Consider the following 72,089-nt stretch of genomic DNA (forward strand, 5'->3'; position numbering starts at 1 on the left):
CAATGGGATGCTCCAGAAAAGACATTCAAGTGCACTGTATTTTAAAGAGAATTCATTTAACAAAATTTCGTTTTGTCCTGCGCATGGCGTATAACATAACTCTTAATAAATGTTGAATACAGATACCAGTTTAGGCTTTCCAAAATATAACTGTGTGTTTTTATACTAAAAGGTTCCAGAAAAGCATTCACGCATAGAATCCCAAAAGTGCTAAATTCGCTGCGGGCACCCTGATTAGCAGTATATTTTCTACCATTCAGGTGGGTATCAGGGGTTTGAGCTCTGACCAAAATCTTCTTTATATGATATCGCCTTTAGCAGCCTACAATCACTCCACCATACGTGGTTTGAGTGGGCAGGGTTCAAGCCCGTGATCTGCTAAATACGGTGCTGTTTCTTGTATGCTACCTTGTGAACTCCTCTGACCATGTGATCGTTCCGGAGTATAAACAGAAAATTTATTTATTCATGATAGACACGGTCAGTAAGGGTAGGCAGAGGAATCTTTTGTAACTGTAGTCCAGAAGGATAATATCCAACGCACTATCCATTGTAGTAGTAGCAATGGAAGCATGTGATGCAAGAAAGCAAGCGTATGAGCTTATGTAGCATCAGCCAAAAAAACACGAGACAGGCAGACATTCTTTTTCGATTTCTGAATTGTCTCGGATTATGATGATCGGTTTTTGAAGGGGTTTTATCAGCACCAGCAACGTAGGCCATATTGCCCCGTAAATAAACCAAGATACCCTCGCCCGAGACAGTCTTAAGTCATGTTAGGAAAAATACAGTACCCATGAAAGCTTCTCGCATCATTAACGGATTTCGAACTCGGGTCTTTTCCAAGCGATGTGGGAACGATTATACCAACTGAACTACCGCGAGAGCTCTGAACGTGATGTTATTGTTGCTTTTTTTATATTGCTAGGATTATGAACTTTTGCTTCAGAATTAGAAATGGAATCGACAATAAAAAAAGAAATCTTTCAGCACAAAACTGAACATTAATAAGAAACTGCTGTCTTATTACCCATATTATGAATGTGTTTCATTTTTTAAAATTTATATATATATTTTTGTTATTTTATATATTATCTACAATACGATAAATATTAATATTATTTGATTGATTAATTTTAATTTAAAGCTATGTATTATTTAATATTAAAATTTAGAAATTAAGGAAAATAAGGTTTGAGAGCTAGGTGCGGATACAAACAATGCCCACCGGGTTCGAGTGCGGTTCCAGTTGCTGCAGCAGGTGCGGGCCTCTAATTCATTGCTCCCGGGTGTCAGACGTTCGATTCCGGCCATAAGTTTAGCGCAGAGAGCTCATATACACCGGGTTTTATCTAATATTTTTCATTCACCGAATAATTGATCATATATACATAAAAGAAATGTAACTTAATATCTATTTTAGTGAAAAATAAAATAGAAACACTTTAGTCCTGCCCAAAAGGATAAATTTCTTTATGAACACCAACATGCAAATCAAAGCGGGTATACCTGTTTATTCCTCTAAACCTGACATAATAATGGCAGGGTGTTCGTATCACTGCAGTTTAAAGGCAGTGAATTAAGCAGGGTCGGGTAACTGACGTACAGTTCCCCGCTGGACAGAGATAAAAATTCTTCTGAGAATTTTACCTCTGTCTAGCGGAAAACAGAAAGAAAAAAAAGCTGAACCGGACCTAAGTATAACCTATGACCTTGTGGGTCTCACCATAGCTGTCTTTCACCAATGACCTCAATCCGGATGTTGTCGAGTTGAGGCGGGACAAACGTTGATTTATGATCACAGCGTGACGATCTGGAATTGGCGTAACCAGGAATGCATAATGAATTTTAAGCACTAAAAACACTTTGGTTTTACATATTTGTCTGCAGATGATCTTGTTATACTTCTCAAGAATAGCTCCGCTCATTCGTCTGAGGGAGAATAACGGACGGAGAAAACTTACCGGTTTTGTAAGTTGCGGCAACATCCTTATTTTGTCAATTTTGTAATCATTTTATCAATTTTCTAATTATTTATCTCTTATATGTTTTTTGTCACCTTCTATCCCCCCTTATATCACTCTCTATTTTCCTCATTTTTTTCTCACTTTATTGTCCATGCTCTGCATAGGTTTAGCATTTGCTGCCTTTGACTGCATTAGACTACTTCCGTTTGTTCCCTTCACCAATCTCATTGCCCTTCTCTGGACTCGTTACAGCAGCTTTACATCCTTCCTAAAATGAGGCCTCCAGACCTGTGTGCAGTACTCAAGATGGTGGTCATTCCCTGACCTTTACGCATCCTCCGTATCTGGTGATTACGGGCTCGAACCCCGGTCTAATCAAGAAGCGCTACGCACTGCTGCTTCTGCCTACCTGGCTACGGAGACGCCTCTATATAAATAATTCCTGATAGAGGGAAGAGTGGCTAAGAGGGAAGACTGAGGGTGGTGGTCTTTCTACATAGTGGACTGTGATCCAAGTGGCGATGTCGAATCATGGCCTCTGGACTCGTCATAGTGATTGGGTGGCCATTACTGCTTTAATTGCTCTGTTGATTTGTTACAGCTGAAAGCGTTGGTCATGCTGGAGAAGGGTATACACCCAGATGAGACTGACATTCACGTTTGGAGTGATTGGCCTTAGACGGGCATCCTTGGTGGTTCCAAAATTCATCAAGGCTGGGATCACCGTTGGATATGCATATTTTCGCAGTTCTCTCAAAAAGAAACATTAATAAATTGATTTGCATAAAAACATCTCTATGAGCCTACCATGTTTTTTTATAGCCTCTTGCTTCGATAACTCATCCCGACTGATCTTTTAATTTTTTGTTTGGAATTAGCATTAGTAGCAAGATATGACGCAAGAAAGCTTGCTTATATAGCCAAAACAAAACAAACAAAAAAAAAAAAAAAAAAACAAGGCAAACTTACATCTACAACTGTCTTTCCTCAGTTTTAATTGATGCCCCCTCAAGTGCGTAATCCGAGCAAGAGGAAGAATCCCATCAGCACTGAGCTTGCTAAACTCATTCAAGGCCTTATACACCTCATTCAGATCACCTCGCAGGTGTCTAGTCTCCAGACGCTGCAATCTGCAGAACTTAAGCCTTTCTTGGTAAGAGGATCCCTTTGTTCCTCTCACCAATCTTGTTGCTCTTCTCTGTACTCGTTCTAGCAACTCTACATTCTTCCTAAAATGAGGCCGCCTCCAGACCTGTACGCAGTACTCAAGCTGTGGCCTGACTACTGCCTTATACAAAGGAATAATCACCTCCTTATCCCTGCTAGCAAAATTCATGTATATCATTGTCAAGACCCCACGATCTGCTCTGACAGCCTCCCTGCACTGCTCCGAAAATTTCAAATTTCGCATCTGACTGCACAATTACCTTTTCACTCTCCACTACCCTCAGTGTAGTACTGCACAGTTGGTAAGTTACTCTAGGGTTACTGTTACTTGGACATTAAACTCGTTGCGTCTTCATCAATATCATTGATAAATATAGAAAACAATGGTCCCAACACCGAACCATGGGGATTCCACTAATAACATTAGTCCACGATGAGCAGTGTACATTGAATTGAGCTATGCTTGTAAAATACAGCTATGTGCAATACGTTACAGTGGTAATATCCTCCCCACACCGGGCGGAATATTCACTGGTTCGAATCCTGTTAATGATGGGAGGAATTTTTATGGGCTTTTCCCCCAACATGGCCCAGTTAATAAGTAAGAAATTACTTATTAAATTGCTAGACGAAAACTTGAAAGAAATAATTTCTTTCAAGATAAAACTAATTAATATTGTATGCATCGAATAATAAAGCGTAATTAAAAAGGAAAACAAGGGAGATCTAGAATTTGAGGGAGGCGGTTTTATAACCACATATAAAAATGGTTTGTTACATTGAGGATAATGCAAGGCATAACAAGCACCAATGTGCTTTCGGAATAATTTTAGAGTTTGAATTACGCTCCCTCCCACCCCCAAGATTAAGATTATTCCATCACATTCTTCCCTTCCCGGATCCACCCATGACATTGTTAGTTATGAAACAAAATCGGTATTTGGACACACTTTGTGACCCAAGGATGCTCCATTTTATTTATATTTTTTATGACATTGCAACAGAATGTCTGTTGGTTAGTCACATCACTCAAAACAACCTGCACACACGCCACAAGACCACGAAACTTGTCCAGGAGGTCACTTTGACAACTAAACTGCGTGATAGATACATGTCGAGGAAGTGGTTATTAGAACAAAAACCTTCTGCACACGACAATGTTTCTTTGTTCTAGTTCCGCCTCCACTTGTCCCGATTTTGTTTGACTATGTAAAGGTCAAAAATTGCGCTTCTTTTCGAAGTGGGTTTATTTCTAGAGAATTACTTTTGTAGATGGAAGTCAATGATAGAAATGAGCCTATCGTATTATTAATACCAAGATTTATATCCTAGTTAATGTGAATAAAGAACTGTAGAGGAAAATAACTGCTGCTGAATAAAATTGGCGTAAAAGCCGAATTAAAAAAATGGAGTCGATAGAAATATTGATTTTACTTTCTCATTCATCGAGTCTCCAACTCCAAATGTTATTGAAAATCTACATTGAATTCTATTAATAGGATTAAATCACGATGCTTTACAAAACCACAGAACTGACTTTAAGTTTGCTTATCTGTATTGGAATAGTCTACAAAAGTATTCCGTTGGACATACAAGAAATATTACGTTTCATGATTTCGCGGATTCAAACACATCCTTGCTAAAATGAAATCCACATCCTTTCAGACCTGTATGCAATACTCAAGATGCAGCCTAACCATTGACTTATACAACGGTATTATCACCCTCTTATTGCTGATGATAAAATTTTTGTACGAGGGAGAGTTGAAAAGTTCGTGATCTATGAAAATATGATGGAAATGTTGAACTTCTCGCTTTTGAAGATGACCGGGTTCTAGTGGTTCACGCCAAGACAAGAGCTGAGCTTGAAGTGTGTGCAAACAGCGCGCTTCCTGTCCTACAGAGTTGGGCTGCTACACATCGTTTGGCCATCTGCGGCGGAAAAACAAAATTAATATTACTTAAAGAAACCCTCAAACTTCGCAGACAGGCAATAATTAGGATCGCTAACACCTCCATCAAGATATTTCCAGAGATTAAGTATTTGGGTATCATACTGGACATGAAACTTACTTTCTATCCTTATACAGTATCTTGTATACCTGGCTAACAAAATCAAGAAATATACCGCCATGATCGTTTCAGGTGGCATATATGAAAACCCCCTGCTGGAGTAGGATTCATTGCCGACATTACACTTGTAGTGTGGGAATTTTTATCACCAGTGTTCCTCTATTGGCGACCACATAGGGGCACCTGTTCCTTCTTAACCCTTGGCGCCCTACACTTCCCCTCTCTTATTTTCGCCTGACATCATATAGACCTCCCTGTGGTCTGCCTTCTTTTCACCCTTCCAGTCTGACCCACCTTTCTCGTCTATATTTCCGTGCTCTCTCTTCCTAATAAAAATCTTTTTTTTTTTCTTTGGCCACCGTTCAAGAAACTCAGGCGAGCATGGTAGGGGCTAGCCGGTGAACATCTTTTCCTACTGCCTGACTCACTTCCACATGGTGATGGACGAGCAACATGGGATCCCACTACGGCCAAGTAGCCAGAAGAAAAACATAACACACCACTACAATATAATAAACAAACCACACACTACACACACTTCTGGCATATAAGGAGTTCTGTAAACTTCACAAGAGTACTGACGATGCAGTTGCGGGGAACCACCAGTGGCGCCTATGAAAAAGGTGTCAGCACGATGGGTCACAAAGCTGATGACAGCAGATCAAAAACGCAAAAGAGCTGTCAAGTCAAAGTGAAAATTTGCATCGTTTTCAAGCAGATTACAACAAATTTCCTTGCAAGTGTTGTGACCATTAATGAGACGTCGGTCAATCACTTTCAGCCAGAGGCAAAGGAGCAGTCCAAAGGTAGAAACAGCTCATCTCTCCTTCCAGAGAAAGCCAAGTCGATTCCTTCTGCTGGCAAGGTGATGGCATCAGTTTTTTGGGATTCTGATGGAGTGTTGCTAGTGGATTACCTTCAGAAATGCCAGACAGTCATAACGGCATATTACGCAGACACTGTGAGGCTTTGCGTGAAAACATCAATGACAAATGGCGAAGAAAACTCAGCAAGGGCTTCTTGTTCACCAGGACAACACGCCTGCTCAGAAATCTGACATTGCTATGGCGGCACTGATGAGTGCTACTTTGAAATCTTAGACCATTCCCATATTCATCAGATCTAGCACTATCGGATTTCCACCTATTCCCTAATTTGAAAAAATACCTGGCTGGCGTCCATTTTCTCACCGACAGTAACGCCACTGCTGCAGTGGATGCGTACCTGGAGGCCCAAGAGAAAACTTTCTTCGCAACTGGAATCAACGAACTGCAGCATGAGTGGCAAAAGCGCATTGACTATGTTGACAAGTATCATATTACCAGACTACTCAAATAAACCCTTCATACTCAGGCTACGAATTTTTCAAACGCCCCTCGTATACCATTGAAAAAAATCCCATGTGCTGTTCTATCAACCTAACTGCACTGTCTTGACAACTTCATGTCGATCTGTACAATTACCCCCAGGTCTTTTTGTTCTCCACCACCCTGAGAGGTTGTATCACATGATTAGTATGTTATTCTGGGACTATTGCGACCAATTTTCTATTGTAGCCACCAATAGATGGTGGCTACAATATGGTGGATAGAAATAAAAATACCTCCATCAGAATATCATAGGAATCGCCAACAAGTTTGGTCTGAGTACTAAAAGTTTGGTCTGAGTACTTTTAGACTAAAAAGTCTAAATTACAGATATGAATTCATTGTCCACTTCTAGCAGAATTGAATTTTAATATCAACACATGTCTGCGCTGTGCAAAAGAGGCAATATTTGGTCAATGGGCAAATATCGTGATGGAAATGCAGCGTTGTTGATCAATACCTTTCCGAACACGTTTAGGGATCAGTCTTCATAAAATTTGGAAATCTAAAAGGAAAATAATTCTGAGATAAAATTTTAGACAAATTGCCCAAAAATTTAAATAGAAAAATTTTTGTCTATAAATTATACAGAACATAGTTTACAATTAAAGAGGAGGTGGGCACTCTGATGAAGACAAAAAAACACTAAACGCAATCGATATCCACTGGAGTTTTTCTTCGTTGGGTGCTGAAATTAGTTCACGTGACAAACTTTCAGAGTGATGTCTTCTGGAAACGAAGAAATCTGCAGAGTTCCCATCACGTGCACTCTTCTGTGACGTGACAAACTTCAATGTTAGTGGAGAAGATTAATTATCCGAGGTCACCACTTCCTGTTTCTGAAACCAAACATAGCAACGTACACCTGTCGGACACACGGGACACCGTTGCCTAGAGAGAAGTCCCGCCAAATTATAACAGGTTCGCCCAAGGCAGTCCTCAAGGCTCGAGCTACAAAACCATGGATTAAGCTATCATTAACAATCCTCGATGGCAGACATTAAATGTGACGTCCTCGTATGCTGATGCAGTCTCCGATGACGTAAGATAGATTTAAATTGGCCTTCAGGTCACCCAATGTGCAGCCACTCCTGTGAGGAGGTTTGGTGAACGATCACCTGCTACCGAGGCGTACATAACTCGCTTGTCAAAGCTAATCGTTCTTTGCATTCAGTATCATCAGCGATCTGCTGCTTCGTACGTGCACTAAGTTGATAACCGAATCCCCCCTCCCCCAGTCTTCCCGAACACTAAAACGCACAAATAAATCAAAAGGCAGCAAAATGTTGTCACAGTAATATTTGTCTGAGTACGACTGATTTTTGAAGTGTCTTTCATATCAAGATGTTATGCTGGAAACTTTATTAATTCCATCTCTGAAATTATGAGCATCAAAGCTGTAATGCAGAATATGCTAAACTAGGGGTATTACAAAATTTGTTAGGACCTTGTGTCCCAACTTATATTTGCCAGTAAGGAAGTGGATCTCGTGACATTTGGTTTGTTTACCGTGTTTGATAAATATATGACAGTCAGTAAATAAACTGGATGACACGCACAAAAGTCGGTAAATAGAAACCAACCATAGAACACGCAATTTGTAAATACAAAATACGATGGCTGTTCCATAATTTTGTTTCTATTTCTGGAAAACATCAGCTGAAGAGTATTATATATTAAAATAGGCCTATGGTGAATCTACGCTTCCATGCAGATTCATCATAGGCCTCACAGGTCGCTTAAAATGTTTAAAGATGGACGTGATTCAATCACAAAAATCGGAGGTGCTGGAACTCCAACCACTTCTGTCACCACAGAAACTATAAACGCTACTTCTGTAATCGTAAGGGAAGATCTTCGTATAACAGTAAGACAACTGAGAGAGATGCTGGGAATATCAGTAGGAAGCACGGTATTCTCCATGCCATTTGCATATGACACGTGTTTGTGTACTGTGGGTTCCAAGACTACTCCCACCCGAGCAACAGCAAGTTCGCTTGGATGTTTGTCAGGAGTTCAACAGATGGTTACTGAAGGTGGTGAGGTTCTGCACTAGGTGATAACTGCAGATGAGAGAATAAGCAACAAAACTCTGGAAGTTTACGTCATCGCCCAACTGCACGCAGGTGGGTGGATGCTGTATCATGACATTGTGAGACCTCACATTGCTCATACTGTCATTGAGTACTTAGCCAGCATCAATGTCAAATGTGTGCTTCATCTGCACTACAGCCCAGATCGTTACCCTGCGTTTCTTTTATTTATTTCCAAAATTAAAGGAGTTGCGAGGAAAACATTTCCAGTCGTCAGAAGTTGTAAAGGCATCGGAAGCGATTCTCAAACGCATATCAAAAAATGGTTCCCACCATGTTTTTGAACAATGGCAAGATCAACGACTGAAAGGATACAATGGGCAGCGATATTAATGGAATCTGTACGTAAAGAAATCCTTTACTGACTGCTTGAATGAAACAATAACCCACCATAGAGATTAACACTATGTTTTTTTCTTTTAAACCCCAAACACGAAAGGTATTAGAATCTATAGTGCGTTGTGCAAGCGCATGGGTTGATGGCTGAAAATATGAAATAAGACACTTGTTGACATTAGACTTCAACTTCTGTAGATTGTAATTTTCGGGAAATACGTACGAAGGGAGGTTGTTCCAGAAAACGGAAGTTGAAGGAATAAATGAGGAAGAATAAGAGTTGGTTCTGTGAGTTTGAAGTTGAGCACTAAAAGGATGCTGAATGTTTTCGGCACGTATTCAAACGGGTTTGAAAGAGAGTGGAGCATTACGGAGGACAATTCAAAAGAACGGTGCCCATGAAAGAGTATCTGTAGAAAAGGCATGCAGGAGAAACAGAACGTCTATGAGACACAGAGTGGAGAGACTTTTTAAGAGATCGGTCATTAATTAGTCTAACCACCCTCTTTTAAATGGAATCTAGAAGCCTGAGAGAGGTTTTGGGGGAGCTCCTCAGATGTGGATCTGGGACCCCTAAGAGGATCTTGTCTAGAAATCTGAGTGTCGTTGAAGATATGCATAGGAGCATTGGGTGTCTTATATCTCGCTAAATAGGATTGAGTTTTAAAAGCACTGATATTAATCAAGTCATCTTTGCCCAATTGGAGAATTACCTGGAGAACACATTTAATGAATTGGTGGTGGATATTCGAGAAGTTGAAGCTATTTCTGCAGGGCAAGGTTTCTCAAACTGGAAGGTGGAATGTAATGTGCTATTATCAGCAAACTATGAATAGGATTTCAGTCAGTGAAAGAAGGTCATAGAAGAGGAAAAGAGTGGGAGGAAGAATCGAACCTTGGGGAACACCAGCATTAGTGAGCAAATTGGAAGGCAGAAGCGTGGGTGCTCAGTTAAAGTAAAACTGAATATTTCTCAATACGAAAATATTGAGAAAAATTCTTCGTGATTGGTTCAAATTAGAATCACAAAAGACCCTTCCAAATAGTGCGCCTGAATTCTCTAGACTTGAAAATAAATCCCAAAGGGGGTTCGAAACGTGTTAATTGTACGGAACTTCTTGAGTTAATTCTTCCATCCACACGAGGAATTCTGTAAGGAAGTGGGGGACAGAAGCTTATTAAAGTCTAACAGGCAGCGTAATGATTTTGTAATAACCGAGAGTAAAGTGGAGGAGAAATTGTTGAAGTCAAACATAAGAAAGGCACGGGGGTGGATGGGATCTCTCCAGTTATATTAAAGGAGGTGGCAAAGTAAGTAAGCAAATATTTAGCCATAATTATGAGAGCATCCTTGGACTCAGGGGAAGTCTCAACAGACTGGAGATGTGCAAATGTATCCCCAATTCACAAAGGAGGATCAAAGGGTAATTACAGACCAGTTAGTTTAACTTCTGTTCCGGGTAAAATAATGGGGTCACTGATTAAAGAAGCAATGCAGGTTCATCTAGACAGGACTGCAGTAATAATTAAGAGAAAGCACAGTTTTGTTAAGGGGAAGTCTTGTCTGACAAATTTGATTGGATACTATGATGTGGTCACAAAGGAACTGGGTGCAAAAAATAATTTTGAAACATATATTTGGATTTCAGGAAAGCTTTTGACACTGTTGTGCATGGAAGACTATTGTACAAATTGGAGCAGAATGGTATTAAGGGTAAGTTGCTACAATGGATAAAAGGATGATTAAGTGGGACAAGACAGATGGTGGTAATCAATGGACACTGCTCTTCGTGGACAAATGTTATTAGTGGAGTTCCCCAGGTTTCGGTGTTGGGTCCACTGCTGTTTTGTATATTTATCAATGATATTGATGAAGGTATATCAGGTGTAATGTCCAAGTTTGCAGATGATACAAAGGTTGGCAGGGTTGTTAATGACAGTAATGGCAGTGTGCTACTGCAACAGGATCTAGATAATTTGGGCAGATGGGCTAAGAAGTGGCAACTGAAGTTTAACATTAACAAATGCAAAGTACTGCATATGGGTAGAAGTAACCCCAGAGGAATGTACCAACTGTGTGGTACTACACTAGAGTGGTAGAAAATGAAAAAGACCTGGGAGTAATTGTGCAGTCAGATATGAAGTTTTCTAAGCAATGCAGACAGGCTGCCAGGGCAGGTCATGGGGTATTGTCAATGATATGTAGGAATTTTGCTAGCAGGGAAAAGGAGGTAATTGTCCCTCTGTATAAGGCAATGGTCAGGCCACGCCTCGACTACTATGTACAGGTCTGGAGGCCTCATTTTAGGAAGGAGGTAGAGTTGCTTGGTGAGTACAGAGAAGGGCAAAAAGATTGGTGAAGGGAACGAAGGGGTTCTCATACCAAGAAAGTCTTAAGTTCTGCAAATTGCAGCGTCTGGAGACTAGGCACTAGCGAGGTGATCTGACTGAGGTGCATAAGGCCTTGAGCAGGCTGAATTCTGATGGAATTCTTCCACTTGTTCAGATTACGAACCTAAGGGGGCATAAATTCAAATTAAGGAAAGACAGATGTAGAATAGATGTGCGGAAATTTGCCTTTAGCCAGCGGGTGGCTGATTGCTGGAACAGACTGCCATCTGTTGTTGTGGAAGTTGATAGCTTAAATAGATTTAAGGAGAAACTGGACACACTTTTAGAGGGAATGGTTGACATAAGCTTTCTTTCTTGCATCATATGCCTCTGCTACTACTACCTCTTTTGTAATTATTACTTAGAACAAAGAAACGAAGGTTTGTGCTCAATATTTTAAGAGGTGAAAAAGTGTTCGATTTTAATTTTATAATTCTTACGATGCTTGCACATCAAGACACCTTGTTATCTTGATATGAAAACGTGGTAAGCAAAAGCAAAAAAGTAGTGTTGTCTCTTACTTGTACAGATTCTCTCTCTCTGAAAGAAAGCACTGCAGCAGTTTAGAAAGTGTGATTCCAATATTGCAGCTTTATATTGTAGAATCTGCATGTTAAGAAATGTAGTAATAAAGGAAGCTAAATTGTGTGTATTTTTTTCGTGAAAAATCAAAATCAGAACTGATTTTATTAACACTTAACCGCGAACGAATTTAAGCACCCAAGAACACAGAAAGCAAACATACAAGCACCTTGCTAGCACTTTTTTTTTTAACGTTACAGGAAATAATATTGAAGGATCCTAATTTGTTATGGAATTTAAATGAAACTATTGTTGGGCGAGAATAATGATATGACACCGTTCAACAGTAAAAAATGGTTTTCAATTGTGTGACCAAATCAGCCCTCGATCTGACGAGCTCTTAGATGAAGATTAATAACCTTATTCAATGCTAAAATAGCATTGTCCGATATGTCTACTCTGTCCATTACATTCGGTTTATATTTTTATTTGTTTCTTTCTTCTACTTATTTTTCCGACTCTTAATTTTTGATTTCACACGCAATTGCCTTGGAGTTGAATTTTATGTCCTTGCCTGTGGCACGTTCTCCCCCCCCCCCACCGATGATTCTCGGTTGTCGTTCGGCTGCTTTGTCCTGTACGAGACGACGCACGATGTCCGACAAGTACATGATCCGCTTGAGGACATAATTAAAGACCACTCCAAAATGACATCAGAAACGAGGTTGTTCACCTTAAGATGTTTTTACTGCATTGAAAAGGATTTTTTAGTCAGCAGCGACTTCACACGTCACATTCGAAAAAAATAAATCATAAATAAATAAAAAAAATTATAGTCAGGAGAGCGGCATACATTTAATTGAATTCTTGCATTCTTTTGGATTGAGTTGATCGAGTTTTTTTAAGAAAGAAATTGTAACAAATTTTGGAATTTGGTCAGTCATCCTCTTTGAAACTATCTTAAAGAATAAGTTACTCTGAATCATGGGATATTGATTTTGCATCGATGATAGATCTCATTTAAGTTAAAGAAATTGGAAAAAACTAATCGTAACAGCAGGAGACTAAAAGTACACGTTACCTTTTTATTTTTATAAAATAAAAATAAAAATAGAAAAGAGAAAGACAGTTTAAAATCATTGATGAAAGGCTAGCAATCTCCAGGCCTTCAGTGGCCCTCGATTTTGAAAAGCAATTTTATTTTTATCTAGGGATATGTTTCTAAAAGTCACATTGCAATAATAAATACCATACTGAACTGTTTGGTAGTTTGTATTAGATACACACGACACACACTCTTGACATTGTATGAAAAGGGTGCCTCAATATTTTGTTGGGTAAATCGTAATGTCCCTCCATCCAATAGTTAATTTTATTTCCTTAAAATCTCAATGCTTTGGGCTGACTAAGGTATGGCTCTAATGATACTGTTCCATCACGGATAGGGCATGCTCAAGAGAAGACAGATCAGAGGAGCTAACAGGCCAATGAAGTATATCGACATTGCAGAAAAACTGTCTGACAGCATTATGATTGGACAACCTCGGTCAACTACAACCTTTAGGCATTTTTGGCCGGGCATATCCTATTGGAATAAAGGGTTGTGTAACTGTTCGAGAAATGAATGAAAAATTGCTGAAGTCTGTTGAGAAATTAACTTAGAGATCTAAGTAGAGTGTTAACATAATATGGACCTTTGACATCACATTGAACAAAAACCAGTGGTGAACGGTTATCATAGGATGGAAACTACAGTTCAATTTGTCAATTTGTGCGATGGCAAATTCATCCCAAATATCGATTTGGGATGATTCACCTTGGCGAAGAAGGATTACGGATAATGTTTATCCGTAATCCTTCTTCGCCAAGGTGAATCTATCGGCGAATTATTCGGTCCTTACACTCAGATTTTCGTTGGGTGCTCCTGAATCTGGAGGATGGTTGCCGGTGTGCTTTGCTATTCACTGTGACCAACATTAAACTGTCCTGAGATCTCATCCAACTTGAACAACAATTTGATAAGTGGACCAGCTAGCATTACTGAGAAGTGCAATTCATTTGAAACTCATTCATTCAAACATACTCTGCTCGTACACATAGTTCGTGTATCTTAAAAGCCTTTCGGACAAACCGACTGTCCAACATTTGGTCTTCTACTTTTGGAACTAATAGCCGTTTTTACACTAACCCAGTGGTTCCTTATCTTTTGTTACTCAAGTCACACCTGAAGTTAAAAGACGCATATTCATGGCAAACCTAAACAGTAATTGACACTAAACTCGATGATGTTTTTTTGTAATCTCGCCGCACACTTGAAAAGGGTTGGGGCACATCAATATGCTGGGGCACACAGGTTGTGTACCATTGTATATATAACCACTCTAATGGCTTTGCATGCCGGTTATTTCGCTTTAGAATTTACTGGTAATTTATGCTATAGTTCCATTAATCTTTTAGTGTGCAGAACTTTGTTTACAGTCAAAAGTTCAGCAAAACATTGCAGAACTTTTGCATTCAAAGTAATCTCTAGGTTTTTTACTGTTTCTCAAGAGCTCTCGAATGAGTACTCACTCATGGAATTCAGATAACAAAACTGGAGAGACACAGGTCCAAAAAAAAAAAAAAACCTGTCATACAAGGGCCACCCGAGGACGATCTCATCTACTCATCTGTATTATGACCATAAATTACGCGTTCTCTCTGCTCGATCAGCCTGCTTCGCTGCAAGAAAAACAGTTACGCAGTGAAAAAAGCCCATAAAAAGCTACTCGCTTCATTGACAGGAGTTGAACCCAGCCTTTTGCCACCGGGTGTGGAGAGGACGATGATTATAACCACTGTGCTACCCATCCATCTTAAAAAGATATATTGAGTTTTCCGTCTGACTGATGTAAGATATGAATATAACTATAAATCCAGACGTCAAGATACGTCACTGTAGCTGAGTGGTCATGAGAAAAGGTACAGCAATATATGTTTTCAGTGACCGTGGTTCAAGCCCGCGTGACTATTATACACAGAAATGTTCGTGTATCTCTCTATCTTGGAACTCCTCTGACATTATATAGTCGTTCCGGAGAATAAACAGAAAATTTACTAACTTACGACACATGGCCACAATAGCGTGTAGGAGCAAAGTTGGTCCGAACCACTGCTCCAACGTGGCATTGATTCAATAAGGTATGAAAAAGTGACACGAGAAATACTGGGACATTCATGTAACCAAAATGTCTTTAGTTCCTAGAGGTGACGTGAGCAGAGGATTGTGCTGAAGAATAGACCTTTCTAGTTCATCTTTCTGTGATTGAGTCTAGGGATGCTCACTGGGATTGAGACCAAAAGACTAGGCTGGTCAGAGCAGATGCTTGACTTCTTCATATTCCTTAAACCACTTTTTCACATATTTGATGTGGTGGATGGTTGCATTGTCATCATGAAAGTATCCTTGTCCATAGGGTAAACATGCAGCACTGCCGAATGTGCCTGATCAATAATGATGTTCAGATGTGCTCTGGCGTTCACGGCAAGGGCGAAACTACCACACCACCATATCCGCTACCGAGAGGATAAGGATTCAGAGGGACAGAAGGATGATTTGGTCCGATTGTTACAGATCACGTGGGACTGTGCAATAATTTCGAAGGGAGGTAGTTTCGTCTCTGGTACTCTTTAGTGGAATCAGATGATCAAGGGTATGTTACTGAAACATGAGCCACACCATTACGCCTCATCCAGAAACACGTGTGGTTTCTTCCATATGTGCACTCTTCCATCAGTGCTCAAACGCGAAAATCGGGATTCTCTGGACTTGCTTCCAGTCTTCCTGTCTATCCTCTGCATTTCTGGCACCAACGCAGCTATATTTTCCGGTTGGTGCCAGAGATCAGTGGCTTCCGCGAAGGTCTCCTATTCTTGCAATAAGCAATAATGCTTTTTAGTGTTTATTGCATGGTGTTGATACTGATGCCGTGCGATTTCCCGTATTAAATGCATGGTTAACTGTTCCATCATTTGGAGACGATTACACTTTATAATTCGTTCCAGTGGCTCCATCTTACTCTATCACTTTGTCTGCGCCAGCACAGTGGCATCGTCACCGTCCTCCGCATATCGCGTGGAAAAGGCTCGGGTTCGAATCCTGTCGATGACGCGAGGAACTTTTATGGGCTTTTTTCACTCCGTGGCTGACTTTGTCGGTCTCATGCGTAGATATCAAGGTATCCCCCCCCCCAGAAACTAGGATTTTTTTCGTCTAGCAAAACAGGAAAATTGACCAGAGAACACACACAATTTACAGATACACATGGGTATAGGTAAGAAATTACCGAGTGACCCTAATAAATAGTTTTTTTTTTTACTCTATCACTTTTTATATGGATGTTTTTCGGGAGTTTCTCTATTTTTGAACACTCGAATGACACGCCTTTAAAAATAGAAGTGCAACCATCCCCTCTACTGCAGCACTTGGTAAAATTTCAATCACATGGGATTATTAATCCCTTATTAATTGAGTTTAGACAGTTCTCAACGATTTTACCAACATCAGGACGCTTATCTAGAGCTATCACGTTTTTAACAGATATCTCCCAAGGATCCTCTCTGGGGCCATTTATATTTAATATATATGTACATGATCTGACATTTTTTATTAACAAAAAAAAAAAAAAAAAAAAAACAAGCGGCCCCTAGCCAGAAACAATGCAAATCACATCAGTATAAATTGTGGCACAGGAACCACAAGACAGCAGTCTTTTTCTGTCCTAGGAAGAACGAAAACCGCACCCACTGGTGGTAGTGCTATATCGGTGGGTGCTAGCCAATCCCGTACCAACAGCTGCTCAAACTGGGGTACAAGCTAAAAACAAAAAAAGGCAGATGGCAGGTGATATCAGTTTTAAGTGATATCGATAGACATTGCAGGTGTTGGGTTAGTTCCTTGTTGTTGATACGTTGATAGACTTGAGAAGAGTTGCTTTCTTTTGGTGAAAACAGCAGAGCAGAATTGTTTTCGAGCTGGGAACGATTGAGAATTTTCAGTGAGTACCACTTTTCCTTCAGAGAAGTTGCTGACAGCAGCTTGTAGTGTAGATCTGTCATCGTTGTACAGGCTGCAGCGATACAGAATGGGGGTCCAGGTTTCCTCAACACCACACAAGCAGAGATTGGTGTCAGACAAGCCAAACTGAAATAGTTTGGAGTTGATGGAGCCGTGCCCAGTAAGTATATACGATGTTGTTAGGCTGGGAGAAAACCATTGGCAGACGTTCTTGTTGAGAGGGAAGGTAACTGCAGGAACAAAATAGCGGGCGACTTGACCAGTAGTACCGGAATCCCATCGTGATTGTCACACACTGATAAGTTCATTCCAGATTCTCCGTTTCTCGTCTTTGATGTTAGCAGTTAAGTTGCACGAGATGCCGAGAATCTCGCCTGGAATTCTGTGCTTTAGACGGTAGCATAGTCCTTTGAAGATGCAGGTCTAGTGGTAAGACACCAGCAAGGCTCTGCAGAGCAGCAGAGGACACTGTCCTGCAGGCCCTGAGCATGGCCAGCAGCATAATCCGTTGAATAGAGATGAGCTTGGAACGGAGTTTAACATTAACGGCTCTATGAAACCAGACTCCCGAAGCATATTTTGTTATTGGTACGAATACTGCTGTATAATATAGTAAGAGAGTCTTCCTATTTAGTCCCCAGTCCAATTTGGAAATGCTGATAATTACTGCAGTGAACTTCTTAATCTTTGAGGCGAGGTGATTAATATGAGAAGAGAAGGTTAATCTGTCATCTAAAATTACGCCAAGATGTTTTAATTCAGGTACAAAAGGGATTTGCTTTCCGTCTATCTTTATATTAGGAGGTCTTCTGTAATCTAACTTGTCCTTAAAAACCATCAGTTTTCTTTTTGTGGCAGATATTCGCTGTTTATTTATACTTGACCACTTGATTAGTTCAGAAAGAGTTGTATTGGCTGATCTAGTTGAAGACGCGATCGACCTGGAAATAGAAGAACTAAATCATCGGCGTAGGCGAAGGCAGAGATATTGTCAGGTTTTTGCATGAGCCAGCTGTCCAAAACTATGTTCCAGAAGAGGGGTCCCAGAACTGATCCCTGGGGGCATCCTCTTGAGAGAGACTGCTGTTTCGAGATTACTTGGATGAGTCTATTTTGGAAGTAGCTTCTAATAACTTGGAACAGTTGCTGAGAGCACTTGGCTTTGGTAAGACAATTGAGAGCACTCTCCCACCAGAGGGAATCGAAAACTCCCTCGAAGTCAAAGAATATGGCCAATTCATATTTAGCCCTCGAAACTGATATGCAGTTAACTAAAGAGACCAAGACGTCTTCATAGGAATTAAATCTGCTACTCTGGGTGCTAACTATCTTTCAAATAGTTTGCCAAGGTTTGCCAAAAGAGAGATGGGTCTGTATGCTTTGGGATCAGATTTATTTTTGTCAGGCTTGTGAATAATTTTGATCAAAGCTACCTTCCAGAGATTAGGAAATATCCCCTCAGTAAGACATTTGTTGTACATAGAAGTATTTCTGGAAAGATTGAGGCGCCTCCATAGCCAGGTGGGCAGGAGCAGCAGTGCTTAGCACACGCTTCTTGATTAGACCGGGGTTCGAGCCCGTTACCACCAAATACGGAGAATGCGGAAAGGTCAGGAAATGACCACCGCATATCCCCGGAGCAATATGGCCTTAGTTGATAATGCTCCTAAAAAAACCAAATAATAATAACTGGAAAGATTTCGGCAAATTTGATAATTACTGCATTTTCCACAAGATCTAAACCCGGACATTTATGGATATTTATTTTGCTTAGGGCCAGCTTTAGCTCGGGAAGAGTGAAGAGATCCGTTTCATATGAGGAGTGGTAGGTTGAGTTGCTATTCCTGATAGATATTTGTTCTGGAGTTTCTGTGGTGAGATCGTCCAGAGGAAGCAAGCGATCCAGGATGGCGTTAACTGAGTCATTCCAGTTAGTGGTTTCTGTATCATTGTTCACTACAGTGTTGTACACTTCATGAAAGTGAAACTTGTTTTTGCTAATTTTATATAATAGACCCCAGGGATCAGAATTTCCTGTGGATTGAACTAAGTATTGCCAGGAGGCAAGTTTTTGTTTTGCAGTTGTATTTACGTATTCGTTCCGCTGGCCTTTATAGATATTTTTTAGTCTGGTGACTTCTGGTTCAGGCCAGGACCTTCTCCGTTGAAAGTGTCTGCGTGCTTTGTGTACTTTTTTGCGCAGGGTAGAAAGTTCAGCTGTCCACCATGGAACTGTAGTATGCTTGCTAATTTTATTCTTAGCGGAGCGTTCTGTAGCACGAAGTAAAGCAGCCTGTACATAGAATGCATATTCTGAGGCATTGAACTGGTTCAAAGACCGGCGAGTGTCAACGTTAAAATCCTGGTGAATTGAAGACATAAATAAAGGCCATTTGATGATTTTGATAGAAAATCTTCTAAGATCTTTTGGAGGAGGAGAACCTGTAGTATTTGGAAAGAGAGATACTTTAAAAGTGATTGCTCGGTGGTCACTGTTTGTGTAGTCAGTATGTATGGTCCAATCAGAGATCCTCGAGGACATGGTGGACGTTGAAATGGTTAAATCAATGTTTCATTCTCCGTGGACGTTTGAGGTGTGCGGTTGGTTGGGTAAGTTGTGCAGATTTAGATTGTAGGTGAATAAAAATTCCTCGAAAATCCAACTCTGTTGTCCAAGACGCTGAACCATAAGAAGGATTTTGAGTTAGAATTAGTTGTAATTATTAAATATGTGGGATTTAAAGTAGCAAACACCTGTTCTAGGTATCATTGTGATAAATTAATATCTTCCGATGGTGGACAATATAGTGACAGTAAGTAGAATGAGAAAGTTGATGAAGAGACTAAACTACAGGTGGAATTTTCATTACACAAGCCAGAGATAAGTGATATCCAGCTTGTTGTTGAATATGATGATGTTGTTGAATATGATTAAAGGACTGAATGATTCTTGTAGTCATGGGATATCCCATAACTTTGGAAGATTGCCCATAACAGTGCTTAGAGAAATAGGTTCCTGAATATATATAATATCAAATAAATTTTCCATTGCAATGAGCCTGATCTCATTAGCAACGCATCTAGAGTGTTGTGCATTGATCTGCATGATTGTAAGTTGGAAGGGACAGTCTGGTTCGTTGCCTAGCTACGCAGAGAGAGGCACACTGCCCATCTCTGGTCTCCAGATCGCTTGTACCGCTGGTTGTTCATTATGATTACCAAACGATGGCATAACCAAGAGACCTGCGGGCCAGATAGCTGTGTTTAGATATCTTTCTATATTGGGACTTTTGATCTTAATCCGGAAAGAGGAATAGGACGGATGCCTGGTGTGGACCTTGATGGGGGTACCGGGTATGTTGAGCTGCTTCAGAACAGTTTCAATTTGTCTACTGTTCTTTCCGGGCATAGTCGACTTATAAAAATGCTGGAGGGCCTTGACCTCCTTCCTCTACGCTGCACCGTTTTGATACCCAGTGTGTTAGGGTTAGAGCCAACTGCATCATGATTCTGAGCTGCTTGGGTGAAGAAGGTCTCCTTGCTTTGCTTGGGATTAACTTTACTGCTGATAGGTGCTGATTTCATCCCCCATGCTCTTTGGTTGATCTGACATTAATGTCCCCTTGGAGAGCGAGTCAAAATTCTTTACGCTGAAGATGTTAAATTTTATACTTCCTGTAAAATAACCTTCAAATTGCACTCCATAAATTAACCACTCGGTTGCTGTTGTTGTTGTAGGGTTTTAGAAGCATCAGCTGGTAAGGCCATATTGCTTCGTGTATACTGTCTGTAAATTGCGTGTTTTCTGAAGTCGATTTTCTGTTTGCTGGAAGAAAAACCATAGTTTCCGGAAGGAAAAAACCCATGCCACTCTAGCCTGAGACCGACTAACTTGGCCAGGGAGTGAAAGGGGTCCATAAAAATTCCTCCCATCATCGATGGGACTCGAACTCAGGTCTTTTTCATTCGGTATGAGGAGGCCGGCGATACTTTTTGGCTTCGAGTATTTCTACGCAAGTTATTTATAGTTCGTCGTCCCACTCATACGAAATGCTTTGTAAAAAACAGACAGAAAGTAAATGCAGTTTGGAATAAATCAGTTAAGACCAGTCCAAAGAAGTTAAGATAACTTACTTTACGCGTATTTTCCCAAATCTTCCCTTAAAACCTCTTTTCCAGAAACTCACAGAAATTACATTATGCGTGTCTAACTTAATGTAGTATACATTCACGCGAACTGCAAACTCGGTGAGATTTTCAGAACAGCAGCGACATTCGAGAAAGTTAACGGATCGAGTACAGAACATGTCTAGGGGCGACTTCCTTTGCTGGGAGGGGAACGTGGAAGTCGGTCACGCAGAGGATAAGAGACAGTGGGAGGTGGAGACACGGAAGGTCTGTAAACAGACTTATCCGAAGGTGCTATTCCGGACTTTGTTTCCCTGGGACTCGGCCAGCAGTACGCAATGGCTACTAACCCGTATTGGGCCAAGGGTGGGATGTCGGTCGAGGACGGCACCGGGGGGGGGGAGATGAAGGGGGAGGAGATATACCTGACTGGCACGTTCTTCTTCATGGCGGTCACGTGCGAAGGAGGGCATCTCTGCCCCTTTCGGCCTTTCGCACATATCGCGTTTGGTGTTAGACACGTTATGCGTCTCCATAAGCGAATTGGAATCGGCTTCGGCACAACCCCGCGGCGCAAATAACTCTTCCGACGGGACCAGTGACGGGATTAAGCGACATACATCAGGTCGGTAGAGTTCCCATTTGCCTTTTCGTCGCAGCTTAACCGCCGCAGTTTGCCCCAAGAAATAAGGCGACGCGCGATCTCCGGAGTGTTGCCGGGAATTGCGAGGGCCGCTTGCCCGCGAACGGAATCAATTAATGGGGAAGAATTCCTATCGGACTGTGCAAGAGGAGGACTACCCAGGACGGCGTTCCACGGGTGAAAAAGCAGGAAGAGAGAAGCGCCAGTCACCAACGACTCGCTGCTGACGGTAAGGCCGCAAGTTCACCTTGCAAGGCCATCCCGGTCAGGCACAGTCACGAATCAACCCTACAGTTTGTCTCGTGGAGTAAACAAGCACAAAAAAAGGCAGGTAACAGTTGGCTATTTTATCCTAGAGTAATTAACTCTTTAAGGGAGTAACCGATTTTATTATTGAGAAAAGTGTGAATGCTGAAGCATTTCTCAGCCAGTTTTTTTAATAATTGCAGCTTTATAATTCATATTTCGGTAGCCTTACTGAACGTCTCTTAAAAGTACATTTATCAACTATATTAACGATTACTTTTAGCTCATATATACAGCATCAGGCAAAGGTTCTCTCATTGCTTAGTTTTACGGACATTATCTTCACGTACAAGACACAGAAATTAAAATTCAATTGATTCATCTTCGATTTGTCATGAAATATCCCCTTAAAATCAACTCTGTGCTATAAGGCTACATGTGGGTATATATGTATGTCAATATATATATATATAGATTCCATTGCAGATACATAATAATGATTTATTTTATTTAATTCACCGTGATGACAACAACGGAATAATTTTGAGAAATTGGAATGTAAGAAGAATGAAGCTTTTTTAACCTTGAAGTTTAAGCTTCAAATCTCTAGGAAAATTTTATACGAACATTAATAGCAAGACTAATAGACGCTATAAGCTGCGCATCTATTAGTTTAATGCACGAAGTACAGACATAATAAAGATATATTTAATAATTTGAGTAATAACTTAATATATTTTAATAATGACATAATTTATTTAATTGTTTTATATTTAAATAAAAAGTCTGGTGAAAGGTTTTTTCCTTGAGCCGCATCGTTTGGTAGTCGCCATCTTGTAGATGGCGACTAATTTATTTGAATTGTTTATATTTATTAGAGTATTTCCATGACTATTTGAGGTTTCTGCGTGACACATATATGCACACTCTGTTTCCTGAAGCATTTAGATAGCAGTGATTCATCGGTGTACTGAATAATATCAGAATTAGAAAACCCAAATGATGCAAGGAAGCGGACTTTTTCTGCACCAGACAAATAATAATAATAATAATAATAATAATAATAAAAACAGTACATTCGTATTATTTCCCATTCCTAAAACGTGATCATCCAATTCCGTTTTTAACTATGCTAGACTTATTCCCTTTTCCACGATGGGAGGCAATTTATTCCAGTGTTCGACAACTCGCTGTCCATAGGTGAACTTAATGAGATCTAGTCTTCTGTTATTTCTTGAGATTTTATATACACTGTACTGCCACTTTATTAGGTACACCTACCTAGTAGCGTGTTGAGCCTCCTTTAGCCTTCAAAACAGCCTGAATTCGTCTAGGCATGGATTGAACAAGATGCTGAAAACGTTGTGCAGGAATGGAGTACCATGCAAACATGAGTGTGTCACGCAGTTCCTTGAGATTCGACGGTGGTGTAGACCTGCAACGACCAGCCCTTTCCAGCTCATCCCAAAGATGTTCAATAGGATTGAGATCCGTGGACTGAGTGGGCCACTTCAGCAAAGAAAAGGCATTGCCATGTTCCTGGAACCATTCCATAGTGATTCGGGCTTTGTGCACCGACCCATTATTCTGCTGGAAGTAGCCATCTGACTGAGGATACACTGTCAACATGAACGGATGCACTTGGTCAGTGGTGCGTGAAAATTTCAGGAGAAGTGCCGTTTCAGAGATTCTTTGTCCAGCACGTCTTGCACCTACTACCATGCCACGTTCGAAGTCCGTTAGATCACTCCTTTTCTCCGTTTTTGCTACGGCTTGTAGGCTTAACTGCTACTAGAAAGGTTGTTCTGCTGCATTTATATCCACAACTGTGGTCATGTGACTTGTAACGTTGTGGGACCAACCATTTGTGTGCACAGCAGGAGTGTACCTAATAAAGTGGCAGCACAGTGTATGTATCTCCTGGTTTGGGGACTCACCTATGAGGGAGAACAGACCTTCCTGTTAATTTTATTCAATCCCTTCAGCGTTTTATCCGCCACAATCAGATTTCCCTTTAGATGTCAAAATTTTGCAGTTTACACCTTCTAAGCAGTTCTTCATGTGCGTATCGATTTGCAATCAATACTAATCTGGTGGCTGTTTTATGAACCCTCTTCACAAGTTCGTTCTATCATGTTTTTTTTTATTTTTTAAGTGCGGTCTCCAGGCCAGAATATAATGTTCCAAATGCGGTCTAATCATCGCCTTGTAAAGTGGCATAATGATGTCCTTCTTCCTACCAGAAGGTCTTATAAATCATTTAGGAAGCATTAAACTTTATCGTTATTTTTTGGACCATATATGCAACTGATCCAAGTCTTTTTGAAGCAACACAGCCTGGTTCGAATTGTTACCCACCGTTCCCACTTTTGAATCATCAACAAATTTTGATTGTTTCCTTTGCATACTTTCGTCAATATGATTTATCGAGGAGCCAGACACTGAGGGACCCCACTCTGACACTGGTCCACCTGAAGACTGGCCATTTATGACAACCCTCTGTGTCTTATCATTTGCTGAGCGATCCAGTATAGGAACTTACCAGTAACTATAACTTCTTTCAGTTTATATAGCAGTTTCCTTCCGTGAGGGTCGATATCAAAAGCTTCACTGAAGTCTAGATATATAATGTCAAAATTGTTGCCAGCATCTAACTGGTTAATGAATATCATATAATTTACCAGAGTGGTCAAGTATCGAACTTGTGCTGGTATCTATTCAGGATCATTATCAGGTTCCTTAATCGCATTCTTAAACACAGATTCCATGATCTTCCCTACCAGAAAAGTCAAAGAATATGATGAAATTGTTAGATTTAATATGGTCATTGAAAAGCATTACGTGGGTTTGTCTAACAAAATTAAATAAGTAGATATACTTTCCTCAAAATATTTAGTTAATTAAGCTAGCAGTTTCCATCTAATTTTTCGAAGAAGTCGCTCGCTAAGCAGTTGATCAGTTTAGTCTAATTTTGTTTGGCCTGATGAAAGAATCCCAAAGATGATTTCGAAAAAATGCCTTCAAGCCAATTACTTCAGCAATTAAATGTGATAAGGGGAAAGAGAACACTTATACTCCATTCCTGTGAATATTACGGCTTCTAAAGAACCTCACGATACATCCTCTAGTTGCCTCTTCCACTAACAGGTGATTCAGAGCAGTTATTGAGGAGACTGCTGACGCCTTTCGGGCAAGCTTGTATCTGAGAACTTGGGGCTCCAGTGGAGGGTTAGACCACCACGATGAACCTGTTGGATTACATTGTGGTTGTTTCCTCGAAGGGTGATGCTGTGGTGTTATTGTGGTTCCAGGGATTGTATGTCCTCATTTACTGTTAAGAGCTGTACTCTTGGGACTGTTCAGATTTGAGGAAAAGTTTACTTCTTCATTGTGACCACAATTCCTGGTTTGTACTTCTACTTATTTTGAATCTTCATGGTTGACCTACAAGTGTCAACTGGATCCTTGGAGATCATCAAAACCATATGTTGGATACCAAAATATTATAGTGTCAAATACCTTCATGGTACTGCATTGCGATGTGGACATTAGATTGAGAACGAATTGACCCTGTACGAGGGAATCTGAGATAACTGTACATCAAAGTTGTTAGTGGTACAGCACTGTAAATAGATATATTAAATAAATATCACAGACTTAAATAAATACAATATAGGCAAATGCTATTTATTTATTATAAGTTAATATTTATTTATTAAAGTATAATATTTATAAATAAATAAAACTAAAATGACGAAGTAAATATCTTTGTCATTTTACAAGAGTGTTAGCATCTACTTTTATTTTTTGTTGTTATTTTTCTCAGCAGGTCTATGGGCTCAAGGGCGAGGGGTGCATAATGCACTCACCCTTCGCATTACTGCTGGTTCAAGTCTGCATAATTTGCGGAGTCTTCCAAGCAACTGCATCTACTGCTCAAGTCTATTTAATAAAACGTAAGATTCCAAAGTATTCATGAAATGTTTAAGTATATGAAAATGTAATCCACGTGTTGTCATGAAAAACAACAGTAAGCTTAAATATACAGGATATTTTTTACTCTTAATAACTATGGACGAACACTGATGGCAATATTGTTTTGCGATACAAACTATCATTTATTCAGGAATGTATTTTTAATGGAAAAACCTCATTATTTTAGTACTTATAACCGAAACAGGATAACGAAGGAATTAAGTAGTTTATATTACATTATATTTCATGCTTTTGTAGAGTGATAAGTTTCCTGATATACTTCGATTAGGTTTAGCTACTTCCAAGAGCAGAACTCTGCTGAACTTCTTCAAACCAGTTCGCCAAAGTCTATTTTCAACTTGTGGTGCAGGTGCGCAGTGCCAGTTCATCTTGTCGTGTTGGTTTTCTGGTGGGGCACTGGGCTCTTCGTGTGGCCCTCTCTTCACCTGCTGCGCTACTGGCAATGACAACCAGCTCGTGCAGCCGTTGTACTACGGACCAGTTCGAAATGATCCCTGTAAGTATCGTCTCTCTATTTTTCATGGGCGAGTTTGTTTTTAAATGCCTTTTTTGCACGCCAGTTCAGAAAAAAAACAAAACAATTTTTAATGATGAATATTACTTTTCTCCTTTAAAAGGTTATGTTAAAATCTAGATTAATAGATCTTTTTCGTATCTATATAAAAGACAAAAACAGTAATAAAAGTGGTTCTAATTTGGATCTATATTTGGATCAAATCTTCATTATACAGTTAATGTTATGGAGATTACAGTAGACGCTATAATGGAACCTTTGTAAGGCAAAGTTCTCTGAGTTTGATGTGAATGAATAGCTATTCGTATGAAGGTCACATCAAAAAAGATGAGGGACTCGTTAATGGGAGATTCAAGAAGGGCGGTTGTAATTGAAGTACGGACGCCTGTAGGTGGTAAATCATGAAGCGCCCGGATTTATAGTTTACCACCAGAGATAAAATTTGGAACAGCGTCTAGACTAGGGCTGTCGAATTTCAACGCACTAAGGGGCCACATTGTAATATAAGCACCTACCCGCAGGCCATATTGAAAAATCATATTTTTTCTAACATAACAGTACAAATAACACGTGCTGCCATGATCACATCAAAGAATTACACGCGCACCAATAAGAATTGGACTCGTCAGGTTCAAAACCATTCATTTAAACTGTAATTTTACGTACACCAAAAATCGAATATGAATTTGTGCTTCTGACAAAACAATTCACTCTTATTAATATTATTATTTTATATATTCGGTGTGGTTTTCACTCTTTTCTGATAATTCAGGATACCTTGTCATCCTGACTACAAGTGATGTTAACATAAAAATTATACAATTCTCCAATCTACATCTAAACGATAAATAATTTTATTCTGATTGCATTTCTAGATTTAACTAAAAGGCATATGACACAATCAATATATCCTTAATGCATAAAAGAATGTGATGACGTGGATTGTTTTTGGGGCCAGGAGGCATCGTCAGCGATACATTCAGAGACAAGACCAGGTCAACTATAATACAACAGAAGCTAGAGCGAAAATACCAGTTGATCAAAGAAAGTGTACCGTAATACAAGCACGAGCCCCAGGCCGTACTAAAGAACACCTATTCACAAACAGTACTGGGACTGCATAATAATTACATACAAGACGATTCCGCACAACAGACCAGACATAAACCTCATCGACAGAAGGAAAGAGTTTTCTACCTGATCGACAAAGAGCCTCCATAAGAACCTAGCAGCAATAGGCCGCCCAGAAAACGGCTGCATGGAACTCCAGAAAGCCACAATCCTGAACACCTATAGGTCAATCAGACAGTTCCTCGATCAACAGTAATAATAATAACTGGACACAGCAACCAACTTAATTTCAGCGAAATCCGGTCGGTCTGTCATAGCCAGATCCTCTGCTTACACTTTTACGATGGTGGGACCGTTAGTAACCCTGGGTATAATCCCCATGTGCAAGTCCTGAAATATTGCACCTAGCATAATGGAGGTGTCGAGGGGTCGAGGCGTGGCGCCCACACCATACACAGGAATGCTGCCCCTCTGTGTTACCAGGCAATATTAGGTGGCAAATGACTCTCATCAGTAGGTACAATACCACCTTTTCTTAGTGGAGGCTCGAAGTGGTGGAGTCCATCTTTAGTCTCCACAGAGAAGCTCTAGCAATTCCCCCATCTCTTCCATCGTGCAATATCATTGATGTCTTTTGAGGTTATGATTGTCATCATGGCGAGATCAAATCTTCCTTACATTTCGGGTACAGCTCTAAAACGGTGCTCGCAGGTCGGCCGCTGAATAGTCTAACAGACCGAATCTATAGGTCACTCTCTAGGAGACTTCCAGAACAGCTAATGTATAATCTCGCTGCCACTACTCTGCCAGATAGTGATTGGATGGAGTCCGAGTAGTGTGTATGCGGGAGACATTGTCGAGGCCACGTTATATCAAAGAGGTGGGTATATTCTTGCCATGTCTACGCCATGTCCAAAAATTTCATTACTTCATACAACATGTCCTGTCCTCCCCACCTTTTCTTAGAACTGAATACATCATGAATTTTCAAACTAATAGAACAAGCTTTTTTTCCGAAAGATCTAAACTTCCCAAACACATCCTCGCTCAGTTCACAGATATACGTGGTCTCGGTTCTAATCTCACTGACATCCATTTCCACTTAGTCCTACTTTTCTTCCAAATGTGTATTGATGATTTTGGTAAACCGTCTCCTACAATTCCCAGTACACTTCATTCAATGTCGCCTGCGGTCTTCTGTCAAAAGGAAGTCAGAAGGATTTTGAACAATCTCGATGCTAAGAAAGCTCCAGGTCCTGATGGTATTCTTCACTTGTTCTCAAAACCTCTGCTCCTGAACTTACTCCTGTTCTGTGTCGCTTCTTTTCTCCTTATTATTCCAAAGATGGTTCCCCATCTGCTTGGAAGTTTGGTCATATCCAGCCAGTTCCTAAAAAGGCTGGAAAATCCCTCCCATCCAATTATCGTCCCATTGCAATTACTTCTACTCTTTCTAAAGTAATAGAGAAACTAACTAACCACCACTCTTGAACTATCTAGAAACCTTCCATCTGATCAATGATCGCCGGTATGTATTCCATCAGTGTCGACCCACTGGTGATATTCTGGCTTATGTTAACCATTTATGGACAAATGCAATGGAAACGTTTGGTGAAACTCAAGCAGTTGCTCTTGACATCTCAAAGGCTTTCGTGTTTGTGTTTGGCATAAAGGTCTTCTAAATAAGCTTCCATCTTATGGCTTGAGAACTGTGTTTTGTAATTGGGTATCCACTTTTCTCTGACCGCTCACTGCGGTTATGATAGATGGCTGTCTGTCTTCTAACTGATGTTTCCCAAGTTTCAGTTCTTTATCCTACTCTTTTCCTCTTGTATATTAATGACTTTCCATTGACCGGAAATCCTATCCATAGTTTTGCTAATAATAGAACATGGCATTCCACTTTCCAGCTTGAGAAACCTTTCTCTTCACAAACAGCTTCAACTTTTCAAATATCAAGTACAAATTCCTTAAATGTGATCTCCAGATAATTCTCCAGTGAGGCAACAATAACTTAGTTGATTTCAATCCTAAAACTCAGTTCTGTCTTATATCTAGCAAAAGGATTCTTCTGCTTCTATGCTTACCTTCGATGACACTCTGATTTCTAGGCAAGATCATATACTTATATTGGGGATTAAAAGAGATTTCGCTCTCAGAGAAAATCCGTGCTACCAAGGAATATTGTTCCCACATATGGGGCGGTGCCTCCAAAACCTCTTTCAGGATTCAAGACTCCATTCAAAAGAGAGCAGTTAGGTTAATTAATGACTCATCTCTAATAGAGTCTCTCCACTCTCTGTCTCATAGACGTTCTATTTCTGCTGAATGCCTTTTCTACAGATAATTCCATGGGCACTGTTCTTCTATAATTCCTACTCTCTCTTCCAAAGCAGTGTGAACACGAATAATGTGGTTAATCTGCCATTTCCAGTTTGGCTCAAGTTATGAATTCAACTGAACAGCTTTGGAATGTTTTAAAAAAAAACAATTGTGAGCCAGAACAAGTTCCTAGTTCAAGCAGGCTATTGCTTGAACTTTTCAATATCAGTATTCCCAAGAGGGATACTGATATCGAAAACCTCATGGAGATTATATCCTTTATTATAACCAGATGTTTTTTTGATTTCGTATCCCAATACATGTTGGAAGGCAGCGCAAACCGTTTCAACCATTTTATAGTATTCAGCATGTACGTAGAATAATTTTTTTTATTTATTTATTTTAACTTATTGCAAAATAATTAATAAAATTTGAACATCTGAATCAATATTTTGTTAATGTTCAGATTGTGGAAGAAGTGCTACTCACACCAGAAGAATTGTTGGAGGAGAAGACGCAACTTTTGGACAGTTTCCTTGGCAGGTAAGCATTTATTTCAACCACTGTACGGACAGATGGACTTCAGACGAAGTTTCTAAGAGCTGTGGGTATTTAAAATTCTTTAAAGGGTTAATAAAAAACAGAAGTGGGAGTTATAAGAAATTAATCTGTTATGCACACACGACGCACACAAACACCGGGACTTGGCAAAAGAAATCTGGACAAAGTAGGGCGAAACATCAACTCTGCAAAAAAGCATAAAATGCATAAAAGTAATTGAACACTTGCATACTTCAAAGAACCTTTTATCAATACAAAACGCATCGGTCCACCTTTGGTTTTAATTACACACTGTATTCAGAGTCTACCGACACGATAGATTCCGAACCATTTTGGTTCATACCTCCTTCAACACAGCGGCTAATTCAGCTACCAATTGCAGGAGTTTTGGCCAGACGAAAAGACGATGTTCCAATTCATCCAAAGGGTGCTTAATGGGGTAAAGGCAAGAGCTCTGAGCATAGTAAAGCTTTAGCACGCTCACGTCTTCAAACCAAAACATTGCAGATTGTGCAGTATGGCATGATGCATTGCCACACCGAAGCAGAAAAGGAAAGGCACTCCCCATACTGCTGCCGCAGTGCAAAAAGAGTTGACTGCAATGCCAATAAACCGCATGGCATTCATTGTTCCAGAAACGACGACCGACGGTTAAGCCCAAACTGCGAGAAACCATCCCAGTAGGGAAAGCATTACCACAAAACTTGAGATAATTAAAACGATCCGTTCTGGTTAATAACGTTCTCTGGGCATCCACCACAATTAAATAAGTCCATGATACCGCGATTCATCACTCCAAAGCACAGCTTTCCAACGTTCCCGGGCACCAATTAAATGAGTTTTGCACCAGAAAAGCCAACCCTGTGCATATTACGGAAGAGCTACAGCTCCCTACATATCGTCATTGTACTAAGATCTGGTCCTGGGACTTCTCTGAACTCCTGGTTGGCAGTACTCAGTGAGGACTAAACACACAACAGGTTATCCAACGTATATCTCATATAACGCATATTTCTTTCGAAAGTGTCTATCATTTTGAGTCACCACTGTTTTTGCACAAAGGTGACACAAAATTTGTGTGTATGTCGCCGAGAGGGCTGTCTGTTTGTCCTTCCAGTCCCTCTCATAATGACTAATTCCATTTTTTTTCTGCTTTGAGCAGCAGCAATGCTTCCCTAATTAGGGCGGAGACGAGGGTGTCGCAATCGAAGCTCCCAGCCTCGAGCGCAAGAATTGAGAAATTTAATGGTGTATGTTCATACTATATAATCAGCTGAGAAGAAGGGACGGCTCGGAAGTAACTGCCTCAGGCCCATTTACTTCCGGAAATACCACATCCCAGCTCTGGCCTTAATATTGCTTCCAAAGAATAAAAAGGCAGGTAGGAAGGCGCAATGATTCAAAAAGTTTGCTTACACATCATCGGAGCTAAACTTTTAAGTGTACTTCAAACACGTAAAACTGAAGAACAAGACAAAACACTGATGAACAAGTAACTATCATTAACTAGAAATTAAAGAAGCGAAAGAATTTGAAATACTCCATTATTGATCTGAAGGTTAAAAGAAATCGGGACAGTTTACAAGTGATAGCAATGAAATGCAATTATATTCCTTTTTGTATGTACACGAACTTACTAAACTATTCGGACACCATGACATTTGGAAAACGTGAGTTTTAACGAGCAAATTATTGAGGTATAGTCTCACTTTTGGCTACATTGATAGTATCTATCGTGGAGAATATCTTCGAACAGTTCCTTATAGTAGACACCTGGAATTTGTGCCCATTCCTTCTCCTGTGGTGGAGTTGCTAATTCAATTAGCAACTAATTAGGACTGTCCTTGCCATTATCCAGGTTTACAGTTCATCCCAAAGTCGTTCGATCAGATTCAGGTCTTGACTTGGGTAAATATCTCAACAAAATTGCTACCAATCTGTATTAGTACCTATAACGTATTAATTGATTAAGATTATTGTTTTTATAGAATTTTTTCTTTTTACTTATTAATAGATGATTGTAGATGATTCTAAAGTGTTTTGCAATAATATAAATTGGGGAGTAAGAGCTGTAACTTATAAAATCGAACAACCATCATTCAGAAAGTGTTTGTTATAAGTTTAGTGTGTTTCGTGATAAACGTGTATTATTTCATGAGAAGTGTTGGCAAAAAACTAGGCGTTTCTTTAAAGGAATACAAACTACCATTCGATGATTCAAGGAGAGTGGCAGTTTAAAGGACGTTCGGGACGACCACGCGAGATAAGACCATATACTGATTTCTAAACGCAATCGACGACTTACTGCACCTGAAATCTGAGCTGAGTTCAATAGGAACAGAGAAACCCCTGTATTTACATCCACTGTGAAACATCGTCTTAAACAAGCAGGACTTCGCGGTGGTGTAGCGGTCCAAAAACCCTTATTAAAACTGGAAATTGAAAGAAACGGTTGGCTTGAGCTGAGAGCCATCGACAATGGACAATTGAAGAGTAGAAAAACTGTGGACGGATGAAATTTTGGGGCCCAAATGTAGAGTTTATGTGAGATGATCAACTGAATAAAAATTCTCTTAAACAGCCATTACAAATAACCTCCTGTATTGAAAATGGTTTGCATATGCATGTGAGATTACACTTACCACGAATTTCCCTTTTATTTATTTATTTTTCCTATTTAGGCCTTTATCCAGGTGGGTAGCAGCCGATGTGGAGGGGCTCTTGTGGGATGGAGACACGTGGTTACCGCAGGACATTGTGTGGCCAGGTAAGAAAGCCTGCCATTAATTATATCATAATTAATTTGTTCATTATAATTTACTTTGTATTCACTTTGATCATTTTACAATATCATACACTATACTGACATGCTGTAAAATAAATCTAAAAGGATTTCTACCCATTATTTGTCTTTTGAGTTAATTTTCAGCTTAAAAGATAAATAATGGGCACTAGTAGATATGAGCTTAAATATGTTTGCGCAATATGTAGTTTTGGTGGACAATATATCATACACATAATGTATGGATAGCCAATCCGGCTCGAGGAGGGAAAATAGAGAAGTGCTCCAGTATAACGCGGCCGCTGCGCTAGGATTTGGCCCTTGACTAGGGAAGTGCTTCAACGTGTTGCAATAGTAACTTTGGACAGGGAACAATTTTGTGTTTCTCTCCCTCAGACCATAGACTTTCCATGGTGAGGACCCATCAATACTCTGAAACACATTACAGCAAACCTGATGCCACTATCGTCTTTGCAGATAAGGTAACCCCCTAAAGAAAAAAAATCCCGACCTTCTAGGGGTAATTTTGCACTTGGCTGTCCCCCCCCCCCAAACTGTCAGCGGGGAATAGCCCAAAACGTCAAAAGCTCGTTAGAAACCCTCAAATTACACCACGGACTTGTGGAAAACACCATTCGTCAACATTCCCAAAGCCCAATCCTGACATAGAGGTGTAACCCCGATAATCCGAACTGTTCTCGATTGACCATTACACTAAAAATGGAGTGAAAACAATGTAAAAACGGCGATAACCAGTTGCAGAGGCAGAAGGATGATCCTGCCATCGTTGACCTGCAGGAAGAGGGGGAGGACATCCCATCCGGGCTCCCCCCCCAAGTAAGCGGAAAAACCGCAAAGAAAATGTCCCAATACCTGAACGGGAAATGCGCTCCAAGACGGATAACAGGGAGCAGCCAGAAGCTACTTCGCTGCAAAAGAACACCAATGAGGACAAGCAGCAGGACTCACCCCTCGACTCTGCCCTACCACAGGGAACTGTTTACGAGAAGACCCTCTTCCTTAAAACAGCACTAGAAAATATATTTAAGGAGAATTCAAACAGTGTCCTCCGGATTTAGATCCCAAATTGTGACAATTTTCCACAAAATGGAAACAATACTACATGACCAGTACCTTAAAAGTTAGCGAGCCACCACTCGACTTCATGCTTGCATCGAATGCGGGGCAAGTCAAATGCCACAGACGCGCCCCGACATATTCTGAGGCATAAAGGCGCCACTGCTACCGATACCATGACCACTACAACCACAAAATCAGCAACTAGGAAGACGCTGCTCCCCCAACCCACATCTCGTGCTACTCAAATCTATCAACTCAGATACGCTGAAAACAAGTGAAGAAGTCAAAAAAAAAAAAAAAAAAAAAGGTTATTGACTCGCTAACGCAGGAATTTAAAACAGCCAGAATCCGCTCCATACGGAAAACTAGAAACACTGGTGTGAAAATCGAACGGAAAATAAAGAAGACGCTAAACTGATTATCAACAACACCAAGATCCCTACACTCGGTCTCATGGCGGAAACTCCTAAAGAAAAAGGCCCCTCAGTCATCATATTTGGCATAGACCCGAATCTGTCTCCGGACACAATCTGTAAAGAGATCTTCATGCGAAATCTGCAACAAGACTTCCCCGACGGAGACTACAAAAGTTTAGTAGTGCCCAAACATCAAACCAGGACCGGGGATGGCAGCTCGACCAACTGGGTGGTCGGATTGACCCCTGAAGCGTGGAGAGTCATCACAAAACAAGAAAGGATCTGCATATGCTGGAGCTCCCACCGCTTTAGGGAACACATCACGGGGCCAAAATGCTTTCGGTGTTACCGATTCGGCCACACCACCCACACGTGCGCCCAACAGGAACCAATCTGCGGACACTGTGCCGAGAAGGGGCACAAATATGCTAACTGCCCGAACAAAGGAAAAGAACCAGCCTGCTCAAACTGCAAGTGGCAGAAGCTTCCCCACACGCACTCTGTTCGAGACAACAAATGCCCGGTATACGTAAAAGCAAGAAGCGCACAACAAATAAGAATAAATTATGGGAACTCTCCCTAAAAGGTACAATAACAACTGTATCAAATTTCTTCAACTGAATGCGCAACGGGCTATTGCCGTAGCTGGTCAAATTAGACAAAAAACTGAAGAAGAGAACCTGGACATCCTTCTGCTGCAGGAGCCCTACACCTGCTTGGGTGCTGTCCGGGGTTAACCATTCAGCTACAAAATTGTTCAGGTAGAGGAAGCCACCCCCTGGGCTGCGGTGGCTGTCAGGAATCCCGACATGACTGTGACAAAAATAACACCTGTGCTCGGAGTGGGCGGCCTGCGCTCACATTGTTATCCATTGGGAGAGCTATATATCATCTCTCTGTACTGCCGCCCAGGAGCAGACATCCAACCAGCCATCCAATACCTAAATCAAGTACAAACAGAACTTGTGGGTTCCAGGATCCTTGTATCTGCGGACCTAAACAGTCGTTCGCCACTGTGGCACAGTGAGACTCCTGAACGTCGAGGAACCAGGAATGGCCAATATGTGGAGGAATTCCTGGCTAACAGCAGCTTCGTTGTCCTAAATCGACCAAACAATCTTCCCACATTTAGTTCAACTCTCTGGGAGGTCACTCTAGTGCAACAATGGCTACCAGATCCCTTGCTGGGCGTCTAAATGATTGGACGGTGCAGGAAGACTGGACCTCCTCAGACCACAGGGTTATCACCTTCATGATGCACAGATCGCTTCACCGGGCTCCAAACAGCTACAAACTCAACAGATATGCCATTGACAAGGCCAACTGGAACAACTTTCAAGAAGCCATACTTAGGAACATAGAGAATCTGTGTTCCAATAATCTCCACAACCAAACCCCCGTTCAACACCAGCGTGCTGTCACTAACGCCATCCTACAAGCAGCGGACCAGTCGATCCGGAGAAGGGCCCTCCGGCCAGGCGCTGTGCCGTGGTGGCCGCAGGAACTTGACCTATTTAGGAGAGATATGATCAGGCAAAGACGTGCCTTCCAAAGAGCCAGACGGTCCTGGCCTCCTCCTGAGATTGAACCCCTCAGACAACAATACAGGGAGGCCAGGAATAACTACACTGCGATGATCAGGCAGCGGAAGAAACTGTCCTGGGAGCATCTGGTTTCCACAGTCGGCAATACAGACCCATGGAGCATCATATATAGAATAACCACAAACAAGTTACCAAGGGGAGAGGTCACGCCCTCCACCATCACCCCAAAAGGCACCATGACGAACAACTGGCAGTACACCGTCAACAACATTCTCAATGCCACTTTCAAACCCATCAAAGAGGACAACACACCTCAACAGCAACAGCTGTGCCACGCCAACAAAACCTACCAATCGGCCCGAGTGGAACAACCATTCACTCTGCAAGATTTACAAACTGCCGTACAAAAAATAAAAAAAACAAAAGAACCCCGGGACTGGACATGCACTGGTAAAAAAAGAACCAGAACTGGTAAAAAAAGGTGGCCGAGTATGCCCCGAACTTGCTGTTAGACTTATATAACAACTGTCTTCGTCAGGGCTGGTTCCCTTCGGATTGGAAGGTAGCCAGCATAAAATTAATCATAAAAAACTCTTCAAAGCAGCCACATTATACCGGAGTTCTACCGACCTATAGCCCTCCTGTCTGTACTCAGCAAAGTCCTGGAACAACTTCTTAGACAGAGGCTTGAAGTACATTACACCGCAGCAAATTTAACAACAGAGAAACAATTCGGATTCAAAACGGGGAAATCCACTCTGGATGCACTAGAATATATCACGAATGGCGCGTCAAACTGCCAACGAAAGTATCTTCTTCTCATCTCTGTCGACTTTGCGGAGGCATTCGACGCCCTCTGGTGGCAGAGCATCCTCGCAAGACTAAGAGCTGCCAACCTGCCAACAAACCTATATGGATATCTGAACAACAGGAGGGTCCTAGTGCAGGCTCTCTACTGCAAGGTTGAGCGCTAGGTACACAAGGGCTGCCCTCAGGGCTCTGTACTTGGTCCCCTCCTATGAAACTACGTGCTGGATGAGTTCCTCTCCCTGGAACTGGGGGGGGGCGTGCAAGCGCTCGCATACGCAGATGACCTCTCCCTAAGCCTCTCTGCTGATTCAAGAGCACAACTGGAAACGCATGCCAACTCAGCACTTTCTACACTAAGAGAGTGGACTGAAACTCATCACCTTAATATCTCTGCCACCAAAACCCAATCTATCCTACTAAAGGGATATTTAACTCCTACCAGACCACCGCAGATAAAAATCTACAACAGAACGATCAAGTTGGCCACAGAACTCAAGTACCTAGGTGATCCTGGACCGAGATTTATCGTTTACACCCCACTTAAAATACATCCAGAAGAAAATGAAAAACTACGCTGTCATGCTTGCCAGGATTACCCGCCGCGACTGGGGGCTGTAAATAAGATCCCTAGCAATACTTTACAAAGCAGCCATCATCTCTGCGATTGCATATGCTTCTGGTGTCTAGCACCATAAGGCCTCTATGGCGATAAATCTTCGGCTACTCAACATCATTCACCGACCGATTTTATTAACCCTCACCAGAGCGTGCAGCACCGTATCTACTCATACGCTGCAAGTATTCACTGGGACCCTCCCCCTTGATCTTGAAGTGATTCGCCTAGGCATGTTACAGCAGCTTAGACGCGGAAATCCAACTACCTTCCAGGATCACACCACAGACCCAACTGCAAATCGGACAGTGGAGAAGAAAAGATTCCAGATCTATTTGCGATCAATATGGCAGCAGCGCTACTCGACCTCCACAAAAGGGGAAGTCACGCGGAGGTTCCTCCCCGATCTACAGCAAATATACCCACAGTATCCGGCATGGCTTTGCCCTGGATTGAACAGCACGTATCTCCTAACAGGACAAGGAGCGATCCGCCACAAATTACACCTTCTCGGACTCGAAAACAACCCAACGTGTGCATGTGGCTCTGTGGAGACCTGGGGACACCAGATGCATGACTGCGAACTTTATGAGATCTTCGTGTTGAATTAATCATCCAAGTGCGCCTTAATCCCAAAAACCGGGAATACTACTTACTGGAAGACGAAGCCTCATATATAACATTCACCAAGTTTGCCCAGAACCTGTATGCCAGACGATTGACCATTCCTCTGCCTGCAAACCTCGAATAGATGTGTCAAACAAAGCTTCTCAGAGACCCCCAAGCAGACGTCAGGTTTGACTGCTTGATCCATCATGCAGGACAAAACTGGAACTCTTTCGAGAAGTGACAAAACTCCACTTCTCAGAAAATTTGACTACCGGACGGGACAACAGTCCCATGAGTGACTCCCAACTATGACATTTTGCACAACCTATTCAGCCAAACCAACATTGGATCGCCTCTGCTGGGCTTCAAGTTTTTCTGAATGGTGCGGACCTGACCCCGCGGTCTGGTTTGCTCCCACCCATGCACACAGGCCACATTGGCAACCTGAGCCAGCTCCCTTGTCTGGCTCACTGTCTCACCTCTTCCTGGCAGGGTGGGAAGGGGACAGTTTGCTGTCCCTTCCCCTTGCCACCCTATTTCTTCCCTCTGGTGGGGCATGGGCATGCCCCACTGTAAACTGGAATTGCCTTCCCTTTCGGCTCCATATTTCTTTCTATTTGCCCCCCAGTCTTCAGCCTTCACCCCACGCTATCTGACAGCAATGTGAACACGCCCCACACAATCGAAAATCACCAATCTAAATTAATTTTGCCCAACATTTTGGGCTTCTCCTAGCGCTTCCCGCGACGCGTACGCGATTTTTTTTTTTTTTTTTTTTAAGGTCCTAGCCATTGAAATCTCAGGAAATTAAGTGGCAGGAAGTGAACTATATACCAGTGGGTACCTGGTCTACCTCCACGGAGCGAAAGTGGGGCACGTCGGGCCTCAGTAGGGGTCTGGCGGCTAAATGACCAGATGAACAATGGTACAAGGCATCACACATATACAAAGTTACACTTTTAAATCTCTGGCTTTTCCAGTCAACTGGTTCACCCACAATGTAAACTACGCGGAGATGGGGGAAATCCCTGGTGCCGCCTTGACCCTAAACACACTTTACACATAATGTATTTGAAGGTGCCATGAAAAAGTTGTAATTGGTAGTTGGTTAGTCCTGTTTTGAAATGTGTGCCAAAGGGGAGTTGCTTGTTTTAAACTGAGAAGATGTAATTTCTGGGAAATAGAACTATGTAGCCCTCGACCAAGACCGAGAAATATGACCATATTGCGAAAAAAGAAGGCCCATTAAAGTTGCTCCATTCGAGAGGGGGAACAGAACCCAAGCCTTTTTAACATTAATTGGAAAGCCAGCGAACTATAAAATATTAAAAACAGAAAGACTAACATCTGGCAACCAACACAAGAATAAATTACAATGTATTTTTGTAAAACTTTTATCCAACACATGCAAGCATCATATACCAAACCTCATTGGTACTGACTTCGGACGCTACGATTAATTATCAACAATGACCATCTTAGCATTTTGGAAGATGGTTTTGTAAGTTTAACTGGAATGCTTGGAACTTAATTTAAATAAGTAAACATATCAACCTGAACAGCGTACGAGTCAATCCAAGCATTATTTTAGGCTCATAGTCTAATATCTCCGTACTGGGCAGTTTATTTTTGAAACGCTGCAACGTTATAATTTTTCATACTTGATGTTGAAAAACAGCGAAATCACTAAGCTTTTCAACAAAGTTCGTTTTCATTTGTAGTCTAAGGGGTATTTTTGAACAGCTCTATCGAAATGAGTGTACGTGTGGGTATTAACACATTCCTTCCATTCTTTCAGAGTTATATTTTGCTATATGACTCACAATAATGTTCTTAGAAAATTTGTATTTACACTCATAACTACTATTCCGTGTATAATTTTTAATGTTTGGTCATTACAGGACTCAGCACAAGCCATCAAACATCAGGGTGACGCTCGGCGACTTTATACTGAATTCTGATCTCGAAGGTATGCCCAACGAAATGTTTGGCGTGGAAGAAGTCAAAGTCCACCCAAATTTCCGATTTACTCCCCAAGCAGACCGCTTCGATGTTGCAGTTCTGAAACTGGACCGTCCAGTCCTGTATCGTTTCAATATAAGACCCATCTGTCTGCCAAAGAAAGGAGCCAGGTTTCTTGGCAAAATAGCATTCGCCGCAGGATGGGGAGCGCTAGAGGCAGGTTAGACAATTTCATTTAAATGATGGTGAACGTACTACCATCATTTCTGAAACCTTCTAGTCTGTACATTACCATTATATCCACGTATATTTTTTGATTTGTATGAATGAACCAAAACGTCATTTCTATTTAGATAAGGAATTTTGCTCAGGGGTGTTGCTTCGCTTAGGCGATTTATCCTGTTAATATGACCTAACTGCACATCGCGCATACCTGATTATTTCAACAATTGGATTTTTACACCACCCAAATTCAAACAAGAGGTTGAAGCGAACCTAGCGGTGAACTCCTACACCCGAGGGCGGTAAACTTTTCCATCTACTTTAAAATAAACATACTACTTTAAAAATAAACAAGGGTACAAGATCGGCCTATTACAGTGCTTATTGCATTTTATTATAAAAAAAAAAATCCATTCGGTAAGTGGATAAAAATTTGAAGTAAACTTAAAATCTAAATCAGACAAGTACGAGTACATGTAATTAATGGGATTTTTGCTATTGGAGTTCTCTAATATTATAAATCTGATTAATTATATCTTTTATGATTTTTATTTCTGTACATCGCAGTTAAACGGTTTATGTCACTCGATTGCGATGCACAGAAATAAAAACAACAGCTCCTGCCCTATACATATATAAAAATACAATTTGCAGTGTTTGTGGTAGTGTATGGTATTCGCTATCCTCTGAGGGATCATAACCTACAGTTTGAAAACCACTGACATCGTCTTATCTGCATTTGTAAATTTCATATTTACGAAGTGATTACGTATTGATTTTAATTGCATGGTTGGTACTGCCATCTGGTTAAGGAAACAGAAACTTTTCAATAAACTTTATTTTTATACCACGTCTCAACATTTCAAAGAAAAAATTTTGTCAAAATAAAAAAATAAAAATAAAAAAGTGGGGAAGGGAGGTAAATCCTCCGAAATAATAGTGATAGCCTGGAGCCGTTTGTAAATGGATGGAGAATTGTTTCTAAAGAATTGAATATACCTACTGAATTAAGGCATTTTTTTCCGGTTTTTTGGGGGAAAAAATGCCTTAAATTAAAATTTAAACGCACTCTGAAAAACTATTTTATTTTTAAAAATTTCGCTCGAACTAAACAGTGCTGCCAGCGTTTCTTATTTTTTTCCAGTGACAAATTAATATTTGCTCCAATTAGATGAAAAAAAAAAAAAGGAAGTAATTTTTTAACGATATTTATAGTATTTTGTTAAATGGTACAATTTGCAGAATTAAGAGTGCAAATATAAGTATATGCATATTTAATATTTATAAAAAATTAACTCAGTGAGCAGCTATAAAAATACTTCATGGTCAAAATGAATTTTTTTTTTTTTTTTGATATTTTTTTTGCAGTCTACTGCGTGAAAACAGTATTTACTTAAAAACGGCAGAATGGAACTTCATTCGGTAAATAAAAAAAGAAAAAATATATAAAAACTTTAACAGCACATTTCTTGTTGGATTAGAGTCGTGTTAAGATGGAAGCCTAGAAGCGACCACACCCAAACTGGTTAAACATTTTGGTCAATAGATGTCGCTACCGTCAATGTCTTGTTTAACGTTATAGTGTATTTCCGCGTTTGCCAAACTTTTTAGTCACGGAACACTTTATCTTACAATATTATTATTATTATTATTATTAGCCATATGGTGCAAGGAAGCCTGAGGCTTATGCTGCACCAGCCAAAAAAAAGTGTCTGAACTACCCCGAGAGAGAGAGAGAGAGAGAGAGAGAGAGAGATAAAAGGGAATCACCAAGGAAGAGAAGAATGATGATATCCAGCTCAGGACCCTGGGTGTGCCAAGCCCATACTCACCAGATGTGAGCCCTGGGATTTACGGAACACTTATATTCTTTTGTGGCTATTTGCTTTTTGATATAAAAAATACATAATTAATGCTCAAATATATTTTATTTTTGAAAACGAAATCAAAATAAAAACATAAATATCGTTACTGCGCAATTTCTATCAGGAAAATAAGTACAGTACAAAGTTTTATAAAAATCCATTATAACTGTGTTCTTCATAGAAAAGTTACATGCGTACAAAAAAAAAAATTGGATTTTTAAAGGGAAAATATATTGGGTTTTAATGGATTGGTGTTTCTGCGTTTTTGTATCACAAATTCACTTAATACTATGAATAATGCTGGAAAGTTGAATCCTCATGTCATGTGCAAGATTAAGTCTATTCCTATATTTGGTTGTTTCTTTTTTACATTTGCAGTCAAATAGAAAAATTTAGTCTTGCACAAATAAGTTGTAGGAAAAGTAAGTAATACTCGAACTGCAGTTTTAGCCACATTTCGGTTATTCTTCTATTAGGCTAATCCAAAAATTATTTGACCGAGGATCCTTAAACTTTTCGTTTAAACAGTCAGAAATCAAATCAATTGGGCTTACGTAATCCTGCGCAGTAAAGCAGATTGATTTCGCTGTAATTATAAACGAATTTTTCTTTTATCTGAAAGATCTTTAATACGACGTGAACAGTATTATTTGATAATTGTACCGCATCAATGTTTTTAGCAAACTGCTCGTTCAACATCCATGTTACAATATATTTCATGCAAGGCTTGATAAGCATTTCTCCAATTAAGTGCACTTCTCCGGTGAATGTCTTTACAGTTTAATGTCTTTACGGTTTACGTAGAAGTTTACTGGTGTGAAAACTGGTATTGTTATTATGTGCTGCCATCTATCGGGCAGTAGCGAAGATATTGAAATAAGTTTTAGCAATTTTAACAATTTTAATCATCGAAAGTTTACAATTTTCAAGCGAGTCACGCTGCCTCTTAAAAAAAAAAAAAACTTATATTTTTGTCTTTGTATTTAGCATGGTTGGTTTACAAATACCTACGAGGTTTAGCGAGAACCAAGCTAATGCGATACACTGCGGAATTTAAATGCAGATCAGCAGTCTTGGTACACTTTGCACCGGGATTCGCATTAGCTCTCGACATCCCTGAGCATCGGTACGCTTCACGGATATTAGGCCATAATTTTCCGTATCCCCTAAAAAAACGGAGAGCTATCGTTTTCACATACAGTATTCGCAACTTCCGATAACATTTATTCGCAACTTCCGGTTCAGCATATTCACGTAAATTACTTAAAAGTAGATAGGTTTGTTTGCTCGATGATTCCATAAAAATACTAAATAAATACATGAAAAGTTTAGCGCAAAAAAAAAAATAAAAATAAATAAATAAATAAAGAAAGAAAGAAAAAAAAAGTTTTCATTAGAAAAGGGTAGATTATACGTAGTACGAAATGCTAATCTAAAATATAATGGAATTAAATTCAAACTTGATTCAAAATAATAATCTTGTTACAACTTACATTTTATTTTCGCAGTCTTTTTTTTTTATTTTTTTTATTTTTGAGAAGACATTCCTCACATCCAAACAATTGAGAAGTGAGTACATGAAAAAATAAGGAAAAAAAAAAAAAAAAAGCTATCTATAGAAATTTAAATTATTTTATTGAAATAACTGAAACGTTATTATTCTGGCTAGGTAAGAATAATAAAGATTAGAAAATCGCATAGATGTTCATCTACGTTTCGGTATTTTCTCAATTTTCTTACGGGACTGTCCGAGTACTTGCTTGCTTGCATGATTAAAACCAGCTGTCACAAAATAACTATAGCTTCATACTGGCTATGGAAATATTCTTTTTTATTAATAATTCGTTATTCTGTATTGATTTTTTATGTTTTATGTATCTTCCTGAATATTTAGCAATACTATTACAACCAGGTAATATGCACAATTTTTTCGAGTGAGTATTTTTAGTGCTCGCATAATAATGCCTTTTTTAATTCTATTTCTCTGAATAGGATCGAAGTTGCGACCCGAAATCCTTCAGTATGTTCCTGTGCCTATCATAGCTAACCCCATTTGCGAAAGATGGCATCAGCGGAAGGGTATTCATTTACAGATTCACGACGAGATGTTATGTGCAGGATATGAATTCGGTGGCCGGGATTCATGCCAGGTATGATTTGAATTCATTCAGTAAGTAAACCTTGAATTTTAATGTCTGAGTATAAATTAATTATAGGTTTTTCACGAGCACCGGTATTCAATATTCATCGTGGGAAGCCAGTTTGCAAAAAGACCTTACGTGAAGACGTTTTCAGCTGAGACTAACAAGAAATCCGCGCCTGAATCATAATAAGCTCTTATTGTAGGGTTTCAGGCGTATCAGCAATTGAAGCTATATTGCGCCGTATATAATATTATGTCTGTAAATTGCGCGTGTTCTGTGGTCGGTTTGCTGGAAGAAAAACCAGAGTTTCAGGGAGGAAACTATGCTACCCTCGCCTGAGACCGACTAACTCAGCCATGTTGTGAAAAAGGCCCATAAAAATTACTCGTCATTGACGGGATTCGACTTCAGGTCTTTTCCACCTGGTGTGGGGAGGATGGTGATTACACCAACTGTGCTACCACAAAAGCTCATAACAAGCAAAAGAGTGCTGGAGTGTAAATCAAACCGTATGCTGGTCCAAAGGTCAAGGAAATATTTTAAGATCTGTAATATGCAAATCAGGCTGATGGTAAAAGTGAGCACATCAATACCACTCATTTTTGATCAGACCCGGTATAGAACGCTTCTTATTAGGTTTTCTGTGTCTGTAGAACACAATTTAGATGTTTGTAAGATTTGGAGCGTAGGATGGCTGTTGGCTTTCCAGCATTGAAAACCTTTGAGATGGATGGTTTGAGAAACTTATGTCTTTCGTTTCTTGAATAGTAGCTCCAGATAAATGTGCACCCACGATAAGACATTTCTTAAAGCTGATAGAACACGCATTTTCTCCATTCTGCTTCAGATTACTGCACTTAAACAGCCTGTCCAGTCTTTATGCTCAACAAATCATCACCCGAAGTCACAGTTTTCTTTGCATCTATTTGCGTTTCTTCTGTCTGTGACTGTATTAATACAAAGGTTCGTATTTTTTTGACCAGTGTGTGTATAATTTCAAGAACGAAAGATTTCATAGTATTCCAAGAATTATGGGTAGATTATTGGAACAAGCTTCCATCTGGTATGGCAGAAGTGGGTAGTTTGAATAATTTCAATGAAGAACTCGACAAACTATTCGAGGGAATGGACAGAAACACGGGAAGGTAATATAAGCTAGACGTCTTGCATCGTTTGCCACTATTAATTTTACTTGCTATCTCAGATTTTTTGGCTGTAAAACAAGTTTTGGTCACTAGCATCTTAAAAATATTGTATATTATTCGGAGAATTAACTTAACTCTACTGTAGCTTAAAAAAAATAAAATAACAATTTTACATGGTATCCGGAAATATTTAATTCACCAGACATGCTTATTAGCAAATAATTTTCTTCATAGTGACATCGTTATATAGTTTAATTACATTTACAAATTCAAAATATAAAATTATCCTAATCTTTTGGAATAATCGGTTATAATAGAGAACAAAATAAACTTGTAGAGATAGCGTGTTTGCCTTAAAAACATAATTATATCGTTCGACATTCCACTAAACATAATCATTATTCCGTGTGTTAGTGCACATAATCGCAGGAGCATTTCGGATACGTTTGTATATTGCATATCTTGATACGCATGATTATCCCAAGTATTCCTTGATGATGTCAATATTGTGAAAATGAGAGAGAGAGAGAGAGAGAAATTTAGCAACCCAAGTGTATTTCGCTTCAGCGCTTCATGAAGCAAACGCTTGAAAGGGCACCTGCAGGCATTTATACCCATTTCCTCACACTGAGGTTTATAGAAAAGTCACCTCTGCATTCTCTTCACTTGTGTTAAATCTCCTACAATATTCACAAAGTTTTAAAAAGGGAACACGTACCAAGTCAGTTCTGTACGAAATTTCATTCATCTGGAAGCTGCACGTTCCAAAGGAACCACTACAGATTGTTATCCTTAAAAAAGCTATGCTCTTCTCCAGAGAAATTTAGGAGGGACCGAAGCATTTCAATGTTATCTCTCAGTAACAAGGTAGCACATTGAAAAGAAATAGCGATGACAGAATGCTCTATCTGCTGTATTTACTTATTTAATCAGTTTAATATATGGACCCTGAGCAACCGAAGAATAAGATGTAAATAAAACAGAAGGTCTGCGAAGAGATGCACAGAAAAATCCAGTCGGAAGAAAGTTACCAAAGCTCTGTTGGTAATTTTTTTTTTTTTTTATGAAAACCCCAAACACGAAAGGTATCAAAACCTATAGTACTTAGTACCGTGCATGGGTTGAAGGAGAAGTATGGGGGGGGGGGGATGCCGGAAACTTAGCTCTAGAGACTAAACATGGGTTTCACCACTTCAAGCCTCCAATAAGCAAAGTGGTGGTATTTCACCGGTTGATGAAAGCCATCTACCACCTAACGATTATCAGTTAGAAACTAAGACGTTTATACGGATCACTTTTTTTAACAAAAAAAAAAAGTTCACGTAGACCTTGACTGACCACCCTTTTATATTGGTATTAATGTCTGTCATATGAATAAATTTGATATAAATTTCCCTTCTCTTGATTATATAAAGCGATCTTGGACCATACAGACATTTTCGCTCAGAAAATGCAAAACTTGTTGATTTTACACCTACAACCCAACCTCTAAACACACGTAGAGAACAACCTTTAAAACAGACAATCTTTGTAGTTGTTAGGGGAATTACAAATTTAATTTCTAGCATTAGGTGCACCATGATATAAAGCTTACATTAGGATGACCACACTTTCAGAATTTCCGGAATTAAAAATTCCTGCTTCCTGAAATTTTAAATACTGTATAATAGTTTATCCAGCAGTTCATCGTTTCCATTTGCATGAATTCATTTCTAATATCAAACTACCTCTAGTTAGATTCTAAAAATCATTGTAATTTCTAGTGGAAGTAAAAATTACTTGCACACGTAAGTTCACTAAGAGCTGATTCTACGAAAACAAGAATGATAGCTGGGCAATTACCTTTCTTCTTTTCTGTCTATAGGCGGCCTTAGTGGTGCAGATTTTGAGTGCACCCACTGTGACATTCTGCAGCGTACCCTCCTGCGGGCTAAGAGGCGTGACAGTGAATAGACAATCTACCTTGCAATCTCCATTAATCTTGCTCAAGGATGCCATGTTATTTTCATTTTTACGTTGAACTTTTTAATACTGAGGTGAGAGTTTTGGCCTTCAGGAGATGATATAACGCATAGAAAGTTATTCATACATTTAAAAACTCTCTGGTTAAGTTTATACCAAGCGATCGATCGAGCTATTACAATTTTTAAATTTTAAATTTAATTTTAAACCATGTATTATTTAGACCACATATTTAGACGATCTAATAAACATGACAAAGTTCTTATTAGCAGTTGTGGCCGCCAGCAACTGGTCACCCTAGCTCAGGTTATATAAAAAATAGACAAGACTAAACACACTGTTCTTTACACACAGAAATACACTACAACCAAAATTAAACTTAAAATATTATAATTTGGTCTACCTTTTACAGAGTACATAAAGACTCAATAGTCTACGCGTTAATTTAAACATGAACTTGTGGAGAAAGCGATTTCTCTGATGGCAGGATCCATATGCAACCAATGTATTTCAAGATGCTTAAACTCTTATAATAAATAGACTATAGAAGTACAATATGTCACCTCTACATTCAGTACACATATAGTACATATTATATTCATATTGTATATATTTATATTTTATTAAATGCATCTTTATATCGTTACTATATTAAACTGAGTCAGATAAAGATTATTTATTGTTCTTATTTCACCATTTCTGGTGCATAAGTAATGTCATAAAAGGCCTACATCAAAAATACCACTTAGGCCTTTCCTTCACGAAAATATGCTGAATTCTGTCGATGGTACTGAAGAATGGTACAGAAAATAATAGAACTTATTTGTTCAAAAGCTTTAACTGGTTAACAAGGTTGAGGTTGTTTTGGATTAGCTCCGAATTAACAAATTGCTATGTGTGGAATGAAAAACCTGGGAAATATCCTGTAAAAACCCTACAGCTCCGTATGAGACCGGCTAAATCGGTCTCCGTTTGAAAACTCCTCAATAAGATCCTCGTCCATCAAAGGATTAGAATCTGGACATTTCAAAAGTGTGGAAAGTGACAATCACTGTTTATTTAAATGTTTTTTTCTAAATTTACTTTTATTTATAATGAATAAATTTTGTTTGCATAAATATTACTATTTAGAATGCTACTTTGTCTCAGCAATTGGTCACACTGGTGAAACTGAATGCAAAAACTGTTAACACGTGGTTTTCAATGCGTACTGAGAGTAACTTTATACACTGACCAATATCGATATTAATGAAGATCCCATCAAATTAAGACATAACATTCCTATGATGATCGTTTATTATTAACACAATACTTTTTGGTAGAATAATTACTATATTTACATGGAAAATCTACCAGAACAAATTACGATATGAAGTTCTTCGTATCTAACGATAAATCTAAGAAAAAATAACAAATAAATTTTATCACTACTATCGTATGATGGTTGAATGGAGAGAATGAATATTTTTAAATAATTCCCTCTCGGGAACGTCCCTGATCAGTGAAAGTAAAACATTTTGGTCATAAACAACAACAAATGATTCCGCTTCCTGGATGTTTTTAGTCCAATTTTCACTAATTCATTTCAAAATGTCTTCCGTCGAGAGATGGGGTCGGACGTGACTCGTTTTATCTCTGATGGCTGCTTTTCGACGGACTGAATGAGAAATTAGGTTATACTATGTGTAATCTCCAAGTCTGCCACGGGTTAATCGTTGCTCCTGAAAAGAACAAATCGACGACAAGCCCTGTTTAGCAAGTGTTCCGCGTCACCAGTCTCCATTAAATGTCCAATACCTCTCATACGAACTAAAGAAAACAATCAGATACCAAAAAGGGCTTGTCGCCTACGGAAATAAGATTTTTATCGAACTTCGTTTAAAGTGGGTGCGAGTCTTGAAAATGAAAATTGTATTGATATGAACTGCTTCTGTGTGTATTGGATGTAGTGAGTCAGTATTTTGGTTGCGTCTTCCTGCATATTCATCCGCCAGTATCCTAATAGACGATCTAAATTCAATGTAGGAATTTAGATCATGTTTATCACCCCACCGATATGATCTGGAAGGAGGATATGGTTAGGTGGGATTGTTTAGACCACAGGTTTTCAAAATGGGTTCCGTGAAAATTTTTAGTGAGAGAGAGATGATTTTAGTCTTTTTTATGTTTTTTTTTTTTGCTTGTTTAATGAAAGAGGACAAATAACGTAGAAAAAATTCTGGGATGAAGGCTTTCATCCCAGAATTTTGTCACCACAGAGAACCTCTGTGATCATTTATGGAAATGTTCCGTTAATTTTTTTTCGACTGTTTTTTTAAATTTAATTTATACACGTATTTATTTTTTTAACTGGTTCTTAATTAATATTGTTTTAAAGATATTAGAGTTACTAGGAAGATTTGGATTTGCATTTGATTTCAAGTCAGGTTAATAATGCTTGTTTTCTCCCTGTAGTTTGGTCTGACTGTTTTAATGATAAAATAGAATTCTCAGGCTTGCTCTGCCATTCTTACCACGTTCAATGAGAACGTGGTAAGAATGATACTAAGTAGCTTTCCAAACTTGCACAATCCCATTTTAAATTAAGGAAAATTTTCCAGCAGTTTGAAATATCTTATCAGACCTAAATGAGAACTCAAGCATGGATTCGTAGAACTGGCCTTGACCGAAACATCACCTTCCTTACATTCGTAAGTTCATTTATTTACCTAAATAAAGTTTGATATATAAAGGCTTTATAAAAGTTGTTGTAGTAAGGTTTTATGAGCATCAGTGACTAAGGCCATATCGTTCGGTGTATACTGTCTGTAAATTGCGTGTGTTCTGTGGTCAATTTTCTGTATGCTGAATGAAAAAAATCGAGTTTCCGGAAGAAAATTCCTTATATATCATCGACTCGAACTCAGATCTTTTACACCCGGGGTGGGGGCGGACGGGGATTCTACCAACTATGCTACTCACGAGGACGATATATAAATGAATGCACATGAAAGTAATGCCTAATAATGTATGTGTGGGTTTTGATAATAAACATATTGTTAAATATCAAATATTGTAGTCCTGCTTGTATATGATTTATATAGCAAAATTACTTAAATTAATTATCTGAGCCTAACCATATTCATGTTTATCTCAAATTTTAATTATCATAACCAATTTAACTGTTGCAGGGTGACTCAGGAGGACCACTGATGATCAATGATTTTGGAGTGTGGTATCTGGTCGGAATTGTCTCAGCCGGTTATTCATGCGCTAAGCAATATCAGCCCGGGATCTACCACCAAGTAAGTAGCACCTCGGACTGGATCTCTGCTCATCTCTATTAGTTCAATGGACAAATATATGGGTTACAGGAAAGATGTGAAGTTTGTGGAGCGCCAGCTACAGCCCAAAGACAGCAGTAGCAACAAAAACAAAGAAAGCGAAGAATCAATAGAACAAATTGAGTGCCATTTCTGGATATAATCTACGTTTGAATTGCAGTCACGAAATTACTTCATGAGGAAGAATCATGGTGGTTTGGAATGGTTCTATAAATGAAGATGACGTACCATACAATGATACAGAAAGCAAAGGGAACTTTCTCAGACCATTCTAAACTACAACCTGCATTTTAAGCATCACGCTCCAGTAGAGGACAATCGAGGATTGAATGAGGAGTAAATTCACACGTATGCATATTCATGTGCCTATGAGATGGGGGAGAGGGGGGGACCGACTGAAAACTGAGCTGAAATTGTGTTGACAAACTAGCTTACGTTAGCTCAAGTCTTCTGGTCAGCGTTAATTTTGCTTACCCAGTTCATGCTAAAAAAATAAAATAAATAAAACACAACCAACTGTAAATATGCCATCATTAAAGTACTGATGACGCTGAAAACATCCTGCTTTCATTTCTGTCTACATGCACGTGTCATTAAGAATGAATATTTCCCACTTAATTCTCTGAAAAATGAATCGGTACTTAGTTATTCTTGCAGTGGTATAAATAGTATAAATTTTAACGCCTGGAGATGTCTTCGCGGGTAGCATAGTGAATAGCGTCTTCGCCACCCTATACCACATGGATATGGTCCGGGTTCGATTCATGCCGCCGATGAGAGTTGAAAAATATTTTCATTGGGCGTGGAGAAACATTTCTGGGCAACTGTTTCTCTGTGGCTGAGTTAACCGGTCTTAGGCGAGAGTTGCACAATGGACGCCATGTAACCTGTGTGTAGGGGGGGGGGGTTCCTCATGGGATTCTTTTTATGAAGGTTGATCCCACAAGGAGCCCTACCATTGTAAAACTTCAAAGTCACTATACACTGAATCCACTAAGGCACGCACATCGATATCACGATCCTTCATAACAGCTCACTACACTTCCAGTACTCATTTCCCATCGAGATGGGAGGTTCTCTTGAAGGCTGTTTCGCAGTGTGATCGGTCAGGCTGCATAGTTTATTTCTCCCGAAAACTCTGATTTTTCATTCCAAACAAAGCAAACAGAATACATGCAATTTACAGTCAAGATAAATTTTATAAACATAAATAATGCTAATTGATCGAAACCTCTGCTAATTCTTTCAAAGAAAGTCTGACTTTTTATTGGTTGTAATCATAATGTTTGAGATATGGAGATCAAAGGATAGGGATTCCCTAAAATAAAACGCCTAAAATTTTAAAGCAACTAATTTTTAAAGATGTTAACTTTTCTAAATCATGTAATTAAATACAGTAAGAGAAATTACACTTGTTTTTATGTGAAAATATATTATTCTGTGTACTGATCCTAATTTATGGAACATTCTGCGTTCATCTTCAAACCAATTTCATTAAAGTTTAACATATCACATCATGCAATCTTTGGATTAAAATAAATAAACGGCTTCCAGAATACGCATTATTTAAGCTGAATGAAAATCTGATTTGATCTGAGAAAAGATGAACTTCTAGAATAACAAAAAAAAAAAAAAAAAAGAGAGAAAGATTTTAACTTGTGACAACTAGCGGAACCTCCCTAACCGGAAATGGAAACACAACTGTGTACGGGTGAACAAGCGGTCCGCACCAGTAATTTTGTGCACTGAGCCATCTGAGGACAGAGGAAGTCTCCATGATAATTGCAGAAAGGATTGTTGACAGGACTTCGGGGTGGGAAGAGTCACATCGTGTTCCTTTTGTTTTTCTGCCATATGCATTTCTTTAGAAAAGCATATGGAAGAAAAACAAAAGGAACAAGAAGTGAGGTTTGATATTTCACACTTATTTTTGGTAGTGAAATAGAGAACATGTTCAACGTATGAACTAATAAAGATTTGTATGGAAATTTGATGTCGATCCGACTTACTGAACGAAAAACCATGCTACCCTCGCCTGAGACCGACTAACTCAACCACGTTCTGAAAAGGACCCATAAAATTTCTCCCGTTATCGACGGGATTCGAACTCAGGTCTTTTCCAACCAATCCGGAATAAACACCACAAAATCCAAAGACATTAAAATGATGGTGTTTTATTCGTTTATTTTCACTGCAAATATCTATTTCGGTCGATTATTATTCAACATCGTACTACACATTAATACCAACGAGGACGTCTTGATCTTTGACGTCATCAAGACATCACAAACTTGTTCCGAGTGCCCTAACTGCAAACGGGTGTATAGATATGTTTAGAAAACACATACGCGTGTAGATATTGTAGCGAAAGGCTGTGCCAGTCATTCTACTCTCAGATAAAGCGTAATGAAGAAATCAATGAGTCATAAACAGAAACATCTTGATTTTGTGGAAAATAAAATGTATTTTTTGCGCTTTATTTTTAAACCATTTCTCCTGGAGTTTACGGGGGGTTTGGAGTAGTCAGTCTGTGTCAGGCACATGATAAAAATAGACTCAAGAAATAATACACTGACACGACTGTTTAACTGTTATAAATTTCATGCACCAATTTGCCATATATTTTGTGCCCTACGTTAAAAAAAAAATAATAATAATACAAATTGAACAAGCTATTCGGGGAAAGTGTTTTAGACGTCTTACTTGACTAACCAGCTTTCTAGAAAAACAATGAAACAAACTGACCAACAGCGCTAAATAAACATCAGCCATTGAGAGTTTCGCTTGGGTTAAGATGGACAAAACCCGACACGGTTTAACCTCGCCAACTGATGAAGTGGCCTAAACTTTATTAGAGCGATTCTAATCACTAACTCCATAACACATTTTTCGTATGGCTTTGCAGCTGTGATGAAAGTAATATAGCAGCTTTGGACTACTATTCCATTTTTGCCAGGTCATTCGCTGATTTTTTAATTATATTTTTAATATCGGACAGTTCCCGATAATAAAAACATTCACGAATGCACCACTCCTATATTTCTTATGAAAATAGTTCATGAAAATTATCGAAATTTTATGTGATTTCTTGTATCGATAAAATAATAACATTTTATCGGTTAAACATTTGTGCATTAAGTTCATTATTATTATTATTTCTCTCTAAGAGGGGTGAGGGTTCCACCCCGTGACGGGTACTGGGACAAAGTGCACAGGTTGGTCTGGTTGTTATTACTGTTGGTCGATGGACTCACTGACTGTCCTACAGGTGTTCAGGATTGTGATATCTTGGAGTTAATTGTAGATGTTCTTTGGGACATCAATTGCTGCTAGGCTCTTGTGTAGGGTCTTTGGCACCATACTGGTGGTTGACACGATGATTGGGATGGTCGTAACTTGTTACATATGTCACATTTCTTTGATCTGCTGTCTTAGGTTCGTGTACTTCTTGGCTTTTCTGGAAGGTGCCCGTGTTGGGCACCGCTATGTCGATCAAATACGTAGTCTTTTCCTTCTTGTCGACAAAGGTTATGTCTGGTCTGTTGTGCGCGATTGTCTTGTCTGTTATTATGGCGCGGTCCCAGTACAGCTTGTGGGTTGGGGTCTCTAGTACGGCTTGGGGTTCATACTTGTAATATTTGTTGTTGTTACTGGGTTCTTTAGACCAAGGCCATTGCTCTGTGTATATTGTCTGTAAATCGCGTGTTCTGAGGTCGATTTTCTGTATGCTGGACGAAAAACCCGAGTTTCCGGGACGAAAAAAAATATGTTACCGTCGTCTGAGACCGACTAACTTAGCCACGTTGTGAAAAACATCCATAAAAACTCCTTCCGTCATCGGGGATTCGAACTCAGGTCTTTTCCACCTGGTGTGAGGAGGACAATGATCCTTCCAACTGTGCTACCTATGAAGGCAATATGGTATACTTTCTTTGATCAACTGGTATTTCCTCGCTAGCTTTTGATGTCTCACCCTGGCTAATGGTCGTGTTTATAAATGTACTCCGTCTAGGTGATCACCTTGCATCCTGCGGTGATGTGTTGGATCGTTTCTGAGGCCAGGTAGCATCGTCGACATGTGTCATCTGTCACTCTAAGTTCTTTGGCGATGTATTTTCTATAGTTCCTGGTGTTGATTACCGGTCTTAGATGACGAGCATGAATCCTTCAGTCTCGGGAAAGAGCGTCCCGCTCGTGAGCCATGGGAACTTTCAAAATGGCTGCTTTCCTGCGCGTACGTGTCTTTATCAGCTCCATGAATTTTGTTTGTTTAGTAGTTTAAAGTTGTGTTAGAGTCCTGATTTTTGTCTCACTTGAAGAACTAAGTTGGATCACCTTGGTGAGTTTTATTTTTGCTTATTCTGGGTGCAAGCAGAATTCTGTGCGTTATTTTATTCAACGCTAAGGACAATGGGTCTGCCTTCCATAGTGCCATTGTCTTAGCATTGAAGAGCGTGACCTCAGGCCCTTTTCTGGTCACCACATCCGAATTCTGCTTTTCGACTGGGGTTGGGTTCCCCCCGAGTGACCTTCAAGAACATTTCGTAGTGTTTCAGTGTTATTTGTGACATTCAAAGTGAAAACCAGTGAATATCCATGTGTACCACGTGCTTCTCCCCCCCCCCCACCATAACTCATCATGGTAGTGCTTCAACCTTTCCCTCGTCAATTTTCTCGTCAAATCGACCTCGCCAAAAGTAACCCTACCCCTCTAGGGCTATTTCTACTGTTGGCTCTTTCCCCCGTACAACGTATTTAGTATGGGGTTAGCCAAAAACTTCAACAGGCTATTACTCGGTGTTAAATTCACGCACGAATTTGTGGTCGGTGTCTTTCGCCATCTCCCGAATTCGCTACTCACCCAACAGCAATCATCCCGCTTGTCCGAATATTCTCGTTTATCCGGATCTGTCATAATGGAAAGCAACTATGACATTTCTGAGATCCCAAATGGCACTGAAAGCCAAACAGAAGACATCCTGGCTTGTGCCGGGGCGGAATGCAACCACAATAGCAAGCTGGAGGACCCTGGCGTCCAGCGACCAGGACATATCACCAAGAGGAAAAATAAGAAAGAAGTCCTTAAATCAGACAGAGAAACCCGCAGCACCAGCCAGACTAAAGAAAATGAGCAATCCCGAGCGATGGAAGATTCAAAACAAGCGGATAAGACAACTGTTCTTGATCCCACTATCCCAGACGGTACAGTGCCAGAACAAAGCATGATTATTAGAGCTAAATTGGAGACCATACTGAAAGACAACAGCAGTAGGATCTCGTCAATGCTTTGCGCAGAAAATTATCCTCCAGTGGACAAAGCTAGAGACCATACTGATGGATACGCATGTACAACACCAGAGGGTGGTTGCGACCTTGGAAGCCCTCCAGGCAGATGGCGGCTATCAAATACAGTGCACCCCATCTTACTCACAAGTGCTGAGGAATACTAATAACACCACAAATGACCAAATCACCGCCGCACCTAGGAAAACGCTTTTACCAAAACCATATCTAGTGGTGCTCAAGCCAACAAACCCCGAAGCACACAAAACCAGTAAAGAGGTAAAGAAGACAGTCATAGACTCCCTTACTGGAGACTTCAGGAATGCAAGAATAAAATCAATACGGAAAACGCGTAACACCGGAGTCGTTATCGAAACTCGAAACTGAAACCAAAGACGACGTCAACTTAATATTAAACAACACTAAGATTCCTACGCTTGGTCTCAGTGCTCAGCCGCCCAGGAAAAATGGCCCCTCTATCATTGTTTTTGATATCGACAAAGAATTGACTTCCTCTACCATCTGCGAGGAGATCTATAGAAGAAATTTACAGTAAGTGCTCCCCGACAGAAACATGTTAAAACTGATCACACCAAAATATCAAACCAAGAGTAAAAATGGAAGTTCCACAAACTGGGTCAACGAACTGGCACCTGAGGCTTGGCAAGCCATATTCAGACAAACAAGGGTGTACATAAACTGAGGATCCCACCAGTTCAAAGAGCATGTAGCGGTTCCTAAGTGCTTCACGTGTTGCTGCTTTGGGCACACAACTCACACATGCGTCTAGGCGGTAACTTGTGGCTACTGTGCAGAGAAGGGGCACAATTTCAAAAACTGCCCAAACAAAGATAAGGATCCGACTTGTGCTAACTGCAAATGGCACAAACTTCCTCACTCCCATTCACTCCGGGATAATAATTGCCCCGTATATCTGAAGGTAAAGCATGCCCAACAACAAAAAAATCGACTATGGGGACACAGCCTAAAAAACATAATACCACCTGTATCAAATTCCTGCACCTAAATGCTCAGCGAGCTAAAGCTGTTGCTGCCCAGACAAGGCAAAGGGTGGAGGAAGACAACTATGATATACTGCTCCTCCAGGCGCCATACGCTTTCGCCAATGCAGTATGTGGATACCCACTGAATTACAAGATCGTCCAAGTTGAAGGTGAAACGCCCTGGACGGCCGTGGTCGTGCGCAATCCCAAACCAACCGTTACGAAGATATCTCACCTGGGTTCTACATGGGCCACCTGTGCACATATTATCTCATCCCTGGGGGATTTTTACGTAATATCCATGTACTGTCGTCTAGGAGAAGACATTCTGCCAGCTATCCAATACCTGCAGTATGTTCAAACAGAACTGCCAGGATCCACAATCCTCATTTGCGCGGACCTAAATTGCCGCTCACCCTTGTGGCACAGCGAAACCTTAGAACACAGCGGCTCCAGAAATGGCCAGCTCATGGAGGAGTTTCTCAAAAAACAGCGGCATTGTGGTCTTAAACCGTCCTAACAACCTGCCTACATTTTCCTCAACTCTCTGGGAATCCACCCTGGATGTCACTATGTCAACAAGATCTTTTGCCAACTACATAACTGACTGGACGGTCCAGGATGATTGGACCACCTCAGACCACCGAGCCATCACTTTCGAAATGTGGAGGTCCATCCACCGAATACCAACAAACAACCAAAAGTTGCACGGTTATGCAGTCCACAAGGCCAACTGGGACAGCTTCAAACAAGCCATTACTACAAATGCACAGAGTTTGCTCACCAATAACCTAGAAAGTCAGAACCCAGATCTGCACCAGCAAGTTGTTTCTGAAGCAATAATCAATGCGGCCAACCAAACAATCACAAAAAATATTCCACGAGCGGGTGCGGTCCCGTGGTGGTCCCGAGATCAGGCAGCGGAAAATGCTGTCTTGGGAGTACCTGGTTTCCACAGTGGGAAACACTGACCCATGGGGTATCATATACAGGATTGCAACCAACAAACTACCCAGAGGGGAGGTGACGACATCTACAAAAACCTCCCTGGGAAATATGACCAAAAACTGGCAGGAATCCATAAACAATATCCTGAATGCCACCTTCCAAACCCTAGATGGCCAAGACACCCTGGAACAACAGCTGCTTAGCAATGCCAACGACACCTATCAATCTGACCAGACAGAGGAACCATCCACTCTCCTAGAACTCTAAACTGCAGTCAACAAAATCAGAAACAGAAGAACACCAGGGATAGATATAATAGAGCCAGAAATTGTCAAGAAGGTGGCATAGTACACTCCAAACCGGCTTCTGAATCTATATAACCACTGCCTCTGCTCTGGCTGCTTCCCAACGAACTGGAAGGTGGCCAGCATTAAGCTCATATTAAAAAACCCATCCAAGCCGCAACACCTACAGAACTCCTATCGTCCGATTGCACTCCTCTCTGTCCTGAGCAAGGTGATGGAACAGATGCTTAGAGAAAGAATTGAGACACACTACACCCGGCACACCTCCATGCACCAAACCAATTCGGTTTCACGCTGGGGAGATTCACCGTCCACGCATTAGAGAATATCCTGGGTCTGGCCGAAAACTGTGATAAGAAATACCTTTTGGTCATCACGGTAGATTTCGCGGGGGCGTTCGACACCTTATGGTGGCCGAGCGTCCTCGCACGACTGAGAGAAGCGAACCTGCCAGGTAAAATCTTCGCCTGCCTCCGGAACTATCTGAATAACCGACAAATCACAGTACAGGCCACCTACTGCAGGGTGGAACGTCAAATTTATCGTGGATGTCCGCAGGGCTCTGTTCTTAGTCCACTTTTGTGGAATTACGTCCTCGACGAGTTTCTTCACTTGGACCTTTTAAACGTCCATTTGCAGGCCTATGCGGATGATCTCACTTTGATCCTCGCCGCCAACTCCAGGGCTCAGATGGAGAACCCCGCTAACATAGCTCTAGGAACCCTCCTGATGTGGGCTGACAAGCACAAATTAACCATCTCTCTGACCAAAATCCAGTCCATATTATTAAAAGGCTATCTAACTCCAACAAGACCACCACAAATAAAAATTTATGACAGGACGATCAGGCTGAAAACTGAGTTAAAATACCTAGGCGTCATGCTGGATAGAAATTTATCATTTTCCCTTCATCTCAACAACATCCATGCAAATATAAAAAAGTACACAGCAATGGTCGCCAGGGTCACTCGCCGGGACTGGGGACTGAGGAAGCCCACCCTTGCGTTCCTCTACAAGGCAGTCTTCATTCCGATCATCACATATGCCTCAGGTGCCTGGTACTGTAAATCCTCAACAGCAGTGAACCGAGGAAGACTGGGCATAATCCAAAGACCGATCCTTTTGACCATAACACGTGCCTGTAAAACACCATGTCAACTCATGCACTTCAGGTGATTGTTGGGGCTCTACCCCTAGACTTGGAGGTTGCCAAGTCTAGGGGTATAGATGGCATGCTCTACCATCTGAACCGTGGAACCAGCACTACGTTCATGAACTTTCCCACAGATCCTGCCAATAACCGATCCATGGAGTAAAGGAGATTACAAACCCATCTGATGACCATCTGGCAACAACGCTGGACAGACCCCACAAAGGGAGAAATTACACGAAAGTTCCTGCCAAGTGTACAAACTACATATCCACAGTATCCGTCCTGGTTCTCCCCAAGCTTATATACAACCTACATCCTTACAGGGCACGGAGCAATCCGCTGCAAACTAAATCTACTGGGAATTATTGATGACCCAATGTGTGCCTGTGGCTCCTTGGAGTCCTGGCATCATCTTAAGTAAGAGTGCGAGTTGTACGAAGATCTCCGTGGTTTACTTGTCACCCAACTTCATTTTATACCTACAAATCAGGAGCATTACCTACTTGAGGATGAAATCACCCACAGAGCCTTTTCTGAATTTGCCCAAAAGATGTTTGCTGGACGACGGACACTTCTGCCGCCTGCTGATCCTAATCTACTGGATTCACCTTAGATATAACCTCAAGCCCTGGTCAACCTGCCGTAAGGAAATCACACACCCTGGAAGAAGCAGGCTGTAACAACAAAAGTGCAAACCAACCAATCACTACGACATCGTCACCACAAAGAACAGGACATCAGTCCCAAAAGTGACCACCAAAACCGGACCAGACTCACTGAACGGATCCTCTACATTTTAAGTGACAATTGGACGGGACAGGCGTCCCAAGTGCTACCAGACTCAGACCATAACTAGGACAAACTGGAAGATGGGGCACCGTTCCCATGAGTGACATTTCTTAGACCTGACTGGACTCACTGAACAGGAATGCCTAAGAAGACTTGCCACAACTTTGATGTTCAAGGCCATCTTGGCTCTCAAAACCATGCTCCCTTGGTTTTGTCCTTTCTTCCCCTTTCCTTCCAGCAGGGGTAGTTGACGGTCACTTTGTCTCCTCCCCCCGCTGATTCCACCTTCCCTCTGGTGGGGCATGGGCCTGCCGCACTGACACTTTGGGGTCGCCTTCTCTATTGACCCCATATTTCTGTCTGTTTCCCCCCAGCCTTCAGTCTCACCCCCTGCTCTCTCTTAAAAATTTTCATGACTAGTGTTCAAACCAACCCCCACACTCAAAAACTTAATTAACACAATTTTTAATTACCTCGGCTAACCCTATTTCTTCTCCCCCCCCCTTTTTTTATAAGTCCTTGCCAGTGAAATATCAGGAAATTAGGTGGCAGGACCTGCCAGAGTAAATAACTATAATACTGGTGTACCTGATCCACTTCCACGGGGCAGAGTGTGGACAATGTTGGGTCCCATTAGGGGCCCAACGGCTAAATGACCAAAGGAACAACGATACACTACGCTACACATATACAAAATCCAGACACTCTTAAACCTCTGGCATTGACAGTGTTCTGTTTCCCACCCACAATGTATACTACGTGGAGATGGGGGAAACTCCTGGTGCCGTTTGACACTAAACACACTCTACACTCGTGAGCCATGCATTGGAATCCATTTTATCTAAGTGCTCCTGATGAGGTCATTGTAGTGTCTGCCATGGAGTGCCTACTTTTTCCCATCTTTCTAGCTTCGTTTGATCCGTCTGGGCGGGAGAGGTCTCCTCGCTTAGGTGTGTGTGTGTGTGTGTGTGTTACTTGCCTATCTTCCTTATGGCCAGGTAGAGTGGCGCTGTACAGTTTTGCACTGTGTTTTTCTGGAAGCAATCCTCCAGGTTCGCTATCGCTTTCTTCTGTCGCTCGATAAGGGCTATCAAGTCCCTTCTTCCTTCTTTCCGAGCTATGTTCAGTCTCTCCACAGTCGACTTGGGGTGGTGTTGGCAGCTCTTGGTCATCACTGTCTTTATCTTTCTCATGATCTCCTCCAGGTTAGTGTTAGTCCATTCTGTGATCCACGTGCTAACATACATTGGGACTGCATAGGTGTTTACAGTCTTAACTGTGTTCCATCCGTTTAGTTTTACTTTGAGCAGGCTGCTCAATATCTAATGATACTTTTCGGTCTAGCAGGCCTTAATCTCCTTGTGCCCTAAAAGAGCTTCGATCTCTTTACCAGTCTGCAGCTGTTAGTTTCAGCCGACTAATTTGCCCTGATGCAATCCATGGGTATTGCATTTGTCTAGCCCAAATTCCATCCTGATGTCATTGCTGAATTCTTCGGTGATCCAGAGTAGTTGTTGGAGTTGATTTACCAACAGCTACTTCGGGCCCCAGTTACTACTTGCAGCATAGAGCTTGATGTCATCCATGTACATCAAGTGGGAGAGGGTGTACAGGTTTTTCCTTCTTTGAGGGTATATCCGTACTTGAGGTTGTGAGCATAGTGGATAGCGGGTTGAGTGCTAGACAGAACCACAGTGGGCTCAGACCATCTCCCTGAAAGATTCACCTCCCAATGGGGATCGGTCTGGTTGTGATGTTCTCGACTTCGATGATGATACTCCATTTCGCCATGGTTGCTTCTAGGAAATGTGTCAGTGTTGGGTTGACTTTGTAGACCTTCAGTGTCTCTATCAACCAACTATGGGACACGAATTCGAAGGTCTTGGGGTAGCCGATGTGGGCTGTGTGCAGTTTGCGGCTCTTCTTGTAGGCCTGCTCTATAACTGTGGCATACATGGTTAATTGTTCCTTGCATCCCTTCTGCTGCTCGGCCATGATGTTCTGGCTCTCCAACTGGCCTGATATCTTCTTGGTTATGCAGCTCCTTAGGATCTTGCACACTGTTCGGATACAGGTGATCGACTTCTATTTTTCTGTGTTTCTTGTATCTTGGTCATTAGCCTTCAGGTATGTAATTCCTTGAGTAAGACACCCTGGGATTGCCTGTGGGTGACTTATCATCCAAACCATACTATTATATTAGACCACCCGAATATTTAAATTCATATGCTGTGCTGTGTGTCTTATGTCTGTTCATTTTGTGTGTTCTATGGTTGATTTGTCTGTTTTGCTGGACGAAAAACCCCAGGTTGTGGGGGGAAACCTTACTATCTACGCCTGAGACCGACTAACTCAGCCAAGAGTCAAAAAAGCCCATTAAAGTTCCTTGCGTCATCGACGGGATTCGAACCCGGGCCTTTTCCACCCGGTGTGGGGAGGACAGTGACGATACCACTGTGCTACACGCGCAGACATGATACTTATCATCCGGATGAACTGCTCTGCCAGGTGCTAGTATGTGCGAGTGAACTTCTTGTACCAGTAGTTGTGGATATTATCTATTCCTGGGGTTCGCCAGTTCTAGGACTCCCTGATCACCTGTTGTACTTCTTTCTCATCAATCTTCCATTCTGTCGTCTCTTGTATACCCTTGGTTTTCTTCCGTTCTACTTGTATCAGGGGATCAGCTGTTATGTCTTACTTCACCGTTCCACATGTCGCCCCAGAACTCCTCGAAGTCTTCTATTCGGGTGGTCCCTTGCCTTCTTTCCCCTCTTGTCCGATACTTCTGTAGAAGGCTCTTTGGTTTTCATCGAAGATTCGGATCATTTCGGGCTAAGTTAAAAGCTTCATATATTGTATATGGTTCTTAACTGTTTGCTGGACGAAAAACCCGAGATTCCGGAAGGAAAAACTATGCTACCTTCTCCTGAGACCGACTAATTCAGCCACGTTGTGGAAAAGACCCATAAAAATTCCCAATGTTATCGAGCTCAGGTCTTTTCCAAGAGGTCTGGGGAGGACGGTGAGTATTCCAACTTTGCTACTCAGAAAAGCAAAGAAGAAAGAAGTTGAAGAGGTAAAAAACTCCATTTCCTCTGTCTTCCAGGTTTGACGATATTCACAAACTACACAAATTTCAATCACTCTTGCAGTTAACTAACATGATTTAATTTTACTGCTGCTGAATTACATTTTACTACTTCCTCTTTTGAATCTGCTGCATTAATCTGATTTGGAGAGAGAGATCCTAAATCATGCTTTACCACATCACCATTTTGTTTTAAAAGTATTTATAATACTTTTTTATTCGAACTCACATGTATATTTCCATCAGGTATATAATTCTATCCCCTTTATTTTGTAATTATATATTTGAATTACAAATAAAGAATTAATACACTAGAATAATTTAAACTTGTTCATAAAGGGACTACCACAAGGTCAGTAGAGCTTACAATAAATCATCAATGCAAATGTTAATCGTATTTAGCAGTCACGGGCTTGAACCCTAGTCCACTCAAAGAGCGCATGCTACTGCATTCTCGCTCCTGACCACTCAGCTACGTCAGGGCTCCTCCTGCTAATACTACTACTAATAATAATAACAACTAAGGGGATTTTCTCCCTACTCGCTGCGCTCGCTTCTTTTGATAAAATAAAATATTTACAGAAGCTTTCGACACTGTGCGTATTTCTTCCTTCCTAAGACAGAAATACATGAATACGTTACATATGAAAATCAAGAATGGTACTGCGTGGTCATGCTAGATAAACAAAGCGCGTGCGAGATTTGTCTAGCATGAATATGCTAAAACAGAAGGTTGTTTTACCACATTAAAACAAGCTTCTGTTACGTATTTTAGTATTTGTTACGAATTACCACGTAATAAATATCACTGTGAGGAAAATTATTTTAATGTATAGAAAGATATTATTATTATTTGCAAAACCAAATGCTCCATGATATGTAGAATAACTAAATAAATTTACAGTTTTGTAAATAAAAAAAAAAAAAACAAAACTGTTTCAGTGGTCAAAAGAAATTTGTAAAGACTTCCACGAATATTACCGTATTTTTTTGTGTTAATCAACTGAAAATGGTGTCTTAAGCATAGAGGAAAACTATTCAGTTGCGTTGTCAAAAGGAAATTCAGAAATTGAGGATTTCTAAATTCAGAATATAGAAAAAAAACTGCTATCAGTCAACACTAACGAGCGTCCCCTTGTTAACGAGGAAGTGTGTTTAGCCGCCCAGACAAACAAAATCTTCAGCAAAAGGAAAGAAATACCAGTAACTGAAAAAAGTAGTTGAGGAAGTTTTCCCGAGTCTAACATGAGGTGGAAGGCACTCACCGAATAAAACACGGAATAAATATCCAATAAAGCGGCGGATTAAATTAGTGTGTAATTATTCACTGTTCTCATAATTTTCGATTTGTTTTATTGATAATACAAATGCATATTTGTGTGAGCGTGATAAGTGAAGCATGCCTACGAAACAAGTGCGCAGTAATTAAACAAATGTTAAAGTTGTTACAAATATATAATGATATGCGTGGGGCATTTGTATGAACTTTTCAAATAATTCGGCCATGTATAGCATAAATGAATGAACTAACAATATCAATCTGTGCTAAATCTGCCAACAGTTGAGGAATTACACTTCTTAGCCTTCAGGCTTCATACTGCAGTCAATATATGGGCACGCCCATGCCTACAGCGTCAATAACTTAACCCCTAACCCTTTTTAGTTAAAACGCAGTTGTTTATATCAATTATAAGATGCCGTAGGATGCTATTCGATGAAGGGCGCTGCATTACACCAACACCATAGAAGAAACAAAATATTTGGGGTTATTCACACTAATCAGGAGAAAATTATGCAAAAAAGCTAGAAAACTGCTGCCAGATGATGTGAACAACCTCAGCTACTCTCTGACATTCTTTCCCTAGAAAAGTTGAGACGGAATAACTGCACGAACTCAGGTTAAGACTTTTTGGTGCAAGAGGTCTTCTTCTCCAGAATAGTTAAATACGCTTTTTTTGCTTGGTGTGTTATAAACTGCGTATCCAAAAGACAGTTTGTTTTTTATCGTAAGGTAAGTCGATATCCAGTGGGTTCCTTACTAATCTTACATGAGTTCGATTAGCTCAATATTGGGTAAAGATGCCCTGGAAAATCCGACCATTTCCATCTGATAAAAAAATAAAATAAGTGGCAACGAAGTGCAACATAATAAGTCTCGACCAGTTCTAACTATAGTTTGTTCTATTTCTCTAATAAATTTTTAAAAAATTACCATTTGTCGCAACAGAAAACCCACCTCGAAGCGAATGATGTTTCGTGAGCTGGTTTCAGCTCAGTGCACTGAACAGACCTAAAAGTTAAGCCTAAACGGGAGTCTAGCACTCGGGCGTATTCTTTGTTTACTTTTTAAATTGACATGCCTTGCTCAGTTCCAACCTCCTGCTTCTCTGTGTGAACTAGAGCAACGTGACGACGGAAGAGTTTATTGTGATTCTAATGTTTTATGTGGAGTTCAATGCTAGTGTAGGCTGTGCCAGCAAACCCTCTCCTTCACCCCAAAAATTCCATATAACAGAGAAAGTCTGTGTGAAACAATAGTAAAAAAAAAGAGACTAATTTCAGCTTCTAATAATACAGTTTGGTATTTCCAAGCAAAAATATTTACTAATGTACCTGCTTCACTGCGTTTGCATGGTCTCTAAACAAAAGAAATACCATGCTCTCACATGGATTTTTTGTTGTTGTTTTTGTTTTCTCTTTTCTGAGATAAATACATAAATATGTACTTAACATGAACAGACAAATACACATCACACCATGAAGGCTGTATTCAACTGTAACGATTCAACTGTAATTGTGTTGAAAGCCTAAAGAAGAGAAATAAAACTGAATAATAATAAATAGCTAAATATATATATATAATCATTTGAAGAAAGCTATATATATATATAGCTTTCTTCAAATGATTTGACTCAGATGGGGACAACTTCCAAATTTCAGAGGACAACTTGACAAGTATATATGTAAAATATGTAATTATACGTTTTATGTGCTAATATATGTTTTAGGTAATTTTTCCTGTATAAGTTATTTAATGTTAAACCCCTAGCATTGTCGCTGTTGTGGGTATTATTGCATCAGGCAATCATGTAACCAATCACTGCCTGCAATAAAGATATATTAATTAAGGTGACACCTGGATAGAAAGGGGGATGATTTGGAAAAAATTTAAGTGGTCCAATATGTAAGAACAGACAGAAAATGACGAAGGAAGAAAACTCTCCTGAGAGACTGTGTAAAATAATACACACATGTACTCTAATCTCGTACCCACTTATGTGTTTGCTCACGTGAATTTTTTTACCCCTTAAATTTGAAATGCACAACAGGGCGGTAAAATTCTTACATGCTCCCTGCTGTGAACCTTTTTGTTTCGAATGCGTATGATCATCACTGCACTGCAGGATCATCTAGACAAGAATTCAGTTATAGCTCAGATGCAGCATGGTTTTGTTAAGGGCAGGTCTTGCCTGACCAATTTGATTGGATACTATGATGTAGTCACAAAAGAACTGGATGCAGGGAATAACTTTGATATTATATATTTGGATCTTAGAAAGGCTTTTGATACTGTTGCGCATGGAAGACTGCTGCACAAATTGGAGCAGTGTGGCATTGGAGGCAAATTGCTGCTATGGATAAGGGGATGGTTGAGTGGCAGAAGACAGAGAGTGGTAATCAATGGACACTGCTCAACGTGGACTAATGTTATTAGTGGAGTTCCTCAAGGTTCAGTGTTGGGTCCGTTGTTGTTTTCGGTGTTTATGAATGATATTGATGATGGGATATCAAGTTTAATGTCCAAGTTTGCAGATGATACAAAGGTTGGCAGGGTCGTTAAGGACAATACTGACGCTATGCTGCTGCAACAGGATCTGGAAAGGTTGAACAGATGGGCTGAGAGGTGGCAAATGAGGTTTAACATCGACAAATGTAAAGTGCTGCATATGGGAAACAGTAAACCCAGAGCAACGTATCAACTCTGCGGTACTACACTGACAGTGGTGGAGAATGAAAAGGACCTGGGCGTAATTGTGCAGGCAGATATGAAGTTCTCTGAGCAGTGCAGACGAGCTGCAAGAGTAGCTCATGGTGTCTTGTCAATGATATACAGGAATTTTTCTAGCAGGGATAAGGAGGTGATTATTCCCTTGTATAAGGCAATGGTAAGGCCACATCTTGAGTACTGTATACAGGTCTGGAGGCCTCATTTCAAGAAGGATGTAGAGCTGCTGGAACGGGTACAGAGAAGGGCAACAAGATTAGTAAATGGAACAAAGGGTTGCTCTTACGAAGAAAGGCTTCAGTTTTGCAAATTACAGAGTTTGGAGACTAGGCACCGGCGAGGTGATCTGATAGAGATGATAAGGCTTTGAATGGTTTGAGCATGCTCAATGCCAATGGGATTCTTCATCTTTCTCAGAATAATCACCTCAGAGGGCATAAATTCAAATTGAGGAAGGACGGATGTCGGATAGATGTGCGGAAATTTGCCTTTGGCCAGCGGGTAGTTGGTTGGTGGAACCGACTTCCATCACTTGTTGTTGAAGTTGATAGCCTAAACAAATTTAAAGCTCAACTGGACAGGTATTTCGAACGAACGGAGGGGTGAAATGGGAGTGAGTTTTTTTTTTTTTTTTTGGCTGATGCTGAATAAGCTTGCTTTCTTGCATCATATGCCTCTGCTAATGCTAATGCTAAAATGATGCCAGACAACGGAGTGCATAACGGTGTACGCTGAAGATCGATTTATTACACTTGAAGCAGATCATTAGAAAGAAAGGTTCGTATTTGCTAAAGTTTACTATGGTACGTTAGGCCGCACTCGCGTGTTCAGTTATGTCGCTACTTCTAAAGATGGGGAAGTACGATGTAAACGAATTCGTGCCTAAAATTCCATGTAACGGAACCTATATTTCATCGTTTCCAATAAGAAATCCACGCAAGAAAGAGCAAAGTTAGCCATAAGTAAGTACATTACAAACTCTACGATCAGCCAACTATCATACTAGGCTGAATGCACCGGTTCTCGTCCGATCACCGAAGTTAGGCCCGGTTAGTACTTGGGAGGGTGACCACCTGGGAATACCGGGTGTAGTTGGCTTTTTGCCCTTTTATTTTCATCGTGTTTTGCATCAAGAGTGGACTTAGTTAAGCCACAAACTTAAAAACAAATTTTAGTGACTTTTGCCTCAAGATCAGAATAACATGATTTGCATCCATTTACAAAACCATCAGTTGATTCTGGCTCACCTCAGTGTAATTTAATTCGCGGGGATTAAATTTATTTTACAGGGATGCACAGCTCTGTTGCACCAGCAGCACCATAGGGCGACGAATTTTCCACAGCACCTGTTCTCTGTAATCCCTTACCGATAGATACTAGGCAAGTCAGTGATCGGGATTAGCATTAGACTGGACGCCGACGATGTGCTCTAATCTCATACCCAAGTTAAGGGCTGAGAAGAACATAGGGAAATAGGCAGCCAGCGATGATGGAAGAGTTCCTTTTAAATCGATTGAAAGATTAATTTTTGCAATACAGTTTTGCAATACCTTGCTCAACTTATTGTATATGTCAGATACTGCTACGAGGGAACCTTGCTCAATTGTTTACAAATCAAAAATGGCCTGGTAAACTTAGTTCCCTTGCTGATATATTTGAAAAACCTAATGATTTAAATTTAAATCTTCGAGGAAAGGGAACAAATATATTAATATTCAGTGATAAAATAGAAACTTTCAAAGGGAAGCTTAATCTTTGGAAAACTGAATTTGAGCGTAATAATACTGAAATTGAAACGTTCCCATGCTCTTCTAATTTTGTTATAATATTGACATTTTACAATTTAGGGATATCATTGCCATCCAACTAACAATGCTAATTAAGAATTTTTCCAAATGATTTAATGTATCTCCAGAAAAAAAGTTGTATTGGATTCACGACCCCTTTGCATTTGATATTTCTTCGTGTCCCAAAATTATTTATTTTATTTGCTGAATTACCATTCAGCAAAAGGAAGATCTCATCGACCTGTTGTCTGACGAAGCATTACGTGCTGTTTTCAAGACTACTTGGGAAAAATTTTGGCATTCTTTTCGAGACGAGTATCCAGAATTATCGAAATTGGAGATACAAACATTGCTACCCTTCGGGTCTACATATTTATGTGAGGTTGGTTTCTCAAAATTAATAGCTATAATGACAAAACAGCGTTCCAGACTTGATCCAGAAGATGCCATGAGATTAGTAATTTCAAACATTGCGCCAAATATGGACCGAATATTATCGGTTATCCAGGCTCGTCCTTCTTATTATTTTGTTTTGTAGTTGTTAATTTTTTATTGTTTTGTAATCTTAATTGAAGAATAAGAATTTGATTTGTTGTTTTTGCTGTATTCAATTAAAAGGAAACAATTTTTTTATTCCTTTCTCAGTACTCGAATAAAATTTTCTACTACATAATTTAAAAAATGCCATTTTTTTTCTAAAAAAATCTGGTCATCCTACCTCGGGGTTTACATTGAGGGGTCGCAATAATTTTATATTTAATATAGGGGATCGCCAGCGAAATAAGTTTGCGCGCCACTGGCCTAAGCAGTCAATGGACAAAATATTCCCAACAACAAAAACACAAAGCGCTAATGCAAAGATGATAATGATGCAGCTATTTGAGAATAATTTCTTGTAAAGCGTTGAATGAGTAATTCATACTCTACCTCTAAGAAAACAATCTTTTTCTTTAGCAACGTTCCGCATACTCAACTCCATCAAATTGAGCAAAGATGAGGGAGAGACATCAGTGTAAACTATGACAGGTCATTGCATTCTCCTTTTTCTTTCCTTTTTTTTTTTTCACCTTGGAGGCTATCATCCTTTGAATTGAGAAAAATGCAGGAATGTATCTAAAGAAGACCTTTAAGAGACTTTTTTAAATTTATCTATACGGTTAACTGATCGCATAATAGGCCAACATAAAGCAACTTTTTTTAATCGCGTTGTGTGTTTTAAATAACTGAAATTGAAAAAATTTCTTCTTTAGCTATGGAATTTCTTCACAACTTGTAGCCAATAACAATTTAGCATCGTTGCTGCCAAACATGACTCCAGTCATCGTTTAATTTCAAAACAGGAGACTCAAAAAATCGCGAAGTCAAAATTTAACAAGTACAGTATTTTCAATCTCCCAGAATAACACAGACCACCTATCCTTCAATGACATGCACGACAAAATTAGTATTATGGTCGCCTCGCAAGCTTCCGGTACGTAATTAGCGTTAAACTAAGATTTTTTTTTTTTTTTTTCTAAACCGCAGAAATAGAAATGTTTATTTGACAATTTCTAGCATCTGTTACCCATAAATTGTAAAACAGTTTAGTTACTTCGTTGTTGTTAACAGATAATCGTGTTTTAAAAAAAAATATATGCTTTATTTACCTACTATAAATGATTTGAAAACCTAGTTACAGAATGAGCGAAGCAGCAGGAAATGACGTCACAATGACATCATCCGAAGTTTAGATCCGGGATACAAAGATCTGAAAACACAGGAAACATTTTTTGCAAGGGTTAGCCAGTCCTGAAGCAGAATTGAACAAGCCAGGCAGGCATTCACCAAATGGAGAACCCTCCTCACCGACAGAAGCTTGAACATCGTGCTCAAATTACGCACATTGAAATGCTACATCTGGCCAATACTGCTCTACGGTGTAGAAACCTGGACTCTAACATCAGCCACTACAAAAAAGCTCCAGGCCTTCGAAATGTGGCTCTACCGAAGAATGCTGAAAATTCCGTGGACAGCCAAGATAACCAACGCACAGGTCCTGCAGGACATGCACACGGAACGGGACCTGCTCAAAACCATCATCAGCAGGAAATGCAAATACCTAGGTCACATCGCTAGGAACCAACAAAAATATCACCTACTACCACTCATCCTGGAGGGAAAGATCGAAGGCAAGAAACGCCCAGGCAGACCGAAAATGGCATGGCTAGATAACATCAACACCTGGCAACAGCACAAATTCACATGACAACAGCACAAATTCTACACGTAGCGCTAGACAGAGAACAATATCAAAACGAAGTCGCAAACGCCATTCGGCAGCATTAAAGAAGAAGAAGAAGCCAGTCCTGCTGTTCTAGAGTAAAAACTGCTCTTCACAAGGACATATTCGATCACATGGGGTCTCTACTGGTGATGGGATGTCAATGTGGTGCACACCCCCCAAAAAGGTAAAAAGAAACGAATGCTAAGTGACAGTATAAGTAGTACGAGAAATATAGTACGTCACCAACTGCTGTTGCATTCATTCTGTAACCACGTTTTCAAACCATTTCGTTCCATCGAAGGCTGTGTATAATCAAGCTTCGATCTAAGAAGCGAAAATAAAACATTTTTCTCTTGAACGCAGTGTCTAATGTGATTAACTATTTGCCTATTCCTGATTGCTGTTTAGAAGTTATATTTAGTTGTCTAATCTGTGCCGTGGCCTCTACGATGCGTAGAAAAAAAAGTATTAAATAGCAATAGAAAGAGTGGAAATTCATTTGCGCAGTCAGAGCAATGAAAAATGTTAAG

At 40.2% G+C, this 72,089-nt stretch overlaps 1 protein-coding gene across 1 annotated transcript; it reads left to right on the forward strand.

Annotated features, from left to right (window-relative positions):
• The first annotated feature begins 8,318 nt into the window (after positions 1–8,318).
• Positions 8,319–51,072, forward strand: LOC150075275 (trypsin-1-like). Its single transcript, XM_090388427.1, has 7 exons — positions 8,319–8,441; positions 26,223–26,481; positions 30,359–30,435; positions 33,135–33,220; positions 40,209–40,489; positions 44,349–44,506; positions 50,778–51,072. Exons 1-7 carry the CDS (start codon positions 8,319–8,321, stop codon positions 50,931–50,933), a joined length of 1,140 nt encoding a protein of 379 aa, XP_090244553.1. The 3' UTR covers positions 50,934–51,072.
• Positions 51,073–72,089: the final 21,017 nt, after the last annotated feature.

The sequence above is a fragment of the Mastigoproctus giganteus genome, chromosome 14 (genome assembly GCF_048544385.1).
Source record: "Mastigoproctus giganteus isolate SK-2022 chromosome 14, ASM4854438v1, whole genome shotgun sequence".
NCBI lineage: Eukaryota > Metazoa > Arthropoda > Arachnida > Uropygi > Thelyphonidae > Mastigoproctus > Mastigoproctus giganteus.

Bases quoted from the DNA above. Each gene is read 5' to 3' on its own strand.
- LOC150075275 (XM_090388427.1), top strand. From the start codon at position 8,319: ATGTTTAAAGATGGACGTGATTCAATCACAAAAATCGGAGGTGCTGGA. The intron at 8,442-26,222 runs GTAAGACAACTG...ATGCTTTTGTAG, and splicing joins GGGAAGATCTTCGTATAACA to AGTGATAAGTTTCCTGATAT. The intron at 33,221-40,208 runs GTAAGAAAGCCT...TGGTCATTACAG, and splicing joins GCAGGACATTGTGTGGCCAG to GACTCAGCACAAGCCATCAA.